General features: G+C 41.9%; 1 protein-coding gene across 2 annotated transcripts; it reads left to right on the forward strand.

Annotated features, from left to right (window-relative positions):
* The first annotated feature begins 15,562 nt into the window (after positions 1-15,562).
* On the forward strand, positions 15,563-54,844 carry MINAR1 (membrane integral NOTCH2 associated receptor 1). 2 transcript variants are annotated; one of them, XR_013762011.1, is made up of 5 exons: positions 15,563-16,063; positions 39,152-41,499; positions 45,639-45,893; positions 46,259-46,324; positions 50,908-51,035. XR_013762011.1 is itself a non-coding variant. In XM_079128441.1 (4 exons), the coding sequence occupies exons 2-4, from the start codon at positions 39,202-39,204 to the stop codon at positions 51,103-51,105; spliced, it is 2,751 nt and encodes a 916-aa protein (XP_078984567.1). In that variant the 5' UTR covers positions 15,563-16,063; positions 39,152-39,201; the 3' UTR covers positions 51,106-54,844. The 2 variants fall into 2 exon arrangements, 1 of the variants encoding a protein (XP_078984567.1); XM_079128441.1 differs by lacking the exon at positions 46,259-46,324 and having other exon boundaries at positions 50,908-54,844.
* Positions 54,845-61,637: the final 6,793 nt, after the last annotated feature.

The following is a 61,637-nucleotide window of genomic DNA, read 5'->3' on the forward strand; positions in this document are numbered from 1 at the left end:
TCCTGAATTGGAATTATCAGGGGAAAAGCAAAAGGACTGGAAAAATTGGGGTCCCTGCATCTGCTATTGCTATGCATCTATATGCTCCATGCTGGATTTACCTGCCTTCCTCTCTCTCCTATAAGCACCCTCACAGCCATCCAATAAATTCTTCTTTCATTAAAGCTATTCAGATCCAGATTCTGAGTCTACATACAATATATATATATCCCTTTGAACCAAATCCATGCCTACCAAGCAGCCGTCTACTTAAGTGCATGTCTTTGATTTTCTATTCTCATCAATTGGGCATATAATAAATGTTCAGCAATTTTTGAGAAACAAATGTGTAAACAGTACAGAAAAGTGATGTGTGCCGAGATATGTGATGTACTGAGGGTTAAAAGTATGAGAGTCGGGGAAGAGGACAGAAGAGTGTAGGTAAGAGGCAAGCAGGAGATGCTAAAGAGAAGTGTAGTTTGAGCAGAGTTTTGGTGAATAGGTATGTATGGTTCAGAGTAGGGTGGACAGGGAGGTTAGGATGTGAGAATCAGAATGCAGATGGCACAACTGTAGAGGAGAATGGTTGGAGGTATAGTGTGGCCTCTCTGGACTGGTCATCTCGATTTCATAAATATTGGTTGAGGACCTCTTATGTGCTCGTGTGTGCCTATGGAGGCACTATGAGTTCAGAGTGCATAAGACACAGTAAAATTGGAATGGGATGAAGGAATTATCAAATGGTTGAATGCTGATCACTCTAAGTGCTCTGAGATGGGTATCAGCCAGTACACAGGGGTCCCACAGGGATTTGGAGTTCCAATACATCTAAGCATGATAAAATGTAGAGCTTTCCAGCAAGGTTACAAAAAAACAAGCCACAAGTTTCATCCACAGTCTTTATTCAGAGAACACAGGCTGAATGTTTGAGGTTGCCTGTGTCAGGATGGGGAATCAACAGAGGTGCCATGTGGAATCCTCACATAGCATTGAGAAAGTTCATGAACTGTCAGAATGGGCTTCACAGTGGGGAAAACACAACAGGCCTCCAGCAGAAGGGACCATGACAAACAGGGAAGAGCTAGGAAGGCTCAGGAGGCATGTGAAGGGCCAAGAGTTGTCTGGGATACAGACAAGCACACACAGAGGACATCAGGTACCTAGTGGGAAAGTCATGACTTCAGGGCTGAGGATCCTGCATTAACAAGGTAGGACATGGGGAGCTGCAGGTCAGTGGTTTAATCAGACTATATCACATTTTTAATAAAGCAACAAATATAACTTCTTAATATTCTCTAAAGCTTGAAGGAGCCTGCGGATTGCCCAACTTAGATCTTTTTATTTAGTTATTAGCAATTTCCTGCTCACATTTGTTATGCTGATTTCATGATGGATTTAATTACTTATTATCTTTTTACCAAGGGAGGTTGAATTCTTTTGAAGTTACAAAGTAGTAGTGCTACAATCTTTACAGAGTGGACCTAGTTTTAGGAAATTGTAGAATGCATTTGGACAAGGGCTCCACTTGATTGGCACGTGATCAGAGGTAGCTCAATGCAGGTGCACTCAGGCCAGATTCCATGGGGCAGGCAGGGTCTTTCCCTCTGCATTGTTTTGGGGGCCTTCTGTCTGAGTATGCCAAAGCTATAATAAAAGCAGCACTCCAGAAAAGGCCAAGAAACATGACATTTTAATTATAGGCCCATTTGCTGAGAACATAGCTGGAGACCTGGAGATAGCTCAGGGGACTTAACAAAGGGTGTGGCAGGAAAACAAATTCTCCTTCTCCTTCCCCTCTTTTTGTTTTCTTCTTCTTCCCTCTTTCCTCTCCCTTCTCTTCTTCTTCCTTGCCACCACCACCACCACATTCCTCTTCCTCCCCTCCTCCTTCTTTTTTTTTTCTTCTTGTGACAAGGTAGTAATTTTTTTAAAAAAAAACTCATAGAAAAATCTAGCAATTATTATTTTCCCTTCTGCTCCAATTCTTGTCTATATGCATAAATATTTCTTTGTTGTATATGCTTTCTTTTGTAGATTTTTTTGTTTCTCTTTCAGATATAAATTTTCTTTTAGTGGCTGAAGAGCACACCATCTGAGTAAATGTTCTCTGTTCTCAAAAATCCCTCCCCTAGCACTAGGAGCTTTTTTCTGTCAGCTGAAACTGCTCTACACATCATTGTGGACAGCTTTTGGGAAAATGCCTCTCTTGGCTTCCCCCTCTAACTTTTTATAAATCAGTCCTGAAATCTCAGTTCACCCCAGAACTGGCAGCTGGTATTGAAATTTCAAGCACCTGGCAAGTTTCTTGTTTGAAACATCTGGAAAGGAGGGGCTGACTTGTGATGGAACAGATATCTTGGCCAAAAATGTAGACTAGCCAGGATCAGCTGCTTAATATGAGAACTTCCCAGTTCGCCAGCTTTATGATCTCTTTCCAGGGATCATAAATCTCATCATACCAGGAGAGAATCACTTCATTAATGATGGCGATGGACTCTGATGGGACAAGTCCCTTCTTCTTTATGTTACCATAGAGATCTCCAAACATCTTGTGGAGTTTGGTCTTCAAGTCAAATACAGTTGTGAGGGAAAAACCCACCATGGAAATAACTTGAGAGGCTGAAGTTATAACATAAAGAAGTTATAACAGAAATTGAGGAAAGTGAGAATAAATTTAACGATATACCCCCAACTGCCACAAATTCACAACCATCAGTGGAACAGGCTGGGAAAATGACAGCAGGCTGGGACCTTGAGGTTCTACCTTCTTAGCTCACAAGGATGCCTAATCCCTAAGAACACCTACCCCAATCTTCATCCAGTAAGAGGAGCCATTAATGGTATAGTGTGACACACTCTTCTCAGCATCCTCTTGGCCCATCTGGACACAGGAGTAAATTGTGACACCAATTGACAATGAGCCCCTCCCCCAGGGAATTTGGAAAACAGCCACCTTCCCGGGGAATTGTAAAGTTTTCCTTTAGGCAAACAGCTGCCAGGCATTATGTCTGCGGCACAGGTACCTTTGAGTGAGCCAGCTGGGCCTGTGCACTTCAGAGCAAGCTGATACACTCCAAGGTAGCAGGCAGTCCCTCTGTCCAAGTTCACTTCTTGGTAGGGGTCTGCTCTTATCTTTCCCGCCCCTTCCAGAAAGAAGGATCTGAGTTGCAAACATGGCTTCATGGTTCAGGATGTCTCCTTAACAGTCACGAGAATGTAGAGCACACAGTTTAGGAAACTGTTACCGTGAGCACCTATCTATTAAAATGCAGGGAGTTCCAGGCATCACTGCAGGAGGAGTCTTATTAACCACAGTTAATAATCTTTCTAATCAGCACAATATTTCTCCACTAGGGGTGGGCTTAGAAATCATCTGTGGTACTTGTAAAATACATAAATCCTGAAGACAGGCTTCTCCTCCAAAGCTGCAAGGCTTCCTGCTGAAACGGCTTGTTAGTGTCTGCGTTGGGATGGTAAATGCCACCTGGAAGGGCTTCTCCTTCATTAATTAGAGATTCCTCCTTGGCCGGTTTCCTGTGTCTTCCATCAGCTTCCTGTGTCTTTTCCATTAGGCTGCGGCACTTGTGGTCAGAGCATTCTATTTGCTGCTGCGGGATGGAAATTCTGTTTTACTGTTTCATTCCCCCTGCATTATGGGTTCCTCACTCTTTTGTGTGGCACTTTTTTTTTTTTTTTTTTTTTTTTTTTTTTTTTGCTATCTCTGGAAGTGTGGAACAAGCTCGCAGCAGGGCCATAGGGCGAGAAGCCAGGCTTGCAGCAGACCAGAGTCCTGCCCATCAAGCTATTTGGTTTGATACTCTGGGTTAAAAGCTGGTCCCTAGTAGATACAAAGGCATATGCTGAAAATGCTTGCAGAGGCTTGAAAAATAGCTGTTTCTGAAGGAGTCAGAACACCGGCTTGCCCATGCTGTCAACACAGTTTAACTGTACTTCCCATGAAGTCACGTTGTACTGAACAGAGATAAACTTTGGTCCAGTCACAGAATTGTCATACATTCTAAATGAATGTCATCCAAGTTAATGGGGTTTTACTGTAATGCCAAGTGCAAATGCAGGGACTGGGAAGGGGTAGAGTTAATCACGTGATTCTCCATGGAGATAAGGGATGGAAAGGCTCGGAGATGTTTATGGGAATACAGGAGTCAGAAACCTCAGTGTGTTGGTCACACTCAGCTGCATTTAAAGGAGAAATGTAGCATTTCAGAGTGGATGAATCTTTTAATGATCATCTTATCCAGATCCTTTGTTTTGCAGGTGAAAACGCAGAATCGAAGAGGTGAGATGGTTGTCTAAAGTCACACAGCAGAGCCCAAGAAAGATGTTATTTAAATAAGATATTTAGTTTTAAACTGGTGTTAAAAACCCTTCCGGGGAGATTGTTTTAGTTGTTAACACGGCGCTGCTGTTCCCTGTCTCCACCCTGCCCATTGACAAATTCCGTAGAAACGATAGAAAATATTTGTTTTAACAATAATCACCCTTGTAAATCTCAGTGGGTACTTTCAATCTAGAATCTGTGAAGGGTCCCTGAAAGATGCAGCAGTAGGGAGCTCCTGAGGAAAGCCTACAATAGCAGAGAGAGGGGACAGCTTGGGACATCATGGGTGAACGCTGGCACAGAGAGGTGGAGGCAGCACTGAAGTTATCTTTGCTCTGAGATGGCAAAAGCTGGGGGCAGGAGAGACCCTGAAGGTGACTGATAACCTGACTGGCCAGGTTACTACTGGCAGAGCAGCCAGGTAGGGTGATCCCATATAAACATGCTCTCTGCTCCCAGTTAGCAGGAATTGTAATTTTCTTCTAGTGGGAAAAATGTATGTAGGTGCTCGCACTGCAAAGGGCAGGGAGAGCCCCAGAGTGGCTGGCAACCCCCCTGGGAGGACAGGGAACAGACGCTTCTGGAAGAATAGGTACAGGATCCACTCCAGCAGAAGGAAAGAAGATAATTCTAAGAACAAAGAATTAAGCACAAACAGGGAATATATTGGTGCACTAGTTGTGCCAATAGAAATGATTTTTAAAAGTCAGTATTAGGAGAGTTTTTATTAAACCAGAAATATCAAAAGGAAACAACCACAAATACAAGAGGAAACAACCAATTTGATGCTATTTTAAAGTCTAGACAATATACCTACCCCCTATAGTCATGCTGGAACATTTTTGAATACAAATTTGAAGCTGTCAGTTCACCATGAACTCAGGCAAATAATGTTACAAGTAAATGGTTGAGTAAGTGGACAACTTAGGACAATAGACAAATTACTTAAATACCATTTGGAAGAATCCAAAACAATTTACGTGGAACTTCCCCAACAAGGAGGAGGAACTTCCCTCTCCATCCTTTGGCATGATCTACAGACAGTGACTTCTTCCCAGAGAATACAGTGTAGGAAGGGGGAGGAAATGGAGAAACCTGACAAATGCTACTTCAGCCAGGTGACCAAGGTCAACATCCACAGTGATACCTCTGATCTGATGTGTTGAGAATGGCACTTTACTTCTGTGTCTTCCTCCCCTCAACCTTCAACCCCAATTGAATCACCAGGTAAATCTCAACAGAAGGGAACTCTGTGAAACACCTGACCAGAGCTCAAAACCATCAAGGTCATCACAAAGAAGAAGTGTCGGGGAAACTGTCATAGCCAAGAGGAACCTACTATAATGATTAAATGTAACATGTCATTATGCCATTATGGGATCCTAGAACAAATGGAAGGACATCAAGTAAAAACTAAGGAAATCAGTGTATGAACTACTTTCCCTAATACTGGTGTATCAATATTAGTTCATTGCTCATAGCACATGGATCATATTGAAGTAAGATGCTAGTAATAGAGAAACTGGGTGTGAGATATATGTATGGGAACTCTATACTATCTTTGCAATTTTTCAGTGAATCTAAAATTATTCTTAAAATTTCATGTAAAAATACAGAGCTCAACACCTTTACTCCATGTACAAACAGAGAAACAACATGTATCCCATTTGTTTACAATTAAAAAAAAATACAGAGCTCAAAGTCTGTTTTATTTGGGCATTTCATGAATCTTTATTTTGCAGATAACAAAAACATAAGTGAACAAATAAATAAATAAATATAAAAGAAAAAGACAAAAAGTCAGGCTTGAAGCTTCCTGTGGCAACTTCCTTTACTAATTTCATGAGTTTTTGGAGCCTGGGCTGGTGGAGAATACAAGGTTACAATTAACATTCTGTGGAACAGAGCCGGGAGGGAACCCTTTAGACATGGGCATTTGCTAAAGAGGGCCTGGGAATCCTATAGCTGAACTGGCAGCCACTGAAGCACCTGAATATTTGGCAGAATCATTCACCACGCCCAATGAATTAGTGATGATGAGAGTCAGACTGAAATAATGCCCTACCTTTCTATTGTGCTCTATGGTTTCCATGCTTAATTTCTTTCCCCTGATGCTCATAATGACCCTCTGACACAGGTAGAGATTGGCTACTTCTGTATGAACCCCTTAATCCACCTCTTTAACCAACTGTGGTTGCTACCCACAGACAGTCAAACCGGCAAAAGCCATCCTTGGACAATGTTGCTTATTCTAACTGACCCTGGCTGCTCTGGTCTCCCAGTTTCAAACCCTGACTTTGGGATCTGCTTTAGATCCCTCAACTTGACAGACTAACATACTTCTCTCTTTGTCATATGGAACCAGTTTTACACTTGGCTCTGAGCTTTCTTCACTTCCCAAATGTTAGAGGATCCCATTTCTTCCTCTGCTGGTACCACAGAACACTCCATGGCATGAATACCTACACCCTCAGTTAGTGTTGGGTATTTTATCCAGCAGTGGTTCTCAAACTGGTATGAAAGACTATTACATTTTTTCAAATTTCAATTTTGTTCAAGTCAATACTTTTATATAGTAAAATAAAAATAGATACTAGAAAAGTAATTACAGTAATTATAAATTACTATAAAAATCATACAGTACTGAGAATCAAAATGGAGAAAACTGTTATATGCATTCATGAAAGTCAAAATGAACCCCATTATCAAGGATAACTATAATGCACTCAAAAATAAAAAAGTAAAATAGTAAATATTACAGTAAAATTAAGGGATAGGAAAATATAAGCAAGAATTGTTTATTATTAAATTCAACAGACATGAAGTTACTCTGTCAAGGTGCTACAGAAGTTTCCAAAAGCTTACTCCAATTCTTGACTTTCTCCTCTTGTAGGTAGGTGACAGTCTGAGGGGTCACAAGACCCCAAGGATCATATTTTGAGGGACAGTGTTACAGAGAATGCAGCCACAGATCTCTTTAGCCACACAGGAAAGTGAGAAGCAAAGGAAGACCCAGAATGCCTGTCTCCCACATCCAGGTGGAGAAAAAATTTGCTCCCACTGTGAGCGTGCCACTGTGTTGGCCTGAAACCTCTCTGTTCTGGTTAGCCACAGCAGGAGGAAGTCCCCGAGGTGGGTGATGTCCTCTCCCCATAAAGCAGTCATGCTGCTGTGGAGCAGCACTTGGACAGGAAGTTCTAGGGTAGACTGAGGCACTCATGGCCCCCTGATAGTCTTACGGAAGCATTCCAAATGGACAAAAGTAATACAGATTCCATCTTTGATGAAACAAGGAGAAAGAGAAGGAGTGAGGGCTTCCAGATGTGGTGACAGACGTAGGAGGCATGTGAATCATCATATGTCTCAAAATAATCTTTAAGAATCAGGCAGCCTACAAATACTGATAGAATGACATTCAAAATATTTTGTTGATGGTTAAAAAAAAATCAATGTGTAAGAAAATGTGTATAGGATATTACTGTTACATAAAAAAATAACAGTTTTGATCTTTTTTTTAATTCTCAGAATCTACTCTGAAGGGACATATAAAATAATTGGCAAAGCAGTTGTCTCTGGACAGGTTGACTAGTTGGTATCTATTGAAAGTTGTATGATTTTATACCATTGTATGTATTACATTTTTAAAAAAATAGACTATTATTTAATAATAAATAAAGTTAGGTGCCTATATGTACCTGTGTGGTCCTCTCTCCTCAGTCCCCACACTATTCTGCACCCACTGATCACTCTGAGTTATTAAAAGGGAATTTCTTGGCTTCTGTCTTTGTCAGTGAAAAATGGCAGCACCTGTCTTACAGAGATTTTATTTTATTATTTACTTATTTTATTTTTTGTGGTACTGGGAGTTGAATCCAGGGGCACTCTACCACTGAGCATTTTTTTAAAAATTTCGAAACAGGGTCTTATTAAGTTTCCCAGGCTGACCTCCATGTTACAGTCCTCCTGCCTCAGCCTCCCAAGTTGTTGGGATTACAGGTGTTTGTCACGGTGCCCAGCCTTATAGGGTTTTTGTAAGGTTTACATAAGTCTCAAGAGAGAGAGATGCCAGGCATGTAATGTTCTAAATCGTTGTTAGCTTTTAGTGACATTTCTGCATCTAAGTGCAGCCAAGGGCCTAGTGCCTCATAGTGCTTAGGATGCTCATAAACAGATGCCATCCCATGATCTAGTGCTAAGTCTTTCTTCTGCTTAGTTGGGAGATAGTTCTGGATGCTTCAGATTGTCCAGTGGCCGGACATCCCTAATATGATAAAGGAGATGGCTATTTTAGTAGAAACCTGGAGGCATGCCCATTTGTGCCAGCCCTAAAAATATTTTTGTTTATCTCAGGGATCCAGAGAACTCAGGGGAAATAATGGGAATCTCCAAATGAGGCTTAGTTACCAGCCTCTCTGACAGAGAGGCCAGGCTTTATCTGATCACAAAACAGCACCCGGCGCACCAGCAATCCGAGCACAGCATAAATGGATTTTTCTTAAGTACTCTTGAGTTTCCCTTCATTGAGCTTTCCTTTTCAGGCAATATTATTTCGGTATACTGAATTGAGATCCAATTTCCTTCTGAAGTTTAGTCTAGTGGAGAAAATGTAACATCAGCATTCGAGAATCCCCTCTCTCCAAACGACCTTGGTGAAGTCATTTCATTCACGGTGTGTGGCTTTGTTCTCCCATCTGTCAAGTCATGATAAGAAAACAAACAAATGAACCAACTCCCAATTCCATCGTGAGGATATCGTGAGGTGAATGTCAAACTTGGGCCGGGAACTACCCAGATAAAATGCCAGGGGAAAACAGATGAGTCTACGAACATGCTGAGCTCCCCTTATGTGTTGGGCCCTGTGCTTAGCTCTGGGAACCTCTGGTTGAGGTTCAAGTTAGGTCACTTTTACAAAGATATCTAAGTCATTTGGAAAATATTTACTGAGATCCTAGTATGTTTCAGGTAATGTTTTTCCACCTTGGGTGATATCAGTGATTAAAACTCATCAAAATTCATCATTTTGCTTTCCAAGTCATTTGGATATTCTTGGATGTTTGGATGCTATTGAGAATAAATAGAAAGAAGGTCTAGATGCTCTCAGGAACTCAAGTTCCAACTTCCATCTTTCAGCAAAGGCAATGGTGTCTATGATATAAGTATTATTGCATAATTATAATCTCCAAAAGGATGAGCCATGGTTTTCCCTCAACAAAGTGTATGACTATTATCCCATTTGGACACTGCAAATAAAGTAATGAGAATGAACTGTGTCCCCCAAACCACATTGCCTGAAACTTACTGACCTCCCCACTCACCCTTGTATCGAGACAGCAAATCTCACTTCTCCCCCATTCCACATGATGAAATTACATAACTCAAGTCATGGACAAAACCCCTTTCCCTTCCCATTGTCTCTCTTCCTTATCTCTGCATTATGGCAGTTCATTCAAGAAGGCTCCTCATTTGGACATAAAAGCTGGTAGCCAGAATGTTTGGAGACTCTCTTCCATACATTCCAGAATTTTTGAACATCAGAGCTGCAGACATCTCCAGGGAATACCTGGTGTAATCTTCTTGTGCAACAGGTGAGAAAATGATCCTAAAGAGTGCGACACCTTCCCAAGATGACAGAGCCAATGATGAGGGAGCTGGATTGGAAACCAAGCTTCCTGCCTCCTTGCTCTGTGCCACACTGTGTTGTTCAACACAGCCCTCTTAACTACAGAGGAGAAGAAAGCAGCAGGAAGTCTTTGCAGCCCCAACATGGCTGGCAACTCTGGGCTCGATGTCAACTCAGTTTCCCTGTCTGGGATTTCCAGGGCATGATAATTTCCAAGAGTGGAAAGACAACCTCTCATGAACCAGTCAGGACTCTGGGTTGCCAACATCAGACACTGACTCTGGTCCGTTTGCCAGGAAAGGAATTTATTGGAAGAATATCAGGTGCTGACTGGATCAGTGGTAAGACTAAAGAATGAGGATTGGAAAATGCACAGGAACTGAAGAAAATGATTTGATGGAGAACACAGCTGGAATCAGCCAAGGTCACGCCACAGGAAGGGCCTATTTAAGCTCTGTTGCTCCCAATGCTGAACCACAGCACCTTTGATGTCACTACCACTTGGAGTGGAACAATTTCTAAACTATCATTGGGTTCTCTTACATCATGACTGGCTTAGATTCATAGCTGCAGGCAAGAGACATTGGGCCACCTGCCCGTGCCTGTGCTGCCAAGGTTCAGAAGAGGAGACATCAAAATTTCAGAATGGCTGCTTCCTGCACAATAGGAAGAGAATATGGAAACTGGGCAGCCCAAAATAATATTAGCAGTAGTAATAACTATAATGATGGTAATGATAACAACAAATATCTCTTGCATCTTCCAAACATACCACCACAGCAGCCTCTGCTTGGAAAAGTCATTTGCAAAGAAGAGTGGGACCCAGGGGTACATAGATCAAATTAGAGAATGTCCAGCATGGCTCCCTGGACTCAGTCTTGCAGAGGTGACCATGGGCACTGCTATAGTCTTCCTGGTTTGAAAAAGCTGCTAGTCCCTAGATGGATTTGATGCAGCTCCTGGACAGAATGAAAGTGCTCTGAGTTCCCACCCTGGCAGCATTCAGAAAAGGTGGGAAGAAGTCCATGGTGAGCACTGGTCTGGAATCAGAAGAAAGTTCTAGTCTCTGAACGTGGATCAGAAGTTCACAGCTCCTTCTGAATCTCACTTTCATGTCTGACAATTTGCTAATACTTGCTCCTACCCACTTAACTTACAGCCAAGGAGTTAGGATTGGGGAGCACTCTGTTCTCTACCTCACCCCAAATTTATGTCTCATAAGCCTATTGCTGTACCAAAATTCCTGCTAGTGATGAAGGTATTATATCAAAAGTCTTTCCTTGGGAGGTAAAGGGTAGAAGCTACTCTTCTCTTAGTGTTTGAAACCAATTTCTTAATCCCTGAGATTTATTTCTGCTTGATATATATCCTTTTAAGTCCTTAGATATGATACAGGACAAGTGAGGTTTAGCAGAAGGGGATCTAGAAAGCCCTGGGTTCAGGGTGAGGCTTAGTCAGTGCTATACTAGTGAGTGACAACCCCAGAGTACATGGAGCAATGAGGATGGAGGATTCTTGGGCTGCTCAGAGCAGAATCAGACTGAGCTGCTAAGTACTAACGATGCCAATGCCATGCTTTTTTTCTTTTGAGTGTGCTACTTGACATTTTGTCAGCCAGCAAAGCAACATCTCTCAGGATTCAAAAGATTATAGCTCACCTTTCAGCCCAGAGGAGCAAACAATTTTCTTGTGCCTAATCCCTTGCTCACTGCTATGGTCAAGCTTAGATGCCCAAGACGTAAGTACTTGCTTCCCCCTCCCTCCCTCTCTCCTTCCCACTTCCCTTTCCTTCCCTTTCTTCCTCCCTCCAACTCTTCCTTTCCTTTTTCTTTCCTCCCCTCCTTCTGCCAACTTAAGAACCATAAATATTTGGCGAGGGTCTGTTATGAGGCTCATTCTTACATTTACTTAATCTTCCCAATAAATGTATGAATACTCTCATTCTGCTGCTACAGATGATGAAACTGAAGCCCGGGGAAGTTGAGGAAAGGCCTCAAGTCTGCCTCCATAGTCATCAGGTGAATAGAGGTAGCATCTTTGTCTAATGAGACAATATTCACTGTCCTTTTCTAATACTTCAGTACATCTAAAATGTACCCAAAGAAGATCTAATTATGTCAGATCGGAAAGTATTCATGTATGAATGGTCACAACCTTCTCCTTATCCTCATCACTGAAGAGAATTCTGATTTGTTTTCAGGTTCTCTGTGGGTCCCCTCCCTTTCCAACCTCTAAAGAGAAAAGGAGGGGATGCATAGATCTATATAATAAAGAAAAGTAGAGAGTGGCAGGAAATACCCAGAAAGATGTCCTTATGTATTAAGAGAGACTTTGGAGGATATCAGTGAGAAAGAGGCTTTGAGAGAGCTGAGGTAGGATAGAACCAGAAAGAGAGGAGGATGTTAGTCTCAGAAAAATTCAAATTAGGAACTTGATTAATGATACGTGTCTTTTGGCTACTGATCTGTAGTTCATTGACTAGGACTAGAGCACATGGGCTCCAAGATTTATTAGATTTCATACTCAACCTCAGGTTCCATATGGTGGAAACCATCCATGTTTCTTAGTTCATGTGCTAAATTTAAGTACGTTTCAAGTACGGGAAGACCAAAAACAGGTAGGTGAAGTCATATGTCCAAAATCACATAGATTATTTTTTATCATTAAATACACATCTAATGCTATTTCTTGGATGCCATGATGGGTTTTTGCACCTTCATTAATGATGTTATGGAGGGAAATGTAGGGGTTTGGGTGGGACACCACTAGAAATAGAGGGGAAAGCGGGGGCTAGATGATTTCTGGATGCTGATTTCGTTTTACACGGTCTAGTGCCCATCTCCCATCGCATTCTGTCTCCTTTTGTTCCTCAGACAAAAAAGAAAAAAAAATCTTTAAAAAATCTTTACTCATCATGGGGTATAGTGCCATGAATTTCCACTCCCCCCCAAAGTTAATGTCTGCAGAAAAGTAGTTATGATTCTGGGGTAGTGAGTGGCACAGAGAAATGATTTTCACTCCTTCTCAGGTGGGTAAGATGGGGTATGTATAAGGATGTATGGGGAATCAAAATTCTAGCCTCTTCCCAAAGAGAGACACACAGGGAGAACACCAGGCCGAAGTTTCACATACCTGTATGTGTGAATCAGCTTTCCATTGCTCTAAAGAATGCCTGAGGTAATGAATTTGTAAGAGGAAAAGATTATTTTGGTTCAGTTTTGTATGTTCCAGTCCAAAATTAGATAGACACATTGTTTTGGGCCTCTGGATGGCAATGGTGGGTTTGTGCATGGCAGAGCAAACTGCTTACCCCAAGGCCAGGAAGCAAAAATGGGAAAGGAGGGTTGGGGCTCAGTGGGAGAGCACTTGCCAAGCAAATGTGAGGCACTGGGTTTGATTCTCAGCACTGCATATAAATAAATGAATAAAATAAAGGTCCATCAACAATGGAAAAAACATATATATATATATATTTATATATATATATAGTTGAATAAATTTTAAAAAATGGGAAAGGAGACAAGGGTTCCACAATCCCCTTAGAGGGTACCCCCAATCACCTTAGGACTTCTCACTAGGCCCGACCTCCTAAATGTTCCAATACTGCCTGATAACACCTACCTGGGGACCAAGACCTTGACACATGGACATATCAGGGACACTTATCCAAACTAAAGCACTGTGTGTCTCTTGGGGAGGGGTGAGTTGCCAAACAGAAAGTGAGAGGGGTACTTCCCACAAATCTCAAAAGGGATCCCTGGGGCAAATTGAGGGAAATCAGTAGCCCGAAGGGAAAAGGGACAACCAGTTGAATCCTTTGTATATGTAAGCACCACCCAGCCAAATTCTGGCTGGAACCGAGTCATCCTAGCATCAGAAGGCTATACTCTGCATGCTCCTTTTAGGCTATTTTAAATTTTAAAAGTTGTTTTCTAAAAGGGATTTTTTTTTTTCAGGGCTGGGGGGAAACCCTAGCAATATCAGTTGAACTTAGGGTGAAAAAGCAGATTTTTAACCCATTCCAGCTTTAGGAAACTGTGGCTTTTCCTCCTAAAACTTGGTTTCTTTCATAAAGAAATGGGAGAAAGGACAAAAAGGAATAAAACTCAGAGCAAGGGGAAAAAGCAGGGACTGCATAGTTTCCTGTCCTAATTGCTCTATGTGGATTCAACTAATCTCTTCTTTGGGGGGGTGGGTACCTATTTGCTTAGGTCTTAAAAAACTTGCCCTTCAAACTCCAAAGGTAATAAGGACCCTGCAGAATCTAAGATTGTTTAATTGCCACCAAACAGGCTTCTTATCCTGGGCATACTTTACTCCTTGAACTTACCCCTTCCTTTGTCAGAAACAACACTGGGACTAAAAGACAGTATATTTATAAATTTAGAATATCTGGGCAAGGTACAGTGGACCGAACATACTTCACTTCTGTTTTACCCTTTTAAATTCCTTGTGCCTAGCAAGGGCTTGAACTTCTCACAACAAGAAAATAAAGGCAAATAGATTTTAAAACTTAGAGAAGCTCTGGGAAAATCTAGTTGTCAACACTTATCACTCAGATGAGGCATTATTTAAAGTGCCCATGTTATTAGCCGGTTTAATTTCAGAGTGTGGTCTCCACACATCCTGCGCACGCAGGGAGACTCAAATGGAAATCTGTCTTCCTCCCCCAGGTAGGCGCTCAGACCACAGGTAGCAAAAGCAGGGGGCCTGCATTTTGGCTCAGCTCCTGGAAAAGCCACCTACCGCGGCCCAGTGAAAGGGCTCCTTTCCTGCGGAGGTATGGTTCTCCTGATCCTCAGCTATTCTGATCCGTGGCTCAGTAGGGTCTTTGCTTTCCTTTTGAAATGAGATTCCATGGGTCTGAAACTATGACTCCGGTTTTTGTGCTGTTCTTGTTATGGGACCCAAAGTGCTGTTAGGATGAGCTTCCCCAACCGCAGGGACAGAATCTGTATAGATGGTGGCACAGGCAGCAGCTGCTTCTCAGTTCCTACTGCAGCATACAGGGTGACTTGCGGAAGGCCTCTAGCTCTGATTGATGTATCCAATTGGACTTTTGGAAATCTACCCTAGTTTTGTTGGGCTCTGTGTGTGTGAGAGTGTGTGTGTGTGTGTGTGTGTGTGTGTGTGTGTGTGTGTTTGGGGAGGGTGTATCACGTGACCACCAGTCTCTCCAATCTGGGTACCAATTAAGCCGACACCGACCAAGAGGGAAAATCAATGAGCGAAGTGACCACTTTGCCCTGGCCTTCCAAAGCACTGCAGAGTCCGAGGCCCCGGAAGGGCGAAGCCGAGTGCACCCAGAGAAGAGGAGAGCCAGGACACCGTTTGCCCCTGCTCCGCCACTGGGGGCTGCAGTCACCTTCAGAGTAGGGAAGTGGGGAGAAAAGAACCCCGCGGGTGGCTCCGGGTTCCCTCCAGCGAACAGTCTCCGCTCGCTCTCATTTCCACCCCAAGCGCTGCAGCCTCTACCGGGGACTGAACGGACGCCGCCTTCCCGGGGCTCTGGCGACGTTCCTACCCCTTTCTCCTGGTGGTAGCCTCTGGCAGCGCACCCCTTGGCGCGTTCGCCGCGCCCCTTCCCGGGCCCGCCCACTTCGTTCCCCGGGGAGCGCGCAGTCGCTGCCGGGGCGCCCTGCCAGCCTGTGCGCCCCGGGCGGGCGGAGATGGAGAAGCCCAGCCCGGTTCTCCACTGCTGGGTTCCCGGCCCGAACTGCTCACAGCTTCCAAGCCCGTGACGTGGCGGCGCTGATCGAGACACAAAGGCCGAGTCCCGGGGCCGCTGTGAGCCCAATCGCCATGCGAGCCGGTGCTGGCTGCCCGCTGCCCCAGAAGAGCCCGAGCGCCCACTTCAGTCGCGGTGCGCCGGTCCTAGCCCAGACTGCAGGCTGGTGGGCGCCGCGCAGGTGAAAGCAGACCCCGACTCGGGGCTGCAGAGACTAAAGCCACCCTAGCTCCGGTGGTGCCGCCCCAGGTGCGAAGCCGGGGGTGCCCAGGGGACCCGGACTGGTTGGCTCGGGAGCCTTCCGGAGGCGCGGCGTTGGAGGCCGTGCGGACCATCGCTGGAGAGCAGCGCGAGACCCGTGGGGCAGAGTGGGCCCGGCGCCGGGACCGCCTCGGAGGTAACTTCGGAAAGCCCGGGACTGGCGGGGCATGGGAGCGCACGTGTGCGTGTGTATGCGTGTGAGAGGTGTGTTCCCGGTGTGCCCACTGCTCCGTACTCATGCGCGCGCGGTGTGAAGTCCAGAGCTACGGGCTCGCCTCCCTGCCTCCGTTCCGCCGGCGGGGAAGCATTGCGGGCCGCGGGGGCGCGGGGACCCTTTCCTCTGCGCTCCGGGCTTCGGTGAAAAAGGTGTGTGGGGGGTGCTGGGCTTGATCATACCTGGTGGAGAGATGAGGGATTCGGGAAGAGAAACTACGACAAAAGACCATGCAGTTTGGGGCAAGTTTTCCTGCTTGAGAATTCGCCTCAGGAAACGGCCTTTTGGGGGTTAAACAGTCGAGCTATCTGGGCAAAAAGCCTGACACACCAGAGGCGCGAAGTCAGATGGAAAGCTGGACAAGCCCCAGAAGGACCAACCGGTACATCCGATTCTTAAATTAAGATTTCTAGTCACGTTGACGTGGAATGGAAGCGCCGTTTTCTCGAGGAGATAAGGATATTCAACTTCACCTGCCAGAAAGCACGGAAGCCAGGCCTGGCCGGTGGGGCGTGTGCATTCATTCACATACTAACTCATGCCACTGCAGCCTTGCCTTCCCTGCCTGTTTTGCCGCCTTCCCTGCTAAAGCGAGTACTCCTCCGGGCTACTAAACCACCAAAGTAATAATTTGTCCCCTCTGCAGGGGGTGCAGGGAGCTTCCGGAGGCATTCGAGTAGCGCAGCTCTAATAGCACTTAATCTAGCGTTGTTTGGCTGGGAGATGGTGGTTGTACGCTGTGGGGAAGGAGGTTACATTCAGGTACTCTTTTCAATGGAAATTAAGGAACATTGGCAAAGACCTTACAGAAGGGGGAAATCCATGGTTTCTGCTATAAACAATATAGATTTAATCTTACAAACTTTACACCAATTTCTCTTGTGGATAGGACAATTATAATTGAAAAGTGCAAGCTGTCCTTGTGGCTGTGATTGGGGGCTTCATTTCTGCACTCTGCTGTGATGTTATGCATGACATGAAGAGTTTCCAGGAGGAGTTTGGTGGTAATAAAGGTGATCAGTTAAACAACCCCCCAATTCCAGCAAATGAACTCCCACTACTACCTCTCGCTGATAAGCAGGGTTGGTTAATGGCCCATCCTTCCCATTTCTGTGACCACCCAGCATCTTTGGAGGTTTCCCTGCAGAGAGAAGCCAAACTCCTGCTGTGGCCACAAAATGCCTTTTGGAATGAGCTCTTGGTCAGGGGCTCATTGAGAGTCTGGAAGCAATATTTCAGCAATTCTTGGAACAAGAGAAATGGGTTAGACCTGGAGTTCTAACATCTCCTTTAGTAGACTTTCTTATGTATTAGAGGAGGAGGGTAGAGCAAGAGAGAGTGGTGAGTCTGTAGACAACAAATTTAGATTTTCTTAAGTTACTGGAGCCTAGAGGGAAAGCCTTACATGTCTGGTAAATAAAGTCTGATTTTTATTGCATGCATCTGAGACATCTGTATAGGTCTGGGACTGTGTGAAAATAAATGTCAGTTGCCAGGGAAAAAATAGATCAAACAGTTTATTTGCATTTCTGATGAATTTAATGAGAAAGTGTTGTATAGCACTTAATACTTGGAAGAGAGACAAAGGTTTCTGTGTTGGTGTTATGTTCCTTGTGAATTTTAGCTCTAGAATGTCTTTTTTCCTGGCCAATCTTAGAGGCGAAATTGATGTGCCTTTCCAGCTTCTAAAAGCCTTTGTATTTACTAACTCTGATATTCCCTCTGAAGCATCCATACCCCTGAGAGGTTGTCTCTCCTGTCTTGTCCATAGCACACAGAATTGGAGAATTGGGCTGTGTTTTTTTGTTTTTTGTTTTTTTCTCACTCAGGATTCCCCAAATGAGCCCTTTCTCAAATCTTGACGAATGTGGAGCAGAAAGCAGCGTTGCAGCTATGGCTCTGTGCCTGCTGGGCAGGGATCTGGTGTCCAGGAGGAGGAAGGGGAAGGCCCTGCTTGCTGCTTTAGCCAAGTGGTAATGTGTATTCTCAAACTGGCTGGGAAAAGGTTCCAGATTCCTCTGTGAATATGTTGCTAATGCCCACTGATTAGCTTTTCCCACTGACATTCAAATGTTTGTTTTAGGAGCTTACCCTGCAGACTCAGTGTAAATTAGAAAGAAAAGAGTGCCACTGAGTTGAAGGCAGGCAGAGGCAGCGGCTTCCATCTCAGGCATGCTTCTAACTCACCACCTTGGTAAGCTACTTAACTTTTGTGCATGTTTATTTTCATATCAATGTAGTGAGAGAGCATCAGGCTAGATTATTGAATTCTCCCTTTCCCCTTCTCATTCTTTTAGGAAAGCAAAATCCTTTACCTTAAATCCTATTTAAAAGTTAAGCATATGAAGCCAATTAAAGAGCAAGGGAAGGACATAGCAATCTGTGTGCTCCCAGTGTGGTGGCTGAAGCATCCATGGACCCCTTAAAGGGCTCCTCAGAAGAAAGTTTGAGAACCACTGGAAGGCACACTCTCCCTTTGAGTGTTTCAAATGAAATGTCATGGTCACCTGGTTCTGTGTTATCCATGTGTAATGTGCCTCTCACCTGCATCAGGTCCTCCTTAATGGCTAGCTGAACTACTAGGACTTGAACTCCAGGAGGATCATAGCTTTTTCAGCCCTGGATTCACTGGCACAGGCAGATTTGGGGCCATTATAAGAAAATCTTTAAAATAGTTAAAATTAATTCTGAGAATGGATGGCTCCAAGAGGGAGCAAGCAACATGCATGTGCTGGTTATTAGTTCTGCATAAAGATTTTGGCTGTCTCCCTTTTGGGCACATAGTGGGATTGCATTTCCTGGCTCATTTGCCACTTGTATACCATGGGGATTGTTTGTTGTTGTAGCATAACTTATCCTATCGTGACGATGTAATGTGTACATAATTTAGGCTAATGCTGGCTTTTGATCAGAACATACCAGGATAGCAGTGTTTCCTCAGGAAGGCCAGTGGTTGCTGAGACAGGACTTCATGGGAATTAGGACCAGGGTGTGAACACTACATTAAGACATATGCTTGTCATTTTGGCTGGTTGGAGAGGTTAGCCTTTTAGAGGGGGGCACATGATAATCAAAAGACTGATGTATATGCTATAAAATGCTAGTTTAACAGTTGGTGGGAAGATGTGAATCTGATAAATGTAAAATATCCACTAAAAGCTAAATAAAAACAGAAACTCCTTTGTGAATTAAAACTGGGGGAGTTTATGGAGCTAGTTGAATAGACACTGTCATAAAGTCATGACCTGATGAATTCTATTTTATCCAAGTTAGAAAACTACCTTCTGAATGGACTGCATACATACCAGTCTCTTACTACCATCCTTTGAGCTTGATTTATTCAACCTGACTACAGTATGATTTTTCTAGTGTTCTGATCATTTTTCTATGCCCTCAGCCAATGAGAACTTCCATGACAGACTTTCCTACTAGCCTGGCCTACAAGGATGCCATGTTGCAAAAACTGTCAATAAATGAGCCCTCCACCACCCTCTGACTTCAGAGTCTTCCTCAATGTGTATTTCATCTGCTGTGCCCTTTCTTCCTGCCATTTACTTTGTGTTTGGGTGAGCAGTTTTGACCTACTGTGCTGATGTGGTCGGATGAACACATTGCAATATCTGGGATAACCCTGGGATTGTGAGAAAGAGAAGTTCTACGCAGGATGCTAAAATTTCAAGTTTTATGCTTATTTGAGGAGGTTTCAATTAACTAGCTGAGAACACAAATAAATATAAAGACCAACAGGCCCATAGGGATTGAAGGGCTTTAGCACACCATGCAACTTAAATGATAGACAAACCGTGGTGAGAAGCCAACCTTGAGAAAGAAAGAACAAGGCCTGTCTGAGGATCTGGAGTTGAAGAAAATGGAGTATCTTTCTTCATTGTGGGTGTGGGATGTGGGTAGGTAGTGGGTTTGGTGTGAGTAGGTAGTAAGTAGGTATGTGGTGTGCACAGTTGGCCATGGGCTCTTGTCTTGTCCCCATTAAGCTCAGAGCGTTTCCTGCACTGGGTTATAACAGACTGTATGCTGGGCTGCCTCCCCCATTCAACTGTGAGCCTTTGGAGGAATGGGATGATGTCTCTTTGTTGTTTTGTCCTAGTGATGAGCAGCGTATCTGGCACAGGTTGGGCAGGGCCATGGTTTCACTTGGGCAGCCAAGTGAAATAGGAAATGAGCAACACATTAGCTGATTCAGAGGACTTTCTGCAGGAATGGGGGAGGCCTGTCCATGTAGCTGCTGTGTGAAGGAAAAATGTTAACCTCAGCTGAGTTAACAGTATGGTGTGGCCACCAAAAAAGATTCTTGGCTGAAAGATGATGTCAAGGCTGGGGAAGGGGACTCCTGTTCCTTTTGCACTTCAGTGCAAGGAGGCACACCCTGAGAAACTCTTGAGCAAATTGGAAATTATTTAAAGAAGCACTACAGCCCATCAGCTCTGAGGTGATGTAGTCCAGATTTCCCAAGAGCTGTGGATGCATTGACCACACCGGAAATCCTGAGGATCTTTACAGATTTCATGGCCTTGCCTCAGATCAGCCAAGTCAAAAACTCTGGGGAAAAGGCCTGAGACCTGGTATATTCTCCACACTTTATAAGCACCCAAGAAAGGGAAAGATCTGGGTTGACCAGTATTCTGAGACAGAGGCCACACCTCACGGCCTCTTCTTCAGTCTGAAAGGGTGCAGGAGCTGCAGCCCTGTCCTGATAGGAGTGGGCAGAGGATCCAGAATGTAAGAGTCACCTTCCAATTTTGACTAACTGCCCTTTAAACAGGGGTTGGACTTCTGCATGTCCCCAGTGGGGAGGAATAGGATCAGTGTAGAGAGCAACTTCTAGGAGATGTGGACAGACCAGGTTGGGAAATTACAACTCTGCCATTAAGCCCAGGCAGGCACAGGTCAAGCTGTCTGTGAGCCCCAGGAATGAAGAGAAGGACATGATAATGTGGCCTTCCATGTCATTCTCCTTCAGGGCACCAGGCCTGTAGGGATTATTTCAAGATCGTAGTACATGAGCATCCTTACTAACATCACCAGCTGTCATTATCCTCTGCTTCCGGGAATAGAGGGTTATGACTGATGAGGCTGGGTAAAACCTGATTTGATATCGTCAATGAGGGCAAAGCATTTAGCCTTGAGAACTGCTGCCTTCCGGCTGTGTCCATCTCAAATATGAGGCAGTGGAGAGAATAAGCCTTCTTTCCTTTCCTGTAGCACAGTTGCCAGTGACCCAGGTCTCTGCTTGCGGTCCCTCCACTAGGCCGAACAACTCCCCACAGAAGCCCACATCCTAATTCCCAGAACCTGTGACTACGTTACCTTACATAGGAAGTGAGATTTTGAAGATGTGATTTAGTTAGCATCTTGGAGATGGGGAGATGATGCTGGATTATCTGATTGGGCCCAATGTAATTGCAAGGAGGGAGAGAGTTAGAGAAAGATATGTGACCATCAGAGCAGAGGCCAGGATGATGTATTATAGTTTTGAAAATGGAGGAAGGGGTCACAAGCCAAGGAATGTGGGGAAACTTCTATGGGCTGGAAAGTGCAAAGAGAGATTCTCCCCTAGAAGCTCTGGACAGGTCAAAGCCCTCTGCCACCTTGATTTTTGAAACTCATTTTGGATTTCTAATCTCTAGAACTATAAGATGGTACATATCTTTTGTATGACATTCATGGTATTTTGTTACAGCAGCCTTAGGAAACTAATACAGTGCAACCTCTGGGATGATTAGTCTTAACCCCTTAAGTTTGGGAAAGCAACAGAATTCTGCAGTCCCAGAGGCATAATTTTGTCTTCCTCTAGGGGCAGAGGATGTTTGGAGAATCTAGCGGAATCTTTGCTTTAGTCAGTGTTTTCTTATGTCCTGAACTCGACTCTCTTCAAAATGAACTTTTGGAGCCTAAAGTTTCCGTCGACCCATTTAGAAAACATCAATAAAAATTCAACACCTTTCCCCAAAGCATATAGGCACTGAAACTACCTAGCCATGACCATCGCTAAGGTAGGCATTTATAAGATCTGGAATATGCATTTAGATCCATCACATAAATAAAAAGAAATTGCTAAAACATAAAAATGGCATATCACAAGATTATATATAAGGAAGAGTCAGGAAAACTTTGCAAAGTGAAAATGAACCAAGGGATTCTTTTGCTGTTAGGCAGCATTTTGACTTATCTGGACCAAGAATGTACTACTTTCTGTCTTTCTCCATTTCAAATTCCATCATCTGGTCCAAGGCCTCCCTTCTTTCTGGGAAGTCAGAGGTAGGAGGAAGTCTGACCTAAGAATGGTTTAGGTTAAAAGAGGGAAAGTTGAGGGAGCTCATAGCTCTCTTATCATTATCTCACTCCAAAATGGAATATGAGCAGTGGCTGAACATTAAGAAGCTATTTTAGAGACATTTTGAGAAATAAAATAATCATTTGAACCTATAATGTCATAATAATATACTGATAAATACTATTTCTTTTGCCCATCAGCTTTTTTTTATTATTATTTTTTATTGTAAACAAATGGGATACATGTTGTTTGTCTGTTTGTACATGGGTTAAAGGCATACCATTTGTATAATCATAAATTTACATATGGTAATGTTGTTTGATTCATTCTATCATTTTTCCCTCCCCCCACCCCTCCCACCCTTCTTTTCCCTCTAAACAGTCCTTTCTTCCTCCATTCTTGTCCCCCTCCCTAACTCTAACCCTAACCCTAACCCTAACCCTAACACTAATTCCCCCCACCCTCCCTCTTATGTGTCATCATCCACTTATCAGCGAGATCATTCGTCCCTTAGGTTTTTGAGATTGGCTTATCTCACTTAGCATGATGGTCTCTAATTTCATCCATTTGCCTGCAAATGCCATAATTTTATCGTTCTTTATGGCAGAGTAATATTCCATTGTATATATATACCACAGTTTCTTTATCCATTCATCAATTGAAGGACATCTAGGTTGGTTCCACAATCTAGCTATTGTGAATTGAGCAGCTATGAACATTGATGTGGCTGTAACTCTGTAGTATGCTGATTTTAAGTCCTTTGGGTATAGGCCAAGGAGTGGGATAGCTGGGTCAAATGGAGGGTCCATTCCAAGTTTTCTAAGGAATCTCTACACTGCTTTCCAGAGTGGCTGCACTAATTTGCAACCCCACCAGCAATGTATGAGTGTACCTTTCTCCCCACATCCTCGCCAACACCTGTTGCTTGTATTTTTGATGATCGCCATTCTAATTGGGGTGAGATGGAATCTTAGGGTGGTTTTGATTTGCATTTCTCTTATTACTAGAGATGTTGAACATTTTTTCATATGTTTGTTGATTGCTTGTAGATCTTCTTCTGTGAAGTGTCTGTTCATTTCCTTAGCCCATTTGTCGATTGGATTATTTGTATCTTGGTGTAGAGTTTTTTGAGTTCTTTATAGATTCTGGAGATTAGTGCTCTATCTGAAGTATGATTGGCAAAGATATTCTCCCACTCTATAGGCTCTTTCTTCACATTACTGATAGTTTCCTTTGCCGAGAGAAAGCTTTTTAGTTTGAATCTATCCCAGTTATTGATTCTTGCTTTTATTTCTTGTGCTATGGGAGTCCTGTTGAGGAAGTCTGGTCCTAGGCCGACATGTTGAAGATCGGGACCTACTTTTTCTTCTATAATCTGCAGAGTCTCTGGTCTGATTCCGAGGTCCTTAATCCATTTTGAGTTGAGTTTTGTGCAGGGTGAGAGATATGGGTTTAGTTTCATTTTGTTGCATATGGATTTCCAATTCTCTCAGCACCATTTGTTGAAGAGGCTATCTTTTCTCCATTGCATATTTTTGGCACCTTTGTCTAGTATTAGAAAGTTGTATTTATTTGGGTTTGTGTCCGTGTCCTCTATTCTGTACCATTGATCTACCTATTTTGGTACCAATACCATGCCATCTTTTTTACTATTGCTTTGTAATAAAGTTGAAGTTCGGGTATTGCGATACCCCCTGCTTCATTTTTCCTGCGAAGGATTGCTTTAGCTATTCTGGGTTTCTTATTCTTCCAGATGAATTTCATGATTGCTTGCTCTATTTCTGTAAGGTACATCATTGGGATTTTAATTGGAATTGCATTGAATCTGTATAGCACTTTTGGTAGTATGGCCATTTTGACAATATTAATTCTTCCTATCCAAGAACATGGGAGATCTTTCCATCTTCTAAGGTTTTCCTTAATTTCTTTCTTTAGTGTTCTGTAGTTCTCATTGTAGAGGTCTTTCACCTCTTTTGTGAGATTGATTCCCAAGTATTTTATTTTTTTCGATGCTATCGTGAATGGGGTAGTTTTCCTAATTTCTCTTTCTGAAGATTCATCACTTATGTATAAAAATGCATTGGATTTATGAGCATTGATCTTGTAACCTGCTACTTTACTGAATTCACTTATGAGTTCTAACAGTTTTCTGATGGAATTTCCTGGTTCCTCTAAGTACATAATCATATCATCCGCAAATAGGGTTAGTTTGAGTTCTTCTTTTCCTATTCGTATCCCCTTAATTTCCTTGGTCTGTCTAATTGCTCGGGCTAGAGTCTCAAGAACGATGTTGAATAGAAGTGGTGAAAGAGGGCATCCCTGCCTTGTTCCAGTTTTTAGGGGGAATGCTTTCAGTTTTTCACCATTTAGAATGATATCAGCCATGCCCATCAGCTTTTAAAAAGTACTATAATGGTGTACTGGTCATGCCAGTCGTGCCTCTACCTCAGGGCCTTTGCCCTTGCTGTTGCCACTGCTGAAATGTTTGCCTTTCTTCGTACCACTCAGGTGGGCACATCAATCCTTTAATACATTACTTCATTGGAAACTTCGCTCAAATGTGATCTTTCCCCTAAATCCTTCTTCAACCCTCCAATTTAGAATTGTAACTCCCTCCCCCTGTGATTTCTAACCTTTTCCTTTTTTTTTTTCCTATAGCACTTTCAGCCATTTAATAACCTATAATTGGAAGTTTTAATTTTGCTTACTACCTGTCTTCTCCACTAGAATATAAGCTTGTGAGAGTAAGGTTTTGCTTTATTGTTTGTATGCCTTATATGCTGCTGCTGTATTTCCTCTAGCCCAAACAGTGTCTGACATGTTCCAGTTACAAAATAGATATTTTTTGAATGAATACACAGATGTCTTGCTTGACCTTGTTAGTAATCCCTGGATGAGGAATTGAAATCTTCCTTCCATAGATAAGAAAACTAAATTTCAGAGATGATAATTGACTCCCCCAAGTTCTCAATGCCAGTATTTTCTGAAAATCATTTGCTCTTCATTTTTTATTAGAAAATCACATATTTAGACCATCCAATTAATGCAGATCTGAAACAAAAGGAAGAAAAAAGTACCCAGAGACAATTATTATTAACATTTTACTTTATAGAGGATATAGATATGTGAAATTTTATACCATCTTACTTTATAACATTTAGTAGTGTATTTTCTCATTTAAGAATACATCATTAAAATACTGGGGAATAATATTGGCCAAATTATATTGTTATTCTGTGTGCATAAATGAACATGTAACAATGAATCTCACCATTATGTATAATTATAATGCACCAATAAAAACATTGGGAAATATAAAAGCATAACAAAAAAGAAAACTAAAAAAAATTTGTCATTAAAAAGTAAACATGCCAATAAATATATTTCTGCAAAATAATTTGTTCATGACTGCATGGTATTCCACCGTAGCAATGTAATATAGTTTTATGTAGTCAATTGTTGCATAGAAAGGTTATTGCTGATTTTTTTTCTTATATTAAGCAACACTGAAGAGAATGTATTCGTAGCATTTTTTTTGTACTTAGTCGATTATTTCCTTTAGGTAAATACCTAGAAGTGTGATTTTCCTTCATTTAAAGAATGTGCATATTTTCAAGTTTTATGGTTGATTACTTCCTGTAAAAGTTAAACACATCTACTTTTTCAATAATACATGGGAATGCCTACTTTCCCCATTTTCCCCCAACAGTGGTATGAGCTTGCTTTTTATCTAATATGAACAGTGTTGGTTATAAATGCTGTAATCAACACACTGTACATGAATTATAAATAATAGTTGGTGTATTAACTTTACATTACTGTATCAAAATACCTGATATTCAGATTAATAAGAAGAAAGGTTTATTTTGATTATGGTTTCAGAGGTATCAGTCCGTAGTTGCTTGGCCCTGTGGTGGCACAGTAAGTCATGGCAGGAGTGCATAGCCAGAGAGGCCTATTCACCTTACAGTGGTCTAGAAGCAAAAAGATGGAGGAAGGAGGATCCCAGGTCCCAATATCCCTGTCAGTGACATGTCCCAGTGATCTAACTTTCTCCCACTAGGCCCTGCTTCCTGAGGGTTCTACCATTCCAAAGAACATCACAGACTGGCCATCAATCCTTTAGTACATGGATCTTTGGGGGCACTTATCCAAACTAAGCATGAGGTGTGAACCTCACATTGTTAGTGCTTTTCTACTTCAGGAAGAAAGTAATTTTGTTTTCTTTAGATTTATAGAGAATAAAGTAATGAAACAAATTGCTGTTTTATTTTGCTTTCTTTATTATGATGCTGTACTTTGCTTTTCTTTGCATATTGGCCATTTTTCTTTTTAGTTGCTCCTTCTTTCTTATTCATTTTTGAGAGCTTTCAATTAGATGCAAGAAGTTTCTGCCTTCTATCTTTTCCAAACTTTATGATGTTTATTGGCCTGGTGAGTCATTTTCATTGATCCAAATGGATCAATCTTTTTCTTAACGATTTCAACTTTTGAGATCATGTGTGGGAAAACCTTTCAGAGCCTCAGATAATCTAAATCTCGACTTCAATCTTCTTTTGATTTCAGCTTTTGTATTGGAAAGGAGTGAGGGCCAACTTGATTTTTTCTAACCAATCGATGAACTGATGATTCCATTAATATTCAACCAATAAACCAATCAAAACACATTTATGTTTATTGAAAAACAACATTATTCTTTCATTAACTTGCTGTTCTACCTTCCTTGTGTATTGAACCCTGATCCACATCTGCATCTGCTTCTTGTCCTTCAATCCCACTGATTTATTTGTCAAATTCTGATTATAGGAGCTTTGTAGTAAGTTTTAATTTTTGGTAATTCATAAACATTGCCATTTTGACCAGAGTTGTTAACTAATTAACTTAAATGATTGCTTAGTGTTTCCTCTAATATGCAGGGTCTCTCCCCATAGAAAGGCAGAAAGAAAAAAACAGCAAAACATAAATGACAGCAAAGCACGGCATGGTCAATTTTCTTAGTGGTTACTGTCCTGTTAGAGCTCATTGATGAAAATTTTCTGATTCCACTTTTGACAGGACTCAGTGAAAGCAAATAAGTGGGAATTTGTTTTTCTAGTTTTTAAAATCCACTCTTTTTGATCAGTACATATTTCTAAAAATTCAGACAAGTACCAAAAAAAGAAAAAAAAACAAAACAAAACAAAAACTAACAGACGTCCATGTAGGGCTGAGAATAAATAGGTGTGAACATTTTGTCACTTTTGCTTCAGTGCTTGGTTTCGTTTCTTGGAGAAGCACCATGTTTTGGTTCGCCCGCCACCTGGCACTAGGGTTCACCACCTCGGTAAGGGAGGATTCCTGCCCTCTGGCTGCTGCGTGGCTGGACACGTGACCCCAGCATCCGGGCTGCCGGGTTCCACCAGACGTCAGGCGGCACGTAACCGGGCCTTCATTTCAGGCCTTATACACATTTTCCTCCCCCTCCAGGAAACCGCTGTCCCAAAGCTGCCGCATTGCATCTCCATATGGTTTTTGATGTTTCGTTTTGTTTAATTAATTTTTAAAATTTGTTCTGATTAGTTGTGCATGACAGTAGAATGCATTCATACATTTTGGTAGGTCATATATAAATGGAGCGTAATCTCATTTTCTGATTATACATATTGCAGGATCACATTGGTCATGCAGTCATACATGTACATGAGGTAATAATGTCTGTTTCACTCTACTCTCATTCCTATCCCCCTCTCCGTTCCTTCCCCCTCCCCCTCTTCCTAATATAAAGTAACTGTTCTTCTCTATCCCCTCCCCCTTATTGTGAACTAGCTTCCACATATCAGAGAAAACATTTGGCCTTTGGTGTTTTGGGTATGGCTTATTTCGCTTAGCATGACATTCTCTAGTTCCATCCACTTACCTGCAAATGCCATAATTTCATTCTTTAAGGCTGAGTAATATTCCATTGTGTGTATGTACCATATTTTCTTTATTCATTCATCTGTTGAAGGCCATCTAGGTTGGTTCAATATTTTAGCTACGGTGAATTGAACTGCTATAAGCATTGATGTGGCTGCATCATTGTAGTATGTTGAGTTTGAGTCCTTTGTGTATAACCCAAGGAGTGGGATAGCTGGGTCAAATGGTGGTTCCATTCCAAGTTTTCTGAGGAATCTCCATACTGCTTTCCATAATAGTTGCACCATTTTGCATTCTCACTAGCAATGTATGAGCATACCTTTTCCCCCACATCCTTGCCAACATTTATTGTTGTTTGTATTTTTTTAACTTTATTTTTTATATATTTATTTATTTTTTATATGGTGCTGAGGATCGAACTCAGTGTCTCATACATGCTAGGCAAACACTCTACCACTGTGAGCCACAACCCCAGTCCCTGTTGTTTGTATTCTTCATAATTGCTATTCTGATTGGAGTGAAATGAAATCTTAAAAGTAGTTTTGATTTGCATTTCTCTCATTTCTAGAGAGGTTGAACATTATTTCTTATATTTGTTGATTAATTGTATATCTTCTTCTGTGAAGTGTCTTTTCAGTTCCTTAACCCATTTATTGATTGGATTATTTGGTTTTTTTGGTGTGTGTGTGTGTGTGTGTGTGTGTGTGTGTGTGTGTGTGTTGTTTTTTGAGTTCTTCATATATCCTTGAGATTAATGCTTTACCTGAGATGCATGTGGTATAGATTTTCTCCCAATCTGTAGGCTCTCTCTTTACATTTTTTTCTTTTGCTGAAAAGAAGCTTTTTAGTTTGAAGCCATACCATTTATTGATTCTTGATTTAACTTCTTGCACTTTAGGGTTCTTGTTAAGGAAGTCAGATCCTAGACCAACATCATGAAGATCTGGGCCAACATTTTCTTCTAGTAGCAGCAGGGTCTCTGTTCAAGTGCATAAGTCTTTGATCCACTGTGAGTTGAGTTGTGTGCAGGGTGAGAGATAAAGATTTCACTTCATTTTGTTACATTTGGTTTTCCGTTTTTCCCAGCACTATTTGTTGAAGAGGCTATCTTTTCTCCAGTAAACATTTTTGGCATTTTTGTCTAGTGTGAGATACCTGTATTTATGTGGGTTTGTCTCTTTGTCTTCTATTCTGTACCACTGGTCTACGTGTCTGTTTTGGTGCCAATACCATGCTGTTTTTATTACTATAGCTCTATAGTATAGTTTGAGATCTGGTATTGTGATGCCTCCTGCTTCACTTTTCTTGCTAAAAGGACTGCTTTGGCTATTCTGGGTCTCTTACTTTGCCAAATGAATTTCATGATTGCTTTTTCCATATGCTTTTAATATGCCTTTTTTAACATTTATATCCCTAAACAATCTATTTTTTTCAAATTATATAAATGATGTGGTAGATTCATTTGCAACTTTTCTTTTTCCATGCATTTTTATATTTGGGGGGTTTATCCTCAAATTTATTATACATAAATTCATTCAGATTAGTTGTTGTAAAATATTAATTGTATGAGTAAGCCCAAGTTTATCTATTCCTTCATTAGTTTATCTATTCCTCTATGGTACTCTTTTCCTATTAAAAAGAGTTTAGTAACAGTTTTACCTCCTCATGAACCTTGAGTGTTTACTTGGGGAAAATACCTAGAAGTGGATTTGAGGGACAGTACAATTGGATTCACTTGAACTATTCATATTGCTGAATTGCTCTCTGAAGTGGTTCTTCCGATGTCCTCTCCTGCCAGAAGCATATGAAAGAATTTGCTTGTATCTTCACCAATACTCGGTGCCATCAAACTTTCAAAAAACTAGGTTTTGAATTTGTGGCTCCATCCCATTTCTCATTCTCAATTTTGCAAAGCGCTGTAGACTCTGGACTTAGGCTGTGTAGTTTGGGTCTAGTTCACCCATGTACTAGCCCTGTGACTCACCTGCCGAGTGAACCCAACCATAAATTAGGATCATGTCAGTTCCTATTTTATAAGAATTAAATAAATTAATAAAGTACTTGGGACATAGTAAGTTATCCTTAAACGTTACCTGTTTCAGTGTTGTTACTGTTTATTCCTCTGTCTGTTCTTTTTTTCCCCATCATTCTTTCCAGAGGTTTTCTAATTTCCTTTGTCATTCCAAAGAAATCAGTTTTTTTTTTTAAGGCTTTATGGGTGGTAATGTTTCTTTGTTTCCTACTTCACTACTTTTTGTTATTATTTGGATCTCCTACTTCCCTTCATATTAAATATGCTGATTTTTTCCCCTTAATTCTAGCATGGCATGCTTGGCTCATTAATTTTCAAATTTTATTCTAGTGTTTGTATTTATCACTATAAATCTTCCACTAAGGACAGCTTTAACTATGCCTCACAAGTTTTGATACATAGTATCTTCATTGCATTTCATTATAATTTTATTCTAATTTCTACCTTGGTTTCTCTTTTGACCTATCTATCCTTTAGACCTATGTGCTTAGGAGATATTTTGGGGTATACATTTGTTAATTTCACTGCTTTGTTGTAAAAAATTCTCTACAGGATTTTAATTCATTGGTATCTTTTGAAACATTTATGTGTCAAAATATGTGGCCGTTTACTTTAAAAGAAATAACTTTGGTTCTTTAGAACCTTCCTGTACAATAAGGCAATTTACTTTACATTTTTAGGAGTTTTCCATTTGAATTTTAATGAACTTCAGTTTTAAAAAGGGAAATTACTCAGGAAGTTATTCCAGGAATGTATAAGTAGGAAACTGTAAATTTAGTAACTTGTTTGTATTTAATTTTTATTGGTGCATTGTAATTATACATAATAGTGGGATTCATTATGCTGTATCTATACATGCACATACATAATGTGATCCCTCTCTTTCTCTCAGGACCTTCCCTCTGCCCTCCACCAATCTGCTTCCTCCACTCTACCTGTGATCATTTAAAAGAAGAACTTTATTTTGGGGAGGGGATTCCGGAGTTCTCTATGTGCAATCCATCAAATTCACATGTGGTGTTACCACAAACCATATTTTCTCTTTGCTTGATCCTTCAATTTTTTTGAGAGAGACATGTTAAAATCTCTAAATATGATTACAAATTTGATATGTTTCCTATACATTTTGTCATTTTTTGCTTCACATAGTTTAAGGCTATCTTATTGCTGCCTGCAGGTACAGGATTGTATTATTTTCCTGATGAATTGTTCCTTTTCTCATTTTTATAATGACTCTTTGTATCCTAATGCTTTTTAACCTTCATCTTTAAAAATTTATGTTAATATACACTAACTATATCTCACACTTAGTACTTACTGTATACGAGGCACTGCACTGTTACATAAAATAATGAAATAGATACTGTTATCACCCCATTTTGAAGATAAGGAAACTGAAGTTCAGAGTGACTTATACCTTGCTTTAGTCATATATCTTAAGGGTGGGAGAGCTTGAATCCAAACTTGGGCATTTGACTTCAGAGTCTGTGATTTTTAACTGCTATGCCAATATACTAACTATATTCTTATTTATTTATTTACTTTCATACCAGGGATTGAACCCAGGGGTGCTTAATCACTGAGCCATTGCTGAGGCTGGCTTTGAACTCTCCATCCTCCTGCATTAGCCTCCCAAGCTGCTGGGATTACAGGCAACGCCACTGTACCTGGCTACATCCCCAGCTCTTTAAATTTTTTTTTTTTTCCTTAATTTTGAGACAGGGTCTCTCTAAGTTGTTTAGAGCCTCCCTAAGTTACTGAGGCTGGCTTTGAATGGGCAATCCTCCTGCCTCAGCCTCTTGAGTGGTCAGGATTACAGGTGTGTGCCACTATGCCTGGCTCTTACTTGGTTTTGACTGATATATTTCATTTCATCTTTTTACTTTCACTGTTTATGTGATCTTGTTTTTATGTACACCTCTTATAGGAGTATTTGGCTGTATTTGTTTTAATTTTTAAAATTCCAGTTTGGAAGTCATTGTTTTTAGCTGATGTTTATGCAGTTTTCATCTATTATCATAAATGTACTTGGAAACACTTGTGTCATCTTATTGATTTTTAGTAGTCCTACTTTGTCTTTGCTTTTATTTCTCTTCTTTCCTACTTTATTCTAGATGACTGGATTTTATTCATTCCCTTGTTTTATTTATGCTGGTTTAAAAGTCCATTATTGTTACAATTTCTTCCTGTTTTTGAGGTTGCCCATAATTTGTTTCCAACATATGTTTTAATTGATGTATCAGCTTAATTTATTTAACATCTCTTTCCTTCTCCAGATAATACAGGCATTTCATAAAAACATTTAACTCTCATCACTACTCTCCCATTTTACCTACAAAATTAGTCATCAGTAGTTTTACACAGTTGATACATAGGAATTAACTATGTGCTTATCAGTTTCTTTTCTCTGGATTAACTTACCTTCTCTTTGAATAGGCCTATTTATAGTTTTTATGGTAAAAAATATGACAAATCACCTCTTTGTCTGAAAAAATTTTAACTTTTATTCCTGAGTAATATTTTATCTGGTAATAGAATTCTGGATTATCAGTTACTTTTCTTTAGCACTATAAGGATTTTTATCCCTATGTTTATTTTCATTCTTCAAAGAATACCTTTTCCAAATGCAAATTTTTAGGCAAAGTTTTCTTTTGGTTTCTGAATTCTTCAGTTTTAATATGATGTGTTTAGGTATCTAAGGGTGAATTCATTTTTATATGTCTTACTAATATTTATGTTATTCTTTAAATCTGAAGGTTTATTCTGGAACATCCTTAAACATTCTCTCTCTCTCTCTTTTTTTTTTTTTTTTTTTTTTTTCTAGTTGTAGGTGGCTACCTTTGTATTTATTTATTTATTTATTTATTTATTTTTATTTATTTATTTTTTTTTTAATGTGGTGCCGATGCTGAGCATCAAGCCCAGTGCCTCACACATGCTAGGCAAGCTCTCTACCATTGAGCCACAACCCCAGCCCTTTAGACATTATCTTTTGATTATTATTTTTCTGTTATTCTCTTTTATCTTTCCTGGAATTCCTATCAGGCATTTGAGGAAGCTTCTTCTGTGCTCATGCCTCCTTACTCTGATTTCTTATCTTTTATCTTTGTATCTTTTTGTGCTGGATTCTGCTGAATTCCCTTAAATCTATCTCTCAGTTCACTAATTTTCTCTTCACTTAAATCTAATATATTATTGAATCTGTGCATTCTGTTTTTTATCTTGATGATTGTTTTATCTACAGGTAGTATTTAGTTCCTTTCCAAATCTATGGGTTTTTTTTTCAGAGTCTTATTTAGACTTACTGCTTATGTCTTTATTTACTTTAAACGTGTTCATACCATCTTTAGATTGTAGTTCACTTTTGTGAAAATCTTAAACTTCTATTACTGCTGGTTATTTTGTGTCTGCTGACTCTTATTCTTATGTGTTATTTTTCGAAAAAGAACACAGCTTTAGTGTGGGGCTTTTATTTTTTCTCTGTGGGGCTTCTGTGCACATGGATTGCCCACAGCCCTGTAGCATGTTTGTGCTTGCTCCCAGGGATATTATTAGCATGGAACCAATTTTTATATTAATTTCTTGGCTCAAGGATTCTTTTACCCTGTGATAATGAAACTGTGAGGCCTGACATATTTAAGACATGGCCCTTGCTTTATATTTCTAAGGAATAACTTTCTACTTTTTTGACTTTAGAACCCAGGCGGAGGTGTCTTTGTTTCTGGTGCTGATAAGCAGATTTTCTTCTATTTCATTCTTTCAATTAGAATTAGAGTAGTCCTTCAAGGGTCCCAACTTTATGCAGGATCTGTGTTTCCACCCTCCTTCTCATAGAGGGGGAACGCTCAACTTCTCCTTAGTAAGACCCTCCTTCTCCCTCCAAGGCAGCTCAATACCAGTTCTCCTGCTTATTTCTGTGATTTCCTGTCCCTTCTCTGTTTTTGACAACTGTACCTTTATTTTGCCCTCTTGCAAGCTTAGCTGTGCTCATTAAGGAAAAAAAAAAAAAGGCACTTTATCCAGCTATTCTAGGTGTTTGTAATGGGAGGGGGGTCCCCCCCACACACACACACGTTTTCTAAGCATACCTCCTTGTCAGATCTGGAAATTGCCTTGTAATTTCTTCATTCTTAATAAAGGGCTTTTCCCTAGGCTTGAGCTCTGCAGGGATACCCTTGGCAAACAGGAAGGTAGCCCCCTCCCCAACTCCTTGATGTCCTCCTTAGTTTTTGTGGAGGAAAAGGCTGCCTCGGGGCAGAAAGAGCTCTCCCTTCAGTATGAGATTTTATTCGAGATGACATAAAGAAGGTAGAAATTCTTGATCACAGATTCAGATTCCTAAATCGATATCATCCTTTTACAGTTTCACTGAATCTGTGGTTTCATTAAATCACAGTAACATCCCGCATCCTGGACAAAAAGACCACAAAATTCAGAACAATAAGCAGGTCAGCCACTCCAGGAATTATACAAATGCTACAGATAAATTCTCCCTCACTGTGCTAGCGTGAAGTGAGAACATTGTGGCCACATTACATCTTAGCACTTAATTTTGGTTTTTGAAAGCTCCATGTATCATGGCATATGGACAAGCTTTAATAAGAATACTTCATAACTGAGTTTTGCTAATCCAGTTCGAGGTTTATATCATTCATTCTCATCAGATTTCTGGATTGTTAGTGGCAGAAAGGAAGATTAAACCTTTAAGGGAGTTGGTAGAAATGAAATTCAGGGAGCTTATCTTTTGTCCAAAGATTCAAACAGCAATCCTATGAATTATATCCCTTGATCATCTCTTTCTTTCTTCTTCTGTAACATCAAATGTCAATAGTTTGAGCAGTTAAAAATGCACATGGTGGTGAAAGGGTGTACATTCATTTTAGCCTTGTAGACTGGACAGCTATACCATTTATCTTGGCATGACTGTGGCATGAGAAATGAGCAAGGTGCCACAGGGTAATGGGCAAACATTCAACTCCCACCCTACCCAAAGCTACCACTGTTTGTGGAAATATCCATGGCTCAGGAGTTAGAACAGTCTGGATTTCTCACCTTGGCTGTGCACAAGCAGAGCCTTTGAAAAGGGGAAGAGAATGTGGATCCCAGTCAGTTTGTCCTGTAGGCTGGGTTACTCGACTTCACCCCAGACCCCTGCCCTGACTTTAGTTGCCTATAGAATTGAGTCCAAACTCCTCGCCCAGAATTCATTACTTTGTGCTACTAAAACAGAATACCTGAGACTGGATCATTTATAAAGAACAAAAGTTTATTTCTCACAGTTCTGGAAGTTAGAAGCCTACCATCAGCCCTGATCATAAAGATTGTTTTCATCTCTGAGATCATGAGCTCCACGAAGGCAGCTCCCTTACCCTTTTTCAGCTGTGCCTACCACGGTGCCATACCCATACTGGGTGGGTGTGCAGAAAAGATTTTGTAGGGCTGAATGCCTACTGAACCTTCAAGGAGACCTGAGGCAGGTGCACAGGGTGGGTGCCAAAAATTATAGGGGAAGCCAGGCTGGATTTGGAATCATATGTTAAGTGGGTAATTTCAACCCCTGGCCATCTTCAGAACTTCCCCATGGAATTCGTTCATGAACCTTCTTCTTATTTAATAAAAAACTGGATAATGAGTCCCACAGCCAACTTGTTATTTTCCCTCTGAGGTGGTGAATAATCCAGACACAGGCAGTAACTCATGGGTCTAAGGAGGGTCCCTGGAAGCATGTGATTAAAGAAATTGAAAATGTAAAAGTGGAGAGGCCAAAATTGTGTTTTAGGCAAGTGTGTCTTGCTCTCTCTATAGATGGAGTCATTTTCCAAAGCTGGTCTCACATAGTAGGTCAGTCCATAGGGACTTCCCCTATTTACTTCTGTCCCTTGGTGGTAGACACTTTTCCTCCTCCTGACATAAGGTTGAGCCTGGTGCTCTTTTGAATAGTATCAGAAGGCCTCAGGTCTCTGATTCATTGTTGGGCCCTGGATCATCCAGTTCCTCAGTTTCCTCATCTGTAAACAGGGTGCTCTTCCTGCTTTGCAGAGAGGTGTTTGTGTGATCAAAGGAGGTAGCTGCCCATGGCTGCATGCTGCAGGCTGGATCCATGACTGCTAGAAAGCCTGGAAGCTTATTTTTCAATGCATTCTTTCTTAGCTTCTATTCCTCCCTGCAGCACACCTGTGGGAGTTTCTCTAATGGCAGATCCATCATGTGCACCTGTACAGTACCTGTGTCCATGCACCTGTTTTCATCCCTCAATCCTTACCTTCACTTTTGACAAAAGTGACTTAGGCCTCACACAGTGTATTTCCATTATTCACTTTAGGAGACTCTGGACCTTGGTTTTCCAAATAGATTTTTTTTTTTTTGATCTGGGATCAGTAATTCATTATAGACATGCAAAGCAGGAATGAAATTTGAGATGGCTCCCAAGGAAAGCAAAGTCATGAGCTCTCCTTGGAGGCACACGGTGGGGCAGGGCATGGGGTTAGCTGGCAGACCTGGCTTTAGCTCTTGTTGCTTCCAGATGCTGCCAGACCCTTAAGTTCCCCAAGCCTGTCTTCTCATCTATCAAAGAGTAATAGCAAAAACAAAGAGGTCTCTGAAGGTGGTTACAGGGATTAAAGAAGAGGGTAGCTAGGAAAACGCTTTGTGTGACCAAAACCATAAAATATGATATGCATGTGTTGCCGTTGCTGTTCCCTAAATGGCAGTCATTTGTCCTTTGCTCTGATATCTAAATCTATTTATTTACTCAAAGCTCAAGCATGACAGGTTGTCCCCACCTTCAGCAAGCCAGAACAGCCTGACACAAAATGCTTTAATAAGATGCTGTTGAAGGACCAGAGCAGGGGCACTGAGTGGGAGAAGTGGGTTTCCCAGGGACTTATTCTGGGCAGGAACAGAACTTGTCAGGGTTTCATTTCCTTTTCTATACTGGAAAAGGAAAGCCACAGGTCTATGCATAGCCTTCAACATTCGTGAGTGAGACCAAGCTATTGTTTATACAAGCCTGTTGAGAGGAACTGCCTTTGAGATGGAGAGAGAACTCTCAAGCTGCTAATCTAAAGAAAATGCACTGTTCCCCTAGAGAATGGACTGGACCCCACAGACTGAATCAGCTTTAAAATCAATAAGTCAATTTCAAAATACCTTTTCTAAGTAGCATGTGAACAGGGAAGTAAATGCATTATGTAATTTGTTGTGTCCTCAGGAATCTCAGAAGCTGTGTCCATGTTTATGAATGAAGAGTTTCACCTTCTCCTATGAAATTTTGTTAAGCATTTGTTTTGATGTTTTTGAATTTCTCCTTCCACATCAGTTAGTGTGGCTTTTCCATTCATATCAAAGTAAGATTTATGATTGTTTGACGATTGCTAAATAACATGTGTTTATTGTAAGAATTTTAGAAAAGATGGGAAATTATAAGGAGAAAATAAAATATCATCTATAAATAATGAACAGTGACTGAACAGGAAAGGGCATGAAGGAACTTTTTTAGGGCAATAAGATCATTCTACATCTTCTTTCTGGGGGTGTTGGTTAGTTCACAGGCATATATATCTGTCAAAATTTCAGCTGATGCACTTTTGATATTTGTGCTCTTCACTGTATGTAAATTTTATGTGCAAAGGAAAACTAAACAATTATTGAACTTGAGTTGATGTACATGACAAAGTATTTAGGAGGAAGTGTACAGATGTCTGCAATTTGCTTTGAAGTGCATAAAAAAAATAAGGTGGCTGGATGATGGATAGATGGGTAGATATGTGATCAAGAAAATATATTAAAATGTTAATGGTAGAATCCAGATGGTGGTTATATGATTGTTCACTCTAAAACTCTTTCAACTTTGCTGTATGCTTGAAAATTTGCGTAATAAAATATTGGAGAATAGATATTACTAATTTTAGAAAAAAGTCCATATTTAAAATTCAAACAATGACTATTAACATTTAAATGCACTTTCATTGTCATTTTTAAGAACATATAACTTTATAGCACTAAGATCTTTCAATGTACATATTTATTTCTGTATTTTTTACTCAATATATACCTCAGTTTTCTTTCATCCCTAAAATTTTGTCATTTTTTAAAATATGGTATCATTTGCATATAATAAGATGCACACTTTTCAGTGTAAGTTCCATGAGTTTTGACAAACGCGTACAGCCACATACCCACCACCACCAGCAAGATGTAGAACAGGCCCATCATTCTGGAAAACTTCTCCATGCATCTTCAAGGCTGACCCCTCCCCTCACATCCAGCCCCTGGCAACCACTGATCTATTTTCCAGAGTGTCATTAAAATGAAACCATATGGTATAATATAGTTTGTGGCCTTTTGACCCTGGCTTCTTTCACTCCATGAATCATCTGTGTCATTGCGTGTACTAGTAGTGTGTTCTTTTCCTACTAATGAGTACTATTCCATTGTAAGGATGTACAATGCTGTAATTTTAGTGTTAGTAAAATTTCATTGTGTATCATAACCTGTTGTATTCATGTATTTCCTATTATTTGCATATTAAGGATATTTTATTTTTTTACCGTGTAAATACCATGGTAGTGAACATCTTTGTGCATACTAGTTGTCATGGATCCTTTCTTTAAGGTAGATTCCTGGGAAGGGAATTACTATGAATAATTTTAAAGCCCTTGATACATCATTTAGTCATTAAAATGTTTTCCCTTGTATTTCTTTAAGTGATTCATAACAAGCTGGACTTACAGCTCCACTGTTGGTTTTAACCCTCTTTCCCTCCCTCTCTTTTTCGATATTGTCCCTGTAGAACTGATCTGAAGCTTCCCTATCACCAGTGAGGTCTCAAAATTCTAAGTCATGGAGGCCAATCAGGAGACTTCCCTTTTCTTGGTGAAGATCTTAGAGGAACTGGACAGCAAGCAAAACACTGTTTCGTATCAGGATCTGTGCAAATCACTGTGTGCTCGGTTTGATCTGTCACAACTTGCCAAACTGAGAAGCGTGCTCTTCTACACTGCTTGCCTCGATCCCAATTTTCCAGCTACATTATTCAAAGATAAGATGAAATGCACTGTGAATAACCAGCAATCGAAGAAAATCATGGTGGCTGCAGACATTGTGACCATATTCAACCTGATCCAAATGAATGGAGGAGCTGCCAAGGAGAAGCTACCTACCGGCCGCCAGAAGGGGCGCAAGAAGGAGGCATCCTTTGAATCCTGCAGGTCGGACACAGAGATCTGCAATGCTGCCGAGTGTGAGCCCCTGAACTGTGAGCTGAGCGAGAGACCCTTCAGCCGGGGCTACCCCACCAGGCAGTCATCCAAGTGCCGGAAGATGGATTGCAAGGACTGCCCGCAGTTTGTCCCTGCCTCAGAGCCCAACTTCTTGTTGGGTGTCAGCAAAGAGGTGAAAAACCGGGCTGCTTCCCTGGACAGGCTGCAGGCTCTGGCCCCGTACTCTGTGGCCAGCCCTCAGCCCTGTGAGATGCAAAGGACCTACTTCCCCATGAACATCGAGAACGAGTCCATTTCAGACCAGGACTCCCTGCCCATCAGTCAGAGTATCAAGGAGACCTTCATCTCCAATGAGGAGCCCTTCGTGGTTCAGTCCTGTGTCCAGAAAAGAAACATCTTCAAAGAGGATTTTCACAATCTCATGACCGTGTCCCCCAGTTTGGTTGATCCTACCAACAAAGCAGAGGGTGAGCACGGGGAGCCCCAGAGTCGAAAGGAGTCCCACAAGCCACCCTTCTTTAATCACAGCTTTGAGATGCCCTACCACAGCCAGTACCTGAATCCGGTGTATTCCCCCGTTCCTGACAAAAGGCGGGTAAAGCATGAAAGCCTAGATGACCTTCAAGCATCTACGTATTTTGGACCCACTCCTGTGATGGGAACCCAGGACAACAGGCGCTGTCCAGGGAGGCCCAGTAAGCAGACTCCATGGCCAGCCAAGAGCTGGAGCTTAAACACAGAGGAAGTCCCCGACTTTGAAAGATCCTTTTTCAATAGAAATCCGTCTGAAGAGAAGCTACGATACCCAAATCCTGGCAGCCAGACCCCCAACTTTTCAGCCCCAGACAGGCGCCCCACTTACTTGGTACCAAAGGATCAACAGCCAATTCTCCCCATTGGCTACGCGGTGAAACAAAATGGGCTCAAATCTAAAGAGATCTCGTCCCCTGTTGACCTGGAGAAGCACGAAGCCATCAAGAAGTTTAAAGACAAGAGTATTAGCTGCACCAGCGGACAGCTCAGCTCAGACACCAGTAGCGTGGGCACCCAGACCGAGCAGCACGTCCTAGAATCCAAGAAATGCAAAGACTTGTGTGCCTCCAGTCAGGGCAAGTACGGCGACAGGCTCCTGAAGCACTCTGACGACGACTCTGAAATCGTCAGTGACGACATCAGCGACATTTTCCGGTTTCTTGACGACATGAGCATCAGTGGCTCCACAGGGGTGATACAGTCATCCTGCTACAATAGCACCGGGTCCTTGTCTCAGCTTCAGAAGTCAGACTGTGACAGTTCCCCAGAGCACAACCTCACCAAAATTCCCAATGGGGTCCCCAACAGCAAGGCAGACAAGGGCAACCGGCCTGAAAACATCCACCACTCAGAAGAAGAGTTGAAGACCAGTGTGTGCAAACTGGTGCTCAGGATTGGCGAAATTGAACGGAAACTTGAATCGCTGTCGGGTGTCCGAGAGGAAATCTCCCAGGTCCTGGGCAAACTGAATAAACTGGATCAGAAGATGCAGCAGCCAGAGAAGGTGAATGTGCAGATCGATCTGAACTCCTTGACCAGCGAGGCTCCCTCGGATGACAGTGCCTCTCCCCGGGTGTTCCGCACACACAATGGCTCCCATGGACCCAAGCTGGAGAGCAACCCAGACTGGTGCTGCTCTGACGCCAGCGGAAGCAACAGCGAAAGCCTGCGCATCAAGGCCTTAAAAAAAAGCCTCTTCACCAGGCCATCCTCCAGGTCCCTGACCGAGGAGAACAGTGCCACCGAGTCCAAAATAGCCAGCATCTCCAACTCGCCTAGAGACTGGCGTACCATCACCTACACTAACCGCATGGGCCTCAGTGAGGAGGAGATTAAAGATGCAGGCCCGGGAGATAACAAGGAATGGCATCGAAAATCTAAAGAGGTAACTGAAATCTAAGTTCCCATAACTGGCACCAGCTTTATCATGCCCTGGTGTATATCAAAGCTTTGAGCACCCCATTAAGCAAGAAAAAGGCCTCACCTCTGTGCGCTAGTTATCCTTCCGGGTTTGGCAGGCTTTGCCCATTAGAACAGAGAGGACAAGTAGGCAGGCTATTTGTTCCGCCCATTGTCAGCCAGCGAGGTGGAGCTCACGCTGGGATGCTGCCTACAGCAGACAGAGTGACTGGGATATTGGACAGGTGGTGTGAGAACAGATTTCATGGAACCGGGGTGTGTCAGGGCAGACAGGCATCACCCAGGATGTCTTTCTGTCCTTTCCGAAGCAGTAGGACCCATGTCAGGCAAGCAGGGAAAACGACTTGCAAGTTTGCTTGCTGATACGTCCTTTTCATGGACTCTGTTGCATGTGTGAAGTTCCTTTTTGAAAGCATGAGTTCTTTCATTGTAAGATAGGTATTTGTAAGAAGGTAAATAAGAAAATGACTCATTGTTCCCCACGCAAAAATAGCAACTCTTAATATGGTCTCTCCTTTTCCTTTTCAGTGTGTTTTTCCTGTGTGGTTGTGTGTTCTGTGCTTTCAGTGTGAGCTTGAGTATTTTTGCACCCTTATCTGTCTTCACCCCATCGGCTCTGGAGTCTGCACACACATATACTCCAATGCTTTCTTTTTCCCATTCCCTGTGGTAAGGAGGATTTGTTTCAGTGGGACCTGTGGCTGCTCCTCTCCATTCTGTGTGGGTTCCAGAGAACCCTTTCTGGCCAAAATGATAGAGTTCCAGTTTGTTCTTGTCTCCATTCCCTTCCCTGCTTTTAAAGGTCAGTAGACGGACCCCGGAGACTGCTGAGTCCCCGAGGACTGGATTGACAGGGGCAGGAAGTGAGGATGGTGTGGACTACAGGTGTGCTAAGCCAGAGGTGGAGCCAGAGTCCCTCACATGGCACAAAGGAGAAGCTTGGAAAACTGGGTCCTAAGGAGGTTCTCAGGGTCCAAAGTTGGGGGGGGGGGTGGTTAAGTAGCTATTTTTTCTGATCCCACAGAAGCCTTGGGTATCAGTACTGGTCACCACTCTGATCTTCTGTATCTGTTTACCATGAATGGTGTTGGAGAAGGGCCAGAGGATGATCCATAATGCTGTCAGACAAGATGCCCAGACATGTCCTTGTCCTCTGCTTCCAGTGCCCTTGTCTCTTAGCTAAGCCAGGTTTATGGAACCCTGGGTCTTGGATAGCATTGAAAAGTGGCCATTTAGAGGACTCAAGAGGTGAGACACTTCTGTAGGAATGCTCATCCAAACTGAACTAGCCATGCCTGCAACCCATTAAATGACAAGGCTTCACCAGATCAACAGGTACAGCCACAAGCTCGAGGAACAACCCTGTGAAATGTACCTCCCACAAAAGCCCTCTTCATTTTGTTGCTTCTGTGACCCTACTTTTTCCCTGCTGGCTCTCACTATCCAGCTGAAGTGGATGCTGGGCTGAGGATGGTGCTGAGTGGCTGGGTTCACCTGAGCTTTGGTCCCATGTCTCAAATTGCTGTAGACCAGTTCCCCATGTGTCTTGCACACATGTCAAAACCTATAGGTCTCAAGTCAGACTTTGATGTTCCTTCAAAGCCAGTGTTCCTTCTTGCTGGTTCCCCCCTGGGGGCAGTGAGCCACCATTCCCACAATCCTCTAAGCTGGAAAGATCCTGCTCCCTTGGACTTCCCCCTTGGCCTCATCCACATCCAGGCTAGCCGCCAGGCCCTGTGAATTGGTCTTTTGTGACATCTCCTGCAACTCTTCCTTCCTTTCCATTTAGCCCCACATGCAGCCCAGGCTCTTAGTACATCCTACCTGGGGTGTGGGTGTCCACTCCCCACCTTCCATCCCCCCTCATGGACCACTGCTGTGTTCACTTTCCAAAACTCTACTCTGGTTGCACAGTGCCTCCTGTTCCCAACTGCTCTCTGGCCCCCCTTTGCTTCAGCACAAAGTTTCAAACTTCTTAGGTTTTTGAAACCTGTGTATTCCATGTACCCCTTTCCCCTGACACACACACACGGGAAGGCTCTGTTACATCCTGTGGCCTGTTCTACCTCCATGAGTCTACCTACTTTTCCTCAAAAATGCCATGCCCCCACATCCAGTCACCCATTCAGTAAATACTAATTGAGCATCTATAATGGCCAGGCCTTGTTCTACCATTGAACCTCTCTTCATATGATTCCTCCATCAGACATGTCTGAGTCCCCGCTCCGTGCTGATCTAAGTTCTGCATGCCCTTCATGGCATCTTAATCCATAGGGCTCTAGAAGCTTCCCTAGATTACTGCTGGTCTCTGATCTCTAGCCTTTAGTCTTTGCTCAGACATTTATTAAAACATACATTTTGTGTATACATACGACTGCCAAGATAAAACAAACTCCCCAGTGGTAGGAACAGACATGGCAAGTTAAACATCCTGTCTTAGGAGTGCCAACAGGTGCAAATTCTAGTTCGACCACTCACTAGTTGTGCAGCTTTGGGTCAGTCTCTTAACCCCTCTGACTTGAGGTTCCACATCCATAATGGGGATAATTATAGTTACAGCCTCAGAATGTTAATGAGAAGATGGAATGAGACAATGCACCTTTAGCACTGGGCAGAGTGGTGGACACATTGCCCTTGATTAATCGTAGTTATGATTGCTGGGCTGCTGTTGAAATGATTGCCATTTTCCCCAGTCCTCAGCTTGGTGTGGGCCCTGCATGCAGTAGGAGCTCTGTGAATGTTGAGTAGTGGTAATGAGAAGGATAAATAAAATCTGTGAAGACTCAGAAGTCTTGTCTTTGATGAATTAGAAAACAAGAGGGAACCTACTTCCTTGTTCGGGTTTAGCAGAGTTTGTCCTGCATTCTTCATGTCTGGGTAACAGCGTGGTGGGTTGCAGTGCTAAGTGCTATGCTATGTTTGAGCAGGAGCCAATGGGCTGAATTTGCTGATAGGCAGGCAGTCAGTTCCCTTGCATGTGGCGATGCACTCATGTGCATTCGCTCGTCACATGTCACACGTCACACCTGATGTGTCGCCCTCATGACAACTGAGCTGATTCCCTTTCTCTTACTTCTGTATACCCTTCTCTACTCCAGTCTTTTTTCTTTTTCTCTTTCTATTAATCACATGCACAACAGTGCTCACCCAACTTCATATCATTGGTTTCTCTCCCTTCCATGCATAGTGATGGACTGTCTTCTACTCAGTGTCTGTTTTGCTGGATCCAGGGTTATGAGGTGAACAGAACAATCAGCTGCCTTCAAGGAGCTCACAGTCCAGTGGACACAGATGGACAAACAGGCAGTTACCATTCACTGTGACAGATGATGACTGAGAGTACTGGGTACTGTCACAGCCTTGACAGGTCAGGAAGTGCTCTCTTATGGCTTGGAGGTAGAAATAGGAAGTATCAGAAGTCCCCCATCATAACAGGTTCACTGAGAACAGTCCAGGAATGTTTCCTGGACTGAGGACATAAATGATGGTGAGCTGTGTTAGGCACCTTCCCACCTTCGCCCTGTTGCCCAGACTGTCCTGTTACCGTAAATGCCTACAGATGCCTCTGAAAGGGACCACCTGCTATCAGGGACAATCACTGGAGAGACACATGCTTTCTTGCCTGGCTTTTCCTTTCCTGAGATGTTGCAGGTTTCAGCAAGGCCCTTGAAGGAAGGATTTATATCTTTTACTCCAGGTATAAAATTGTCAGAGAAAGATGAGGCATTACAGAGGTCCATGCAGAAGTCAACAGAGACTCTCTGGAGCCAGGTGATTAGGTGTCAATCCCACGTCTAACCCAACCAGCTCTGTGCCCTGGAGCAAGTGATTGAGTCTGGGCTCCATTGTCCTATCTGTGCAATGGGAGCTTATTTGGCAGTGATGGTGTAAGGATCAGACTGAAGAACCTGGTTAGCTTGTATTCTTACTATTAGGATCAGAGGTTTTCCTAGGAAATGTCCCCAATCTGGGACAGCATACAGGTACGCTTTCTGTTTGTTCCTAAGCAACTACACGTTGCTACCTGAATGTGATATGAGGCTGTACTGTGAGATCTGATGGCACCTGTGCCGCTTTTCTGGAATTCTCTGTGCCCCTCTGCAGGCTGACAGGCAGTACGACATCCCCCCACAGCACCGACTGCCCAAGCAGCCCAAAGATGGCTTCCTGGTGGAGCAGGTATTCAGCCCTCACCCCTATCCCACCTCGCTCAAGGCCCACATGAAGAGCAACCCCCTGTACACGGACATGCGACTGACAGAGCTGGCCGAGGTGAAGCGGGGCCAGCCCTCTTGGACCATCGAAGAGTATGCGAGGAACGCAGGCGACAAGGGCAAGCTGACAGCCCTGGACCTGCAGGTGAGCCTCTCACTTTCTGGGGCGGGGGGATCCCCGCTGTGCCCAGGCAGATGCAGGAATGGATCACAGAGGGCTTAGACCTGCCCACTCCCTCACCCTTGGACTCCCTGGGTCCCCATCATGAAATTCTGAACTCTAATAAATCAGAGAGCAGAGGATATGTATGTTTTTAAACAAGGGGATTGTTCTTTTGTGTAGTGGTTTTTAAACGTTTAGCAGTGGGGATGCTTGCTTTATTTTCATTTGTTGGCCATCTGATTTGCTAACAATGCATTTAAGATCAAGTGCAGATTCTAATCTTTACTCACAAGACCTGAGCCAAACTGTTTAATGAAATACAAGCTGATTTCTCCTTCCATATGTAGCACGTGGGATAAGCATATTTGTGGGAGCCAAGCTATGGATTATGTTTCCATATGGAGCAGCCCCAGGTAAGAGCCATCCCCAGAAGCTCTGTGAATGCCATTGTGGCTAGAGGGCATGTTTTTTGTTCACCCACAGGCAGGGCTGGGTTTTGGCCACACTTTCATTTTGGGGAGCAGCTCCACCCAATTTCATTCACGCCACATTTATCTGTGTCTCTACATCACCATGAGGCAAAGGAAACACTGTCCCTACCTGTGGGCTTAGCTTTGTGAGCAGCGAAGTAATAGCACCAAGCATGTGTCATATTCAGAATGACCATGCACTTGGAGCACAGTTGGGAAGAGCTGCTTGTAGGCTGTCCTGCAGTGGCTTTGCTCTAAATCAAAGAGGGCTGCAGGAGGGGCAGTGTGGCGGACAGAAGACTTGGATTCCAGCAGCACTGAGTTCTAAACCAGGGCACCTTTCCTGTGTGACCTGGAACTTTCACTTCACCTGCTTCAGCATTGGTCCTTTCATCTATGAAATGGGCATAATAATATCCAACTTACAGTGGCACTATGAGAACTGAAAATAATATGCTTAAAGTACACAGAATTAAGTAGCACTGGAAAGGAAAGCATTGGGAGTGTCAGCATTGAGGGTAAAGGAGGCTGCAATCCATCAGCTTCGATGGTGCTCTTCACAGTGGTCTCTTAGTCCAGGCGCAGCGGCCTGCGAGGCAGGAGTTGGTAAGAGAGTTCCAGTTTACAAATGAGGAAACGGAGGCGCCAGGAAGTGTGGCAACTTTTCCCGGGTCAGATGAGTCTGAATCACACCGGACCATCCAGCAATAAGTCTCAAGTTTTCTCTTCTCTTACTTCGGCACCATTTCATCTTTCTGTTGATTAGAATTTAGTGGATCTTCATGTCACAGACACTGATTGCAATGACATTTGTTTATCTGGGTCCCTAAACATCAGTCATTATGGGATGGGGAGGCTCTGGCCAGATCCTGGAAGTGAGGTTAGTGGGCAGAGGAGCATCCCCCAAGTACCTCCTCAGCCTTCTTACTTCATGCATGTTGTAATCCCATGTGTACTGCATGTCACCTGTCCTTCTGGCCAGTACCTCTCCTGTCATCTTCCTGCTGACAAGCAGGACAGACAAGGAGTTGATTCTCCTGCAGGTGGGTCCCCGTGCAGCTTTGCCATGGGTGCCTACACCTCACTCTGTGGGTATTAAATAACAATAAACCACCACTCAGAAAGGACCCAGAGGAGTGAATGACTCAACCATCAGAGTAATCCATATTTCACCAATGCCATGGAGCTGATCTTGAAAGAGTCAGATGGATTGAATGAGATTGAGAAACTTCTTTTTTAAGTTTAGGGAGAGGGAGTGAGGAGATACACCCCATACAGATACGTGCAGTTTTAATGTGCTAATGTTAATTAATTTATTTATTTTGGGTACTGGAGATTGAACCCAGGGGTGTTTTACCACTGAGTTACATCTCCAGTATTTAAAAAAAAAAAAAACATTTTTTTAAAATTTTTTTTATTTTGAGACAGGGTCTTGCTAAGTTGCTGGGGTTGGCCTTGAACCTGCAATCCTCCTGCCTCAGCCTCCCAAGTTGCTGGACTTACAGGCATGTGCCACCAAGCCCAGACAAAAGTGCCAATATTTATAAGCATAAAAAATTATTAAAAAAAATAATGAAATAGATGTTCAGGTTGCAGTGCTTTAGGTGACACTGTAATACAAGGATAGAGTATCCAGTCACACAAGTTGAAGAAAGAGTTCAGTGCTTTGCAAGGGTATTTGTAGTCAAGCTGAGCAAGCATCAGGAGCATGGTGGAGGCAAAAGGCATCACCTGATTTGTTTTCATTGCTTTGCAGAGATGCAGGTACTGTCCTAGGTCAGCTTTAGTATCTGGACAATCTTGGGGTCCCTTGTTGTCCAGCAGTGCCCACTTGCAGATGTAGGCAAAGGCATAATGGACCTGTTTTTATTTCCAGCGTTTGGCAGCCTAATTAACAATTGAGGACGCTCACCTGCGTCCCTGGGAACCTCAGTATTACTTCTCTGCTACTTAGTGCCATTACAGCTTGCAGTTATTGAAAAAACTAATTAAAAATAGTTTATTTCACAGGCAGGCTTCTAGCCCATAATAAAGTGTAGATAGCCATGAAAGGAAGCCAATTTCCTTCTACTGGAGCTGAAGGAACCAAGGCACATAATCTGATGTGTCCTGTATACACTGTTTACCTTCCGGGCCAGCCCTGGGAAGACTGGAAGAAGAGCAGATGGTTTCAACAGTAATGGCTGGAGCCTGTCTTCAAGGTGCCAAGGCAGGGATGGCTGTGGGTCCAGCCCTCCACCACACCAAGCTTTATGGGCACCAGTCTTCCAGCAAAATCAACCCATCTCTTCCTTATAGAGTTTCTACCCAACAACTGAAGTGCTTTTATACCAAGGAGAACAGACTTGTCCCAAGTGTCTGCAGAGGGCAGATGTGTGAATGTGGAGGGGGTTGACTGAAGCACATGAACATGCATTCTAATGGCCACAGCTGGGTGGCTATTAGAGGCTCCTGGATCCCAGCAAAGGACACTGTTGCATGAGTTTCTTGCAAAGGGTTGGACAGAGGACCTGCACTTGAAGGACTTTTCCCACATTAAGAATGTTCTGGTTTTCATAATGGGTGCCCTGGGTAGCTAGTACTGTCCTCTCCCCTCTGCATAACTGGAAAAATTCAATAGCAGTGTTTGAACATTATGCCTCACTGAGGAGGGAGACTGTTCTCTTTCCATTGTGTGATGTACAGTGCACACACTAGAACAGAGGCCTGAGAGTAAATACTTAGGGCTTCGTGGGCCCTACTGTTGCCAACACAACTGCTCACTTCTGCCACTACAGCTCAAAAGCAGCTCCAGACAGTTTGTAAATGCATGGACCTGGCTGTGTGCTGACAAAACCTTATTTTTGCATGTTGAGATATGCATTTCATATAATTTTCACTTATTGTGAAACATTCTTCTGATTTTTGGCAACCACTTCAAGACAGAAAATGCATTCTGAGTTTGAGGGCTGTGTGAAGACAGGTGGTGAGTTGGATCTGGCCCATAGGCTAGTCTACAGCCTGTGCTAGAAGATGGGTAGCAATGGAGAGTGAGGACCTGAGGAGTGCGTGGCAGCCAGCTGCCAGGACCCCAGCAGAGAGCAGATGGCATGCTCTAAGGGGCAAGGGGAGACTGGTAGGAGAGGACACCACAGTGGTGTGAGCAGGGTTAGGGGCCAAAGAGGTCCAGTGAAGCACCTAGGGACCAGCACCCGGGAGAGGCTGTTGCCACTGTTGAGTCTGAAGCCCAAGGGCAGGAAGCTATTTCTGAAATCCACCAAGACTCACAGCTCTGGGAGCTGGAGCTGGTAGGAGTTGAGCTGCTGCCAAGCTGCAGTCCAGCAGGGAGGGAGCTAGGGAACAAATGCCTTCATCTCCACCTTTTTCTCCTCCTGTGGCCCCTAACTGAACCCACATGGGAGCCTGAGGTCAAGGGAGCCCCCATCGTGCATCGCGATATGGGACATTCTCCTGGGGGCACAGATCAAGGAGCCAAAGAGTGAAGAACAGATCAGAAGGGCAGGCAGAAAATTACTGGCACACATTAGAATCATCAATATGCCATCAACAACAACATGGTTCGACTAAGTTTGTGAAAGTGTTGAAAGTTTTGTTTTTCAATCCACTGTGTGTGTGACTTATAATGCACTCATTTTATGAACATTAAACAATCCAAGAAAAATCTTTAAAATGGATATTCCGTGTATGTTTTAGAGATTTAGGTGACCTCACTTGGAATTGCAATGTGTTGTTGCTTTTATGTGACACCCACATTATTAAATGCTTGCCATAAAATGAGAACACTGCCTCTCTTCACGGAAATAGATTATAACCATCAACACGGAAGAGGATTCATGGGCAATATAAGTTAAATATGATATTTCTCCTACAGACAGTTCATTAATCTCAGGGAGACCAGGAGACAGATGTCAGTGGGGGATGTCTCTTGGGGAAGCTGCACCAAGTCCAGAATCATCACCAAGACAGGCCTGGGTTGGGGACGGTCTATAGAACTTGACTTTGAGCAGTGGCCTGACCTGCACAGACAAATGTTTGGAACTGAAATGTTTTCTTTGAACTGCTTATCTTGGAGGTGCCTTTGATTTTCAGTAGAAGCTCTTCCAAGAATTGAGAACTGACTTGGAGTAATAGGATGGCCTTGCTTCAGGCAGATCTGTTCCTAGAGCCTGTTGTGACTTTCCTTTTTTCCCTCGCAGTGGGGCCAGCCTGCTCTTGGTTGTATGCCCTTGAAGTTTAGTTTTGTCAGTCCTGACTCTATTTTCCTTGCTTATAGATGGAGGATCCTTGAGCTTCCTGGTGTCAAAACCACAAGGCATTTTCAGTAAGGCTGGTGCAGTCTGTGATGTGTGGGATGAGTCCCTGGTGGCAGGCCAGGTCAGGGGAGTAGTGTCCAACAGTCACGGCTAGTTGCCAGCTGCAGAGACATGTTAAGTGCTTCAGGAGTGACAACTATCAGAATGTATTTGACCTGGCATCAAGTATTCATCGTATTCATCCTATTTCTAACATCTTCTCTTCACTCTTAGACACAAGAATCTTTAAACCCGAACAACTTAGAATATTGGATGGAAGATATTTATACTCCAGGCTACGATTCATTACTAAAACGGAAAGAAGCTGAATTCAGACGCGCCAAGGTCTGCAAGATCGCGGCTCTGATCGCCGCAGCGGCGTGCACGGTCATCCTGGTCATCGTTGTGCCCATCTGTACAATGAAATCCTGAGCCTGTGGACACTGCGTTCACGCAGCTTAGGACTGCTGATGGCTTTCTCTGTGTTTGAAGGGCTTGCAGCAGTGCAGCAACAGTTCTCTGAAACGCAGGTGACATCGTGGAGGCTTTTCTGCAAATGCTGGGGGTCTTCAGAGAGTACATCCTCTAGAGAGAAATCGACCTACCTATTAGCTTTGACTTAATTACACTCTGATGCATTTTTAGAAGTGCAATATCTTTTCCTACCAAAAGAATGTAATGGACTATCAGTGAATACAAATTGAATATTCCACGCAAAAATTTAAGAAAAGGAAGATTAATTGGATTCATTCCATTTTGATGATGTTTTTGGCGGGGAATAAGTTATACATGCCTCTTAAGGGGAGCTAAATAAGAGTGATGGGAAAGTGAAAAGAAAAGGGGGGGCGGGCTCTATTTTTCCTTAATGCTCTGAGACCATTGCTGGTGAAGTGCAGGGTGTGTGCCCACATGGGATCTTACTTCTCTGCTGACTTTTCTCAAGGGCTACTGACTTTGCATTCTTGCCCTTCTACTGTCATCATGACAGAACGTCTGCAGCATTGCAGATCCTCGTGGGAACATTCTAGACCTTCTTCCTTGTGCCCTTGGCAGGAAGGAGCTGCCTGAAGAGCCAGCATGGCACCAAGGTATTCGGGCCAGGAGACCTTCCTGTCCCCAGCCCACGGTGTGGGGAATCTGCTTGCTCACAGCATAAGATCAGTATTTGAAAATTGTGGCCACCCCAAAGGATGTCCCACGTTTGCTCTGGTGAGTGGTTCCTCTCCTTGACTTTCTCTTCTGGTGATACCAGATACTCTGCTCTGAAGAGTTTGGAACTTGTCTTTGTGCCTTGAAGAGTAGAGACAATGGCAACACTTTAACATTCTAACTGTACCATGGTTTCCATGCACCATCGATTTCAGCTATTTTCAATGGCTTTAAAAAGATTTTGAAAGCTTGTTCAATACTACGATAAAGGCACTGAGGTCTTCTCAACTACCCCAACACCTACTCCAGAGTTTTGAATACTTGTCAGCAGTGCAAAAAAATAATATCTATATAACCATTTATCTATCTACATGTCTATCTATATACCTAATTTTCATTTATTGTCTTCTCTGTTAAGTAACTCAAGAGCAAGGTTTTCTCCAGTGTACAGGAGCTGTTGTGAATTCATTAAAGTTTGATCTCAAGTTTCCACCTGCTGAATGGTGCTTTGCCAATAACTGGACAGAAAGAATCCTTATCCACATCTGCTTCTAATGGCTTGTTATGAGTTAATTTTTTTTTTCTTGCCAAGCAAGCAACCTTAAATTCTTTTCTTCACAAGGTGGTATATAAATGAATTTTGGTAGTAAGAATAATCACTCTGGATGGTATGATAAATTCCTGAAAGTGGGGCTTGGGAAGCATCTCAATTTTTAAAGCAATAGAAGTCCAGCATTCATCCTAAACAATTCCAAATAATATTTAGCTTGCTGTATCTAATTCTACTGTTCACTATCAAAGGGTAGTCAGTGCATTTTATGATGTTAACAAATGAGGGATGGATGCACTCATCTGTAGTGAACCTTTATTTTTAGAGGTCTTCATGTTATCTATTTCTATTGTCATGTTTATGTATGGGTTTTCAATTAGGTGACTGAAACTTAAGCCTTAGTATGGAGGGTTTATAATTGAAAATGAAAAAGAAAACTATATATATTATTGTCTATTGTCAGAATTTTAGTCTTTTGGTGCTCCATTTTAAATTGGGCACTTTAAATAAGATTATTTCTTTCACCCCAAAGTGGTCATAGATTATACCCTTGGGAGTTGCTGTCCTGCCTTCTCCCCTCCAACCAGTAAGATTCTGTACCACATTCAGATCCCACCATTCTACCCTCTATCACAGATTAAGCTGCCAGAACATCAGAGATAGTAGCTCCCAACTTCTTTCTCTGTGATTTGCAGAAAAGTGGAGATGTACTCACCCAGGATAAGAAAAATTTTGTTAAATCCCATCCTGACTCCTCCATTAGATAGATAGGATCATGGTGGTTGGGCCAAACCACTTTGCCACTGCCATTGGGTGAATCTGTTACTAATGAGCCCTCTCTGGGTCATGTGCCTAGCTCCTGAGGGAGGGCACAAGTGTGCGCCCCACCCCAAGCATGGAAGTGGAAGGACCCTGTGGAATCTTTTTCTTCTTTTTTTTTTGTCTTCATTTCTAGGGAGTAAGTCAGAGAAATTGTCTTGCCTGAAATCCAGTGTAAATTTAAAAATTCAACTCAACATTGTTATTATATAATGAAACAGCCAGACCTGGTATTAACCCAGGAAATCAGATAATGAAGGTTTCTCAGGGGTGGGGTCATCCTCAGCCTGATGTACCAAGTCTGCTGTTGAAGTGATGGGCCTTTGCCATGTCTTGAAGCTAATCAGTGCTTGGGGTCTTGGGATCCATGGAAGGTGAAGTTCACAGCTGGATCCTTTCTCCATTAGCCCCTAAACTTGTTCCAGCCTTCTTTCCCAGGACCCCAGACTCATACTCCTCCAGTCCCTCAGTATGCAGAGTGGAGCAAGACAGTCTGACTGAGAGGGAAACATCTACCCATCCCTTTAATTTGTGCCCCTCATCTCCTGTCACCTCCCTGCTGGTGACAGGTAGACTGACCTATCTTGTACGGGGTGTCATCTTCTACCACACTCTGGCACTTTTACATAGAGTACAATTTCTCGTATCAGAGTCTAAAATCACTGTATGATTAAAATTCACTTCATTTTCTTGTATTTTAAAAAATAAACAATCATGTTATTATTGAAGGGATTATTTTGAAATCAAATTTCCTTAACCAATGATTAAATTCAGAAACAGTTCATCCTTTTTTCTAATCTGAATTTGTTTTGAACATAGCCTTGCAGAAAAAAAAAAAGAGTACCCAGCTCTCAGATTTCAGATGTTTTATACCAGTAGCCCCTTTGTTAAATGGCAAATACAATACAGCCGATCATTCTTATGTCATCCATTACTAGTCAATCATAAATTGTTAGTATTTTAGGGCATGCAGCTATGTGATTGATATCTGCAAGGCTAATTTAATAGATGTGCTACAAATCACTGTTAGGAATATCTGTGCCATAGTTCTGATACCCTTATTGGAATCAAGGCAGTGTGTTATTTGTTTACAGTGGCACTTCATTTGTTTGTTTTTAAACAAGAAAACCTCTGCCAACAGCAAAAGATTCTGTTAAGCGGTATGAAACTTTGTGAATGTTGAAATTCAACATGCTTCGTATTATAACCAACCTGCAAGAACATTGTGGTCAATTGTGTGAATACCAAATCAATATATACTGTATATTGTATTATGGAAATTTGTATTTAAAGGCAAAGATACGATGGTATACCTGGGGAGAAGGGTATTAGATATTTATTAAGTAACAATGAGAAATGCAACAAACTTCCTTATTTATGCCTTATGAACAAAAGAGTGTGAAATACGAGGTGGAGTTTCTGTACAAGACCCTACAGGAGTGGGTACCCTTGAAGGCAGGGACTGTGTCTTTTCTATGTTTGTTCTGTACAGCTCTCAGCACACTCTTGGTGCTTGATAAATGTTATATAATACCAATAACTAAGCACATTTTTAGATCTTTTTTCAAATGGCTTGTGTAAAATTTGGTTAATGTACAATGGTTGGTTTGAAGCTATCATGTAAAATCTGCCTCTCCAAATATAATCAAAAATAAACTGAAAAATATAAAATATCTTGCAGTGAGATTTTATTCTATGCATAAATTTAAGTGTTCAGTTTTATGCACACACTCTAAGTGTCCAGCTTGCTGCTGTTTCACAATGTCAGCACTCAGAGCATGCCCCCCTCCAGTTGGAACCCTGCCAAGAAAGAACTTCACCCTGTCTTCCAGAAAGACAGGCTACCTTTGCCTGTTTCTGAGCTGTCTGTAAATTTAATTGTGCTGTGTGGACTCCTTTGTGTCCATCTTTCATCACCCGCCCTGATGTTCCGGGGGACTTCCATGCTGTTGTGTGTTTGTTCTTTTCTCACCCTCATTTCCCCAACTCATTGTGAAATGCAACACGATTTATTTCTCCATTCCACCGTTATTTTTTGGTTTTTATTTTTATTTTTTGGTAATGGGATTTTTAATGAGTAATTTGATAATATAAAAACCTAGAAAGTGGGAAAACTGTTAAACTCTTCCATATGCAAAATATTGTTGTAAATACGCATAAGAATACACAGAATCCTCTTTTATTTAGCACAATAAGAGAGTTAGGTGCTTAAACCAATCAAGAATTCCCATCTATAAAGTCTGCCAACTTGTTTTTTTTTTTATTTTTATATTTTAGTTGTAGATGGACACAATGCCTTTATTTTATTTATTTATCTTTATGTGGTGCTGAGGATTGAACCCTAGTGCCTCACGTGCTAGGGAAGCGCTCTACCACTGAGCCACAAATCCAGCCCCTAAAGTCTGCCAAATTCTACACAATCAGAAAATACAACACAGAAAAATAGTTAACCCCCAAACTGTGTTGAATACTGTTCTGTTTTGTGAAGCTCCTGAAAGTCAATGCTTTATCATCACTTTATTAAAACCCTTGTTAACATGCAAAGAAACAAATTATATCCTGTGAGACACTATAGTGTGCCAAGCACAGAGTCAGAAAAGCCAGATGGTAAACTCAATGGGAAGAAGTGTCTGAAGAGTCTGGAGTTTCAAATACATGTGCTTATAATAGCTTTAGTATTTCTATTTCTCTTAAGGCAAGACTAATACTTTAACTTTTTAAGCTTAAAATATCATACTAAGTTAATTAAACCAGTCCCAAATCCAAAGGCAGAATGTACTCTCTGATATGTGGGTACTAACCCACACCAAAGGAGGGGAAGATTAGAAGTTCATTGGACTAGACAAAAGGGAACAAAGACAAGGGAGGGGGAAGGTAATAGGAAAGATAGTAGAATGAATCGGACATATCTTTCCTATCCTCATATTAAATATAGGACCAATGTAACTCCACATCATGTACATTCACAATAATGAGATCCTAACTGGAACAAGTTATACTTATTCTATGTATGTATAGCATTTCAAAATATACTCTACTGTCCATTCTGCCAGTAAATGGACATTTGGCTAGCTTCCAGTTTGGGACTGTGGGTATTCTATGTGTCTTTTTCATAAAACAGGATGGTGGGAGTAAAACCCCTGGGTCATGATAAATGTTTATGTTCTGCATTGGTAGGTATTGTGAAGAACTTTTTTAAAATGATTCTACCAATATGCACTCTCATCAGTAGTGTATATGAAGGTTCCGTTTGCTCCACATCCTACCAACAGTTGGAATTGTCCTTTTCAATTTAGTCATTCTGTTGGGTATGTAGTGGTATCTCATTGTGTTTTAAATTAACATTTCCCTGATAACTAAATGAATTTGCTCCCTTTTGTATGTTTATTGGCCATTCAGATTTCCTGTTTGGTGGAGTGCTTGTTTATATTTTTATCGTTTCCTTTAGTGTTTAATATCCAGCTTTCTATTGGATAATATGTCTTTTTCTTATTGATTGTAGAAATTCTTCATATATTATGGAAATAAATTCTTTGTCAGATATATACTGCTAACATTAGTTTCCATTTTGTGACCTGTAGAGTTTACTTCTTTAGGGTACCTTTTTGATGAATGGGAGTTCTTGAATTCAGTATAGAAGTTTATCAATTTTGCCCATGATAATTGGCAACTTGGTCTTGATTAAGAGATCTTTATATACTCTAAACTCCTAAAGATGCTCTGTTTCTTCTAGAAGTTTTATTGCTTTATTTTTCATAATTAGAACTGTACTCCTGAAATTGATATTTGTACCTGGTTTGAGGCAGGTTAAGATGTTTTTTCTTCCCTTTAGTTGCCCATTGATCATGACCACTTACTAGGAAGATCATCTTTCCCTTTGATGTAAAGCTGTTGAATGTCTGTAAGTTTGGGGGCCTCTTTTCTTACTCCATTGATCTAGTCATCTTTTCCTACATAAGCACAATATCAACATGATCTTTTCATCACAAAGGCTTTAATTCCAGAACTATGAAGCAAATGAATAATAACTGACTTAGGCAGTAGCCTTGGTACACTTCTCACTTGTGAAATCATATCCTGGAGGATGGTGGAGAGAGAACGTGTCCAGCTCCTTTTATCCCTTTTACCACTCACAAATGTCACTGGCTTCCCTGCTTGAGTCATTAAAGAAAAGTGATTGCTTTAAGCCTGAGTCACAGTACATTGAAAAAAGCAATTAGTATCTTGACATCTAAACACAAAAAGAAATCCCTGACAAGATCTTGGAGAATGTTAGAATAACTATACAATGGTGGGTATGAAAATGCTTTTTAGTTTTGCAATACAATATTAATTGGACCCACTAGTCCAAAGTTTTCATTTAGCTGGACCAAACCAAGATTGAACTTTGCCTAAGTGCTCTGAAAATGTGAATTAAGAAAATAATGTACAAGTTATCTTGTAAGGAAAAAATGTTTATCCTCCTTGAGAGGACAAATCAATATGTAATATGCTATTGTAAGGCATTTTAATCTATCATTAATTTAGCTTCCTCCCCCACAAGTACTAACAAAAGTCAATACTTGGTTAACTTACTTTACATTATTGAATGTACTTCTTTTTTATAAACACACACACCATTTCCTAGTGCTGTAGAATTCATGTTTTGCAATAGCTCCCACTGGCTTTCTCCACAGTGAGTCTGAATTATTGAGATGTTGCCGTACCTAGACTTTGTTTATAGCTTCATTAGTCCTTTTGATGGAAAGGAAGGGAACAAGATACACATGACTTCATGCAGAAGAGATATTACACTATGTGAAAAATAAACTAGCCTCAAAAATCAGGAAGATACTATCAGAGTTTCTGGACAGAACCAGATACTGCATTTCGACCCTTGGAACTGTACACCTCGCACACACTGTCTCCTTGCTGCCTTAAAATTGACTTTGCCTCATAACAGTTTATGAAAATTCCTGAAAGATTCATTAAATCCTGCATATAAAATTATTGTTAGCGCAAGTGTGGTTAATTGCAACCACAGTTTCCTTTCATTTGTCAGGGAAAGCACTTAATAAATTAAGCCTAATAAGTCACTGAGTAGTTGCCCTGCTAATAGAAGAAATGTACATGGTATTTTCATGCTGGTTACTCATAGTCACATTCTACATTTTAATGATTCTTGCATAATTTCAGAAGTCCCAGTGAGGGACCATTTCCCAGCACATTTTCTCTGGGCCAGTCCTGTTTTGATCTAGATGTCTTAGGCAGTCTACATTAGCATTTTGTTGCTTTCTTATTAAAGTTCAATTTTACCATTAGCAATGTACATGTGACCTATATACTTCTTTCTGATTCAACCTTTCCCCTACTCTTTGGTTTATTAATTTATTTATTTCATCAACTGATATTTATTAAGCAACCCGAATATTCAAGGCAATGGTTCAATGCTGAAATATTGTTGACTGCTGTGTCCCCAGAAGCAGCAATGTCTCATCCATACTAGATGAGTATATGTTCAGTGAACGAGTGGACATATGAGTGAATAAAAGTCTTAAACCACTGTCTTGGAACTTGCATTCTAATGGATGTGCAAGCTAACTAGCTTACTTACTTAATCAAGTAAGTGAAATCAATCAGCAATGGATGCAATGAAAAGAAGGTAGAGATCAACTTGGAGAGCAGCAGAAGCACTGTTTGAACTGGAGTAGCCCTGGAAGACTTCCTGGAAGAGGTGGCATGTGGACACCTGAGGAGGAGCATTTCTGGCAGAGAACTTGCAGTCCTGAGATGAGAATGAAAACCAGGGAGAATTCCAGTGTGGCTTGAACTCAGTAAACTGGACTAGGAAATGTGATGTGAGGAGAGACCAGAGAAGCAGGAGAGACCAGATCACATAGGGCCTTGCAGACCATAGTAAAGAAGTAAGATCTTATTTTAAATCTAATTGGAAGCCTCGGGAAGGTTGTAAGCAAGAACATGATGTAATCCATAATCTGGTTTTTATTTTTAGCAGACTACTCTGTCTGCAATGTGGAGGATGGAGTGAAAGGAAGCCAGGCTGGAAACAGGGACACCGTCAGGAGGTGGTTGTGACAATTCAGGACCAGGGTGAGGCAGTGGAGCTGGACTGGTGCTGGCAGGTGCAGCCTGCTGGACCTGCACCTGAGGGCAGTGAGGGAACTGGACAAATTAATTAAGGATGCTTTCCTGATTTTTGGCTTGAGGAACAATGTAAGTGACAATATTTCATTCTCTGGAGAAGACTTTGAAAGGAAGGGTTTGGTGTATGGGGAACAGTACCTAAGACTTTGCTTGAGACATGTCACATTTGAGTTCTCCTTAATCTGGCCCCTACAGGATAAAGTGGGCTTTCTTGTCTTTATTATTATTCTTTGATTGATACATGATAATCATATATGTTAATGGGGTGCAATGTGATGTTTTGATTCATGTACATGTTGTGTTACAGAGTAATTATTGGAGTAATTATCATATCCATCACCTTAAAACCTTTTCATTTCTTTATGGTGAACACATTCAAAATCCTCTTCTAGCTATTTTGAGATACAGGATGCATTGTTTACCACATTCGCCCTACTGTGTAAGACTCAGCATTTGGCTCCACTTCACCTCTCTTACCACTCCCTGCACTGAAGAATATAGCACACTGTCTGTGCCCAGCTAATTCACCTTCAGAATTCCCCTCCGTATCATTTTCCCTAGGAAGCCTTCTATATCAGTCAGTTTAAGCCATGGTATGCTGCCCTAACAAGAAATTCCAACAATCTTAGTTGCTTTTAATAACAAAAGTTTGTTTATTTATTTATTTATTTATTTTGAGGCATTTTCATCAGGGTCAGATGCAACTCAATTTCATTTCTTCTTCATTATAGAAGCCAACTCAAATAGGAATCCCATGCCTGGAACATGCTGGTCTCCTGACAGAGGGTAAAAGAGAGATGCAGAAGTACACATTGGCTCTTGGCACACAATCCTTGCATTCATATTTCATTGCAAGGTAGTCAAACCTGATGTCTCCCGGGTGTAAAAATAGATTCCTTCCTTAGGGAGATCTTAGGAGGGGGAATCCTGGTAGGGAAGGCCAACAGTTACTTTTTAATGATTGTAACCAAGGCCAGAGTGCCTGTTTGCAAAAGAGCATGTGAGATATACATATTTTCAGGTCTCACCCTAGACCAAATGCATCCTGATGTCTCTGTGAGTGGGGCTGGAGACCCAGTAATCTGATTCACCCAATCCACCAAGTGATTGTAATGCTTGCTCTAGTTTGAGAACCACTGACCTTTTGTGCCATTTTAACCCTTTTCTTCTACCAACTAGGTCAAGGGTGTTTCCTCATTGCAGCCACATTCCATCACTGTTGGGACCACATTGTATTGGAAGATGAAGACTTCTCAACACCAAGCACATAGTGGACACACAATAAATATAGGTGAAACTACAAAACTGAGCTATCATTTGACTCAGGAACAATGTGGAGGATGTAGTGAAAGGAAGCCAGGCTGGAAACAGGGCTACCCTGGCTCTGGAGGTGCAGTCTGTAATACTCTTGGGACCTCTGTTTTGGAAAGCACCAAGGGGTATCTGAATTCCTAGAAGTCTCTGCCCTCTGTCTATACACTCATACCCCAGCATTGCTCCATCTGATAGTCTGAGTCCAGTTCCTGCAACACACTCAAGTTGAGAAAGAATGGTCTTAGTAAAATGGTCTCTGCACAGTGTATATGCTCTTATAATTTAGGTTTGACCAACTACCCTCTTCTGACTCCTGGCCATTGAGTTTTTGCCTTTGGTTAAAGTCATTCCTTTGGCAACTCTGGATTACTGCTGTGTCCTTGCTTGGCTTCTACTTTGACACCAAGTTAGCAGTGCTGTCCATTTGCCCACCATTCCCTAGCTATCCACATGACCAGTAACACTGGTACTGTGAACCATCTAACACAACTGCTCCTTCAGGTCTTTAGGCTGGTCAAGGTCCACTTCTGATTGCTCCCAAATACATCCATAACCCTTCAGAGTTCTAGGGGCCCTAATCTGTGTTTGAATGACTGGAAAATATATGAAGGGGGTCTAAACTGCTTGTCATTGTCCAAATCAAGGTTGTCCCCCATCTGTCACTGGCTTGCACATTGTACCTTAGTGGGTGCTTAGTGAGTACAGAGTGCACAGCAGTGAGGATCACACTAATAGCAGTTAACCCTTGATGAGCACTCAGTATATATCAGGAAATCTATTTCTTAATCCTTTCAACCTCCTTAAGTAGAAAAAACTGCTGTCCCTATTTTGCGGTTGAGAAAGTAGAGACTCAAAGAAATGTGTCTAAGATTATACAACTGGTATCTCAAATCTTATATTCAAAGCCTATTTTAAAAGAGAGTGTACTGATAGAAAATTGGAGATGTAATAAGACCAACAGATCAGGAGGTGATTGCCACTGAAAAGA

The sequence above is a fragment of the Sciurus vulgaris genome (genome assembly GCF_902686455.1).
Source record: "Sciurus vulgaris genome assembly, chromosome: 2".
NCBI lineage: Eukaryota > Metazoa > Chordata > Mammalia > Rodentia > Sciuridae > Sciurus > Sciurus vulgaris.

Coding starts and splice junctions, on each gene's coding strand:
- MINAR1 (XM_079128441.1), top strand. CDS start 39,202: ATGGAGGCCAATCAGGAGACTTCCCTTTTCTTGGTGAAGATCTTAGAG. Junction 41,500..45,638: donor GGCATCGAAAATCTAAAGAG/GTAACTGAAATC, acceptor GCCCCTCTGCAG/GCTGACAGGCAGTACGACAT. Junction 45,894..50,907: donor TGACAGCCCTGGACCTGCAG/GTGAGCCTCTCA, acceptor CTTCACTCTTAG/ACACAAGAATCTTTAAACCC.